Source organism: Dipteris shenzhenensis, chromosome 33 (genome assembly GCF_047967505.1).
Source record: "Dipteris shenzhenensis isolate YYH24624 ecotype China chromosome 33, Dip_SZ_1.0, whole genome shotgun sequence".
NCBI lineage: Eukaryota > Viridiplantae > Streptophyta > Polypodiopsida > Gleicheniales > Dipteridaceae > Dipteris > Dipteris shenzhenensis.
This window is the reverse complement of record NC_141628.1, coordinates 42,833,675-42,905,763: the sequence shown is the minus strand read 5'-3', so window position 1 is coordinate 42,905,763 and position 72,089 is coordinate 42,833,675. Positions and strand designations below refer to the sequence as shown.

Genomic DNA, 72,089 nt, shown 5'->3' with positions numbered 1-72,089 from the left:
ATGAGGACTCTCTCTCTCTCTCTCTCTCTCTCTCTCTCTCTCTCCATCCATGTATGTATGAGACACCATGTTGCAAATGTCCAGACTTCCAAGAGGAGCAACGATTATGAAATCATACTTGGCATGCAAGCATATATATTTTATGTTTCTTCGAGTCCTAGGCCTTGATGCTCAAACATATGTATCGGAAGATAAACATCATCAAGACCATGCAGCTCCCAATGCAAAGCATCCCTATCCATAAAGGACCATATGGCAAGTAACCTCAGAAGGATAACAACCTCCTAATTACTGAGACCATAACCTGTCTCACTATGCATCACATCCTGAGCTCTCATAATGATATCAAACCTATGAAGCCATGGAGGCACTTACAAAGCAAACATATCAATGATTCTTGCCCATGCGCAGTATGACTTGAGTCAATAACTGCAGAAACCACATCTATCTTAGCATAACCAGCCAATGGATCATACCGGGCATCATTAGCCAAGGTATCCTCGTCACCATGCATAGCCTCATCCTCATCTGCAAGAGGCACTCTGCATCCTGGGAGCAAACTATAACTGTCCATAGAAGATGCATCAACAATCTCCATAGGACTATAAACCGAGTATAAACCTGTGGAATACTCTAGACATCTGACCATCTCTGACCAAAATCAAGAAGTAATCGTGGCTATCCCAACTTTATAACCTGATCACATGAAAAAAACCTCCCACTCCGAGGGATATGGGCTGCCCCTGCAAAGAATTTGGAGGTATCAGTGCACTTACACCCTCCTAGAACACCACTCTCCTACTATCCACTATCTTGGGCTATCTAAACATAGCATCCTCTCTAAAATAGACATTATGGCTCTGTATTAGCTCTCTAGCTGAAGAATCCCATAACATGTAGTCCCTACTGGACTCACTGTACCCAAGGAAGATACACCTCCTTGATCGGGAACCATGAGCATAAGCCTCATAGCCAAACACGTAAATGCTCATAACATGGTGCCTACCTATCAAGAAGTCAAATGGCACTCTACCATCCAGAGATCTCTTGGGTGACCTGTTAAGCAAGTATGCAGTCATCTTACATGCCTCAGCCCAATAGCATTTGGTAAGACTTGCATATCGTAGCATGCTACCAATCCTGTCCAATAGAATCCGATTTATGCCTTCTGCCCAGGCATCATGAGTAGAAAGATGAGGAGTGGTCAACACCCTCCTGATACCAAGTGTATCACATTGATGCTGAAATCTAGGAGAGGTAAACTCTGCATCACCATCAGTCATCAAGCTCAATAGCTTCTATCCTGACTGATTTTCAGCATTACCTAAGAAGTGATGAAATGTATCATATATATCATGCTTTTGACGAATCGGATATACCCATATGTACTTTGTAGCAGCATCAATAAATGTCACAAAGTAAGAGGCACCACCCAATGAAACGGTAGGCCTAGGCCCACAAACTGCACTATGAACCAATTACAATGGCTCAACATACCTCTCACTAACTGTCTTCCTCACAAAAGAGGATCCTGACTACTGACCATCATGACAATCATGACATAAAATCTGAGAGACATCCATAACAGGAATGTATCTCAATGTTGTAAGGGCTTCCATACCTGCAGCAAACATATGTCCAAGTCTGGCATACCATAAACTAACTTATGGCTGCTTACTAATCATAAGCATCTGATCTTGGACACCTGATACATGCAATGCATAAGAGAATCCAACCCGTGATTCCCTAGCCATAACCAGATTGCCTTTAGCAATCTTCCATGCATGATCACCCAAAGAGACATGGTAACCTGCCTCAACCAACTATCCAATACTGATCTTGCTCATAGCAAATCCTCGTATATGTCTAACCCTCTGCAAAACAAGAATAGAGCCACTAGGCATAACAAGATGGATATCCCCATAACCATAGACATCCATATAATGATCAATGCCCATCAAACTACTCTCCACAATGCATTCCTAATATGCACTGAACCATGACCTATGAGGGGTCATATGACATGAAGCACATGGATCTAACATCCAATCATCGAGAATGGGTACATCAGTGGCCAAGAAGGAGGTGTCAGACATAGACAAAAGAATGCCTTCATCACTGCTACTATTAGTGGAAACCTTGGCATCCATGCCTTAAAGCTCAACATGCTTCTTATCCTTCTTCCTGTCATTCTTAACCTTGCTCTTCTTGCATTTTCTTAGCCATTTCCAGTAGTACTTTTTCATGTGGCCGTGCTCTCCACAATAGAAACAAACACAAGTCTGAGAGCTAGACTTGCTCTGATACCAGTTGTGGGAGAGGAGAGCACCCACAAAGGGATAAGGAGACACCAAAAGTGGTGGAGCAAATGCTACTCTAGCTTATTCTTCTATCATATATATATGAGTATACATGGCCCCTGTAAAGTGGGTGGGCAAATTGCCCTTTATCCCAACATTTGAAGGATCCTAGTGGCCAACCCTATGGAAAAATGCTTATGAGCATGTGAAAATATGTGATGCATGTCACAGGGCTATTAACGTAAGCCTTAGCATAAAGATTCAATCCCTAACAATAGTAGTGGCATAGATCCCATTTGAAAAATGGGTAATTTAGGTTTTGTGAGATATACATCTGATATGAATTGGAACTCATGCTTGATACATTATTCTAGCCACAAATTGCTTTAGCAAAAGTGGAAAAAAGTGAAAGAAATAAGAAAAGTAGATGCAAGAAGCATAGCAAAATTCTTGTACGTGATACAGATGCCCAATCGACATTATGTCAAATTTTATAAATGATTAACACTCTTCCTTGTACTTATTTTACCTCTTAGAAAAGTATAAAAATAATATTATTAATATAAAATATATAAATCAAACAAAACAAATTATTTTAAAATTCTTAAAAAATATAAGAATGATAATTTTCCTTTTAAAAAATGTCATAGTTATGAAAAAGAGGAATTGATATAAAAAATATGAAAGAATAAAACCAAATAATGATAAAATATTTGTAAATACTAAAAATAATATGTAATAAAATAATATCTTGTTATTAAAAAGAAAAATAATGAATATGTACCAAAGTATAGACGCATCCAAATATAGTATGTGAATGAATGTTTTACAATATGTATTCTTATGCTTACTTTTGGGAGAACAAATTTATTCTTTCAATTTGATGTGAATGAATGCATAACTATTTGAAATCTACACTCTTGATTAGAGCCCTTACACTCATTAATGAAAGCATAGATATGTGCTCTTTTAATTTTATGTGAATGAATGTGAAGTAAACATTCTTACATTTACTTTTGAATGAATTTTTTAAATTCTTTCAATAGTATGTGAATGAATCTTTTAGAATTTGCATTTTTGTATTTGTTAAGGTTATGTACACTTACTCTTTAGAGAACTTATTTATTCTTTGAATTGGATGTGAATGAATGTGTAACTATTTGCAATCCTAATTAGTATTCTTACAATTGCAATTGAAAGAATAAATATGTATTCTTTTAATTATATGTGGATGAACTTTCAAGTAATAATATTCTCACTTATTTTTAAATGAATATTCTTTATTCTTCCAAAAGTATGTGAAGGAATACAAATATTTGAAGTAACAACATCTTACACTTACTTTTGAATGAATATTCTCTATTCTTTCCATATTATGTGAATGAATGGATATATGCTTAAAACATTTAATATACTTTGAGTGTATTTTTAATATTCTTTCGATAGTATACTTTGAATGTATGTGTGATTATTTGCATTCTTATGCTCTCTTGAAAGAATGCCTATAATTCTTAAATTGGTTGTACAATCTTTTATCAAATTACATTCTTACATGTGCATTTAAATATGTATGATTTGTGTTAATGAATTAAAGTATAATAATTTCTATTATCTTTGAAACTTATGATTTTTACTCATGTTTTTGTTTGTTACACTTAAGTATGGTACACGGTAAAATCTGGTCATACTGTACAAAAGTGTGTTCCTCAATCTCGTACTTACAGTGTAAATCTTATGGGCATAAGTTTATTGGCAGCTCTACTCTTATCAAGCAACATTTCTTAGGGATCAGCATGGATGTTGAAGCTTGTATATGTCCTCCATCCGATGTACTTGATTTGCCACATCTTTTCTTGTGCTCACCAAATTGTTGGAAGTACGACAGGCTTTACTTGAGATTGTTATAGACAAATGCTGGGCAAACTGGCTAGAGAAAAAGAGATATTACACACTACCTAGCAACAAATGTGCACACTAGCTCCATTTTAGAGGAATGTTGAAAGAATAAAAGAAGGTGTAGAGCCATTCGTGCTCGTGTTAAGGATGGTTGATGTAGATGCTTTTGTTATGATTTAAGTGTATTGGAAAATGTCTGAAGGAATTCGATTGGTTAAAGAATCCGTACCATTTAAGTGTATTGGAAAATGTCTAAAGGAATTTGATTGGTTAAAGATTATGTATGCTGCTTAGCCAAGGAGAAGCAATAGGTCATATAGTTGGCCAATAAGAGATGGAAGCAGATGCACACTCCTTTGCATGGAGCTGCATTTGCACAGCATCCATAATATCAGATGCATACCCAATCTCAAAATCCAAAAGTCATAAATAATTTTTGAGATGTTTGTAGAAAGTTGCTCTTGGGAGAACGAGGTAAATTAGCCTACAAGCAAAGATCAAAATACACAAAAGGTGACAGTTAATTTGGAGATCCTTTGCATCTTCATTCCATAAAGACCATCATTGCACCTACTTGGTGGAAGGAATATGGTGGAGAGACGTTAGAGTTGTAGCATGTTGCCACGTGTGTAATCTCTGTTGCTACATCATTTGGTGCATGTGAGAAAAATTGGAGTGCATATGCTTTCATCCATTCCAAGAGACACAACGTATGAAAACCATCAAGAGCTAATGAATTAGTTTATTGTTTCAAAAACTTGTGACTATTTAAAGGATTGAATATTACGGCCAAGGCATCAAGTGGATCGAATGCTTTGAGAGTTGGTGATGAATGATTAACTACGAAAGTTGTTACTAAGGGTGCCTTCAGTGAGAAAGAGGATGAGTTTGAGCTATTCAATGACAATATTGGCATGGAAGAGACTAATGTATCATACTTGTGCTAACTGCAATTTGGAATACGATGCCCATGTGCATGTGAAGGGATGGATTTGAGAATTCTAGTGTATGCAAGGGGATGGGTATGAGCATATTCTCACACTCAGTTTTGATGCATGCGAGGGGATGGATATGAGAATATGTGAAGTAAGTAAAGAGTGCATATGCTTGTCTCCATTTTGACTTTGTGCATATCTTGTGTTACCATGCATAGAAATATGACAACTTCCTGAAGAGCATAGTGTTTGTATTAAAATTATTGCATATGAGTGGGTGGATGTGAGAATATATTGAGTAATAGATAGTGCATATCCTATATTGAGTGATAGATAGTGCATATGCTCTTATCCATCTGTCACTCCACATACCTTGTATTGAAGTACCTTGCATTATCTCAAATTTGCATCTATATTATGTACTATTTTACTTAGTTAATGCCAATGTTTGATTAACTATGGTTATGCCATGCTATTTTACAAGAGTTGGGCATTTACAATTGCTCATTGCATCATGCATGATCAAGAGACATACGATTAGAGAAAGTATATGAATTTAAAAGCTAGAATATACACATTTAAAACTTCAATATAGCATTGCATTTTCATCCCACAAAGAATTTGAGATTTCAAGGAGTGCCATGAAAAGAGTAAATGTCACATTACATATATTTGACAGACTTTATGTTCGACATGGTATGTACATTGCAACCAAAAACTCAATACACTGCTTAATGATCTCACTACAATGTTCTTCAAAAAGAACATGCTTCTCAAGGTGCATCTGTGCTTGGCATTGCATCTCGGCTATCTACAGTTCCTTGGGTGCTAAGTGGTACATCTTGACTACCTAATTTAATCAACAAAGAAACATTGAATGAATCAAATGCCTCATTTGTGTCTATATCTCCAAAAATTCCATGTGGGAGGGCATGTGCAGTGAAAGTGAGGACTATTGGATGTGGAGCATGGAAAATAGGATGGAAAGGTGGACATGGAAGGAAGGGTTGTGGTGGACATGGAAGGAAGGGTTGTACTAGATGTGGAAGGATGGCCTATGGTGGATCCACCAGTGCTTGTGGTGGACAAGGCCGTGGATGAACATGTGGATTTGACACCGATGCATCTCCTTTGTCTTTGAAGGCACGCCATGCATCCTTTATGTATGCAAGTCATACATCGATGGCCAGATCCTCCTTGTCACTACCAATGATGTATCAATCTATTTGACTGAGACATCATCGGCTCTACAAGATGGAATGATGCATGTATTGGTCTTCAAATTCTACATCTGGAAACCTTTCATGCAAGGCTCTTACTCCACGCTCTACCATGGAGGTCACGAGATCACACACATTGCTTTTGCCATTATTGAAAGCGATCTCAATGATACCCTGATTGACAGTCATCAAGAATTTGATGTTCTCATTTTTAAGGACCTTCTTGTGGGTTTTACTAAGATCAGGGTGATCAATATTTCTCTTATCACCGGTGTGATCCATCTAATATGAATGCAAGCTACAACATAGAATTCAGAATCAAATTTAAATGCCAACAATTGAAACACAAGCAACAAACACTAAACTCATAATACAATGCACAGCTACTATTGAGGGATTCAAGTGCCACACTAGATGTTTGTGCAAATCTCTCTTTGTTATAAACTCATATTGCATCATGCGTCTATGAGTGTTAGGCTAAATGCTTATGCAAATAACCCTAAACTTAGACTGCATCACACAACTCCAAAGAGAGAGATGAGTGCTAGACTATGCATTTGTGCAGACACAAGCTACATTATACAACCCCCAATAGAGAGATGAGTGCCAGCTTGCTGGAAGCCAACCCTAAGTGCATCACACAACTCACATTAGAGATATGATTGCTAGACTAAGATAAAAACAATAACTAAACATAAGATTCAGACTACATCACACCTATCATTAGAGAGATGAGTGCCAGACCGAGATGCAAACCATGCAAACATATTATGTAGTCGGAACATACAGCTCAGATTGCATCACATAACTCTTAAGATACTGAGAGTAAATCCAATCTAAACATGCAAACATATTATAAATACAAACATACATCTCAGAGTACAACACACAACTCTCAAAAAGAGATGAGTGCCAGACCTATCTAAAACACTGGGATGGCTCACAAGGTTGACAGTGGTTCCCTTAAAGGAATTTAAGTTGAAGAAGGAAGACAAATCATCTATCAAAAATTCGTGGATGATACGAACTTGACTCTACACAATGACAACCTATCAGTTAATGAAGCCTTGGAATGTCATGTTTTCTACCTAGCCTCAAGTTCTAGAATAAACCACAAAAAACAAGTACACATGGCACTTGGAACCATCCTACTCAACTTCTCCTAGAAAAAGGTTGCAAAGTCATAAAGGATTGAGAGATCTTGAGATTGTTTGGTATCCCAATGGGCTTCAAATGCTTGATAAATGATCAGTGGGACTGGGTAACAGATAAAGTCAAGGATAAACTCAACAATGCAAGGACTTCAGCAACCTCTCGCAAAAAGGAAGTTTGTTCTTAATCACTACATCTATCCCTCTATCCTTTACTTCATCTCTTGTTGGAGACTAACTAAGAAGAATATGGGAAAAATTAATAGCTCCTTCCTTTGGGGGGGGAACGTTGACCACCACAGGATGGTTAAGGTCAAATGTCAAGTGTGCACGCTGCCTAAGGATGTAGGAGGACTACGGATAGTGAACATAGAGAGATCAGCTACGGCAAGGTTTATGAACCAGTGGATAATCAAGGAAGTGCTAGACCCTAATCCAATCTGGGCAACTCTAATCATACGCAATCTAAAAAAAGTCAGGCTCAAGAGATGCAGATGTTGGAAGTAGAGTCCCTTTGAGGTGGCACTTCTGGGCAGTGAAACGTGTTTAGCCAAGGGTTCAAAACTGTGGAAGGGAATGTGGAAATCTTGGGAGTCAACACGTTGTTATATCAAGTAGAAGGGCTTTTCAAGAAAAACGGGCACCTCTTGTAGTCAAGATTTAATTTGGTTCCCGATAATCTGGCCAAAGGTGCATATAAGCAATGAGGACTTGAAAGGAGCCCTCAGGCTCAACAAGAAGGGGATACAAACCTGGGGAGACTTATGGAACCAAGAGCAGGGCAAATGGTTGCAAGATGAAATCTGATGACTAAATTCCATCTCAATAGATTTCTAATTCATGAGAGATAGGGGCTCTAGTCAATAGAAATCTTGTCGTGGATAAGAGGCCACCTCAGACCATCCCTAAGGGAATTTAGATGGGTGGAACAAAACCAGTTAACACCGATCCCAATTTGGGTAGAAGGCCAGGAAGAAATACTAAAGACACTCAACCCGAAATGACACAGGAGAGATTCTTGGGGGACGTGGGTGAAGAGATTCAAAAAATTATGGGACAAAGACATATCTGAGAAGCAATCCTTCTTGCTTTGGCTAATCCTACACAAAGGAGTCTAGACTGCTAAAAGATCTCGTAGGATCAGACATGGTGATGGCATTTGCAAGCAATCTAGCCCAGGAGGACATTCTGCACTTATTCCTCAATTGTAGACTATCCAAAACATTATGGTCTTCAGCTCAAATCTGTCACACTAGACTACCTCTAAACTATGATTATCTCCTCTTGGGAGACACCCTTAACAAAGCTCCACCAAACTAGAACACCTTCTGAGCCTCGGCACTTTGGTCAATTTGGCTCTCATGGTGTATAAAAGTTTTAAACGATAAAGTTATTGATGCTACTAATGTCTTTTTAAATTCATGTGTGCAACTTGGAGTGCAGTGACATTCTTCAGAAGATCCTCATAGCTCAGACACAAATACATGCTTTCGCTCAGAAAGAAGATGATCTTGCCCATGAAGAAAATAGCCTATTGGAGCAGATAACGACTTCTTGCAGAGAAGAAAGCAAATGAAAGAGAACAACCTCAACACCAAGAGAATGAAAGCCCAACCCCTCTACAGACCATTACTCCTCCTCCTATTTCTCCTAATCCTATCTTTATACCTGCCAGTGTGCTTGAAGAGAGAGCAGCGATGCAAAGTGTCATGCATGCACAAGCACAGAAAAGAACTACCCCTGCTGAACTGTAGAAACCTTCACCAAGCCTACCTTCATAAAAAAGATTGGTGTCTTGACTCAGCGAGTGTATCAGCTAAAGTGCGCAATGAAATCATGTTGAGGGAGCAATTCATGCAGACCCTTCAGAGACCAGCCAGAGAAGGCCATAAATGATGACACCCATGTCCTTACCGTCACATTCGAGGCACAATTGTCATCAAGGTGGTATCCCACGTGGTTCTAAAGGATGAAGCTAATTGAAATACCTCCTAGATCAGTTGTTGACAGACTCTTAGATCTCAATACGATCTCCCCCCATGTAGGGGAAGGAGTTGTTTTATTGTTTTTGTTGATGTAAAAACCTTGTATATCTTCTTGACTTTAGAATATAAACCCACATTCTATTTTTTTTTATAAAATGTAAAAAATACCACAACTACTCTACAAGAAAGTCAATTGAGACTATATAGATGCGAAGCTTAACCTTTGAAATTCAACTATATCATTCCAAGTTCATAAGAGAAAAAAATTATTGTAAGTGCCAAACAAATATGATCATCATTAGTGTTGTAGTATGGTTTTTTGGGAGAGTCATCGTCCATGTACATACGGTGGGACATATGTATGTATGTTTTTTACTTGGGGTAGATGGTTAGACATATGACGAACTCTAGAAGGGACCTAAGTTCAAGTGTGAATAGTTCGTATGGACTTAGGGAAACCCACATTAGAGTTCATCATATATTGTATCATATTGTCTTTTGTTTGTAGTTGAAAGAGTGTATATTTGTATAGCCAGTATGCTAATTTCTATTTCCTCCGTGTTCACTATGTGTGTAGATGTGTGAACTATGTGCTCAATTTGGCATGGCATTAGAGTATGTTTCTAGATGGTATCAAAACTTTGGTTCAGCTTGCTAGGTGAGAGTGACTTACCAGAGATCTTGGTTTGCCCCCTCTCTTTACTTTTGTCTCCTTTATTAAATAAAATTTCCTAGGGGTGTCTCCAGTTGGTCTTCCCTATAATTTTTGAAAAGTCACCTCAACACTTTTGTTTAGTATTCAATAGGTGAAAGTATGAAAACATATTGTGTAGAGTTTTTAATAAATAATTAAATAGAGTAATTCAAGATTTTGCTCAATTCAACACATAGGAGGTAAAGATACACCATCATTTCTTTGGAGTGATCATAGAATTTGTTTTCCTAGGTTTTTGAATCTCATTCAAAGTCATTAGGTCCTTATATTGCATTTCGACTTGATGGATCAAGTCCACTAATTCATTGCTCCCATATACAACATGTAAACCCTCTTCTATAGTAGGGAATACAATAATAAAAAAGTTACAAGATGTTGCTTCCATGGACTAAAAAATCTCAAACTTGTAACCCTGAACCTAGATTTTCAATTTGTATGCCTTTAGAAAATATATCAATTAGAAATCTTATTTTGATTTGAATAACGCACTTGAAACATATTCCTCTAGTATTTATATTTTTAAAATGAAGAGACATCTTAATTTGCACCCAAGCTTGAGTTAAATGTTGTCTCAAAGTAACCTTTTGCTTGAGTAATTACTTCAAACTAGGTGTAGTAGAACATCTTTCTTAAATCACTAGATTTTGTTGATTTAAGTAACAAGTTATGTTTCAGTCCAAGGTGTTTCTTGAACAAGAAGTTGCATGCCACAAATTTAGAGACAATAGTTGTATTGTACCAACATGTTGCTCAAATCAAATTCAAAAAATGATTTGGGCAATAGATCGTATTGCACCCAACCTATTTCTCATTTAACATGTTGGTCTAAACTATGTTGTGTGCAACATGTTGTTCAAGCAACACCTTGGAATAAAAGACAACTTGCTGCTTAAATAACAAAAATCTATTAATTTGACAATGAGGTTGTGTCATAGCCCAAAGTATTGCTCAAACAGTAGGTTGGTAAAAGAAGTATCTTGGTGCTTATGCCAAAAGTTAGGTACAATAGGTAGAAGAAACATCTTATCACTCAAGCAATAATAGGAAAGAGAAATCATGTTATGGAGTATTTGCCTTTGTGCTAGGTGGTAACCAACCCTAGATCTCTAAGAATCTTGTATCTAGAGGTCTTGTTGTCTACAAGCAAGTCTTTAACCAAATTTGGAAATACAAAAAATATCATACACTACTATAGTATTAAGCTATATATGAAGAGGCTTTGGTTGTCTATTACTATGTCATACTTCTCTTTTTTTCCTCCCTGATTTGATATGAATTAATGAATCGAATGATGTGTGCTCAAGCATTTCCAAGGGTAGGTATCAAGGGTTGCACCATCTCTAGAAGTCCTCCTAGTCCCTTGGAATCATGTTCATCATATTTTGAAGTCTTGTAGATAAATAATCTACACTACACAAGACAGTTTTATTGATCCTTTTGTATTATCACATCCATATGCTACTTTTGACCTTGCCTTTGTTGCTTGAGGACCCCATTTGTATTCCTAATAGCTCTAAGTCCATCTATGACTATTACATCTCTTCTTGGCCTTTTTTGTTCATGGCTTAATCATTGTCTAGGTGTCCAATATATTATCTTTGACCAATGCCCTTTGGAGGGTCTCCTTTGTGGTGGTTTGGGACTTAGCTTGTATTCACGTATTTGACTAGAACATGGATCTCTTTCTTGAGGATGTGATCCTTTGATTCACCTTTTTGTCCTTGATGTTTATGTCAAATGATGCTTTTCTCTTTCATTTCTTCATAGATAGGCATGGTAGGTTCTTAATCATGTTTTGGTGTGTTTCTCCAATTGGTGAATTCTTTCTCTGTGAAATTCTTAATCTCCTAGGTGACGACATGCAAACTTGGTATGATGAATTCTACTTGAAGAACTACTTCAAGGCCATATATTAATTAGAGGGGTGTAAACTCGTTACTTGACTATGAATGTAGTTTGGTGTGCCCATAAGATTGCATTTCAGTTTTGTACCCAATTGAAAGCTTAGGTTCCACTATTGTGTACTTCTCTATGTAGACTTGATATGATGAATTCTAGGGGAAGAACTACTTCAAGCCCATACAATAATTAGAACGGTGTAAACCAATAATGACTATGAATGTGGTTTGGTATGCCCATAAGACTAGTCACTACATTAAGTTTTCTACTCAACCAATATGATGTGGTTCCACTATCCTGGGGAGGATATTGCATAGTATTTTATTGGTGGATTCTACTTGACCATCATTACCTTGGGGGTAGTACACCATATTCTATCTATGAATGTAAAGCTAGTTAGAAGCTACCAAATTATGCAAAACTTTACGAATTGAGAGAAGGAACTTCCAAAGGTATTGCATATGCAAGAGGTTATTTGTTCAATTTTGAGAAGAAACAAAATTTCACTTTTTTGCTTCTGAAGTTGTTCTATATGTAAGAGGTTGGAAGGCAATTTGCCTCTTGCAACATCTTTCACATTTCCTAAAGGCAAGAAATAGATGTTGCATACCACTGACATATGTGAGAAATCTCTTGCATTCATTCCAATGAGTAACTATGGGAAATGCATAAATTGTGAAAGTAATTCAATTGCATAGGCAATGCTCAATCTTGTACTACACGAACTAATAAGACTCTTGACCAATTGCATGTACAATGTATTATCAAATCTTTTAGCTTGATTATGCTTATTGAGTTTGAGTCCCTTTTCCAAAGGTGTAGCTACTATCAGTTCCCCATCTTAGACTTGTGCGAAATATGTTTGGACTATTTTCTTTGGGAGATAGATACTTGAACATGAGACTACTAAAACTCTATACCCAAACAATAGTGCAAAATGCCCAAATTTGTCATAACAAATGTGATAGACATCATGCCTTCCACTTCTAAATTTTTGCATTATCATTGATAATTAGTAATATATCATCAACATAAAGTATCAAGATGAACAAAATAATTTGTTTTGTAAAAAACAATAGTTGTTAATCCCTTTGGTCAACAAAAACCTCTAATACCAAAGCACAAGGTGGCTGACAATGCCTAAGCTTGCATAACTTGTGCTCGTCCATGAACCTAAAATCCTTGAGGTTGACACACATAGACTTTTTGCTTGAGATCCCCTTAAATTGTGGTCTTCACATCCATCTAATAATTTCTAGCCACCTATCATGTGTAGCTCAGGTAAGACACATTAGATGGTAGTCATTTTAGATACCAGAGCAAAGGTCTACTTGTAGTCTATTCCCTCTTCCTATGCATAACTTTTGGCTACAAGTTGGGCTTTATACTTTTCAACTATGCCATCAAAATGACCCATTTTGTGCCAACAATATTTTTTCCTTACGGTGTATTATCAATGTTTTTCCCAGAGGAAGGCATTTTTATGAATGTATCTCATCTCCATTTGCATGGCATCTTACTCCAACATATTATTCTTTACAAAATGAAGAATTTTGAAGGTCATATAAAGATTATTTCCAATCATTTAAATGATAGATAAAAGATATTGGGTGAAGTTCAACACATACTAAGCACTATTGTGTGACTTCAGCTATTCTTCATTGGTATAAAGCCTATTCTTTCAATTTACATAATTAATCATTGGCAATAAACACATATCACTTGAATTTATTTAATTACTTATATATTGAATCACCAAATTTTTGAAAACCGTTCTTGCAGTTACAAACTCAACATAGGCTCTACCTCATTTAGAGCAACTTGGATTCTGCACCATATAGTCATAGCTTCAAGATGGCCTCCAAGATTGTTTTGAGGTCTTCCGTTGGCACTAATGAGTTATTGACTTGTTTTTAAGAGGTTGCAAATGATCCTCAAAGACTTTCCACTTGTTATCAAAGATAATGGGAATCATTTTATCTTTGATATCAAATTTGACCATATACAAGGCTTGCTCAAACGTCTCATCCCATTCAGCTTGATCATCCAAGATAAGAATTAGTCGTGTAATTGTGTCCTTGACAAGCCATAATTTCTTTGAACCAAGAATCTTCTTCATTTTAAGCTTCTAGCTACCATGACTATTGTAGTCAAGCCTGCTAAATGAAGTCGCAGTGTTCACCGTGGCTTGCATATTAATGTCTTGAGTACAGAAAAAAGAACTGTTACTGGCACTTACAAAAGAGTTGTAACTTAGAAAATAATCGCTCACATGTTCCACTTCAGCAATGCACATTGAAGAGCTGGATTTGCCTACAAATCTGATTCAAACTTTGAGATTAGAGCAAAAGGTTAATGTTCCCTTTATGCCAAATGGGAAGAGGGAGGGTGGCATAAAATACTATTTTTGGACTAGATGAGAATTTTCAACGTTTTAGAATTTGACCATAAATGCTTTGCTTGTAGAAGCTTACCTTAGGAGAGAGGGATCAATCATTAAGGTTGACATTTTTCCACATCTAGTGCTGAGTGTAAAAAATATGGTAATTCAAGACCATACCCATAGATGGGGCTCCAAAAAAGCAAGAATCGTAAAGAAGCTTTTCTAGCAAGAGACCACACATCCCAAAGAGCCAGAGGGCAAAAGAGAGAAGTTTCAACTGTAAAAGAGGACTCAATCAAGCCAACTTCAGGCAGAGACCAACATTCAATCAAACAGTTCTGACAACATGTCAAATATCAATCAAAGATGATCTTAAAGATGGTTGATAGAATGAGGAGAATCTGCAAAGAGGTTCTTTGAACAGTCAAGGTCAAGGAAATGCAAAAGAATGCAATATATTCAACAACGTAGAAACGTCTCCCATAAGACCTGGCAATCGCAACTCTTTTGGCCCACCTGGACACTGGGAATCTGAATGCAGCATAAAGAAAATAGATGATTGCATAGAGAAAGATTAGAATGTTAATCATCAACGGAATAACACTTTTTTGTCTGTACAAGGCAAATTCAAACCCCAGCAAACTAACAAGCCTGAATGGTGGTGTGACTCAAGATATCATCCATAACGTCATCATTGAAAGCGTCTCCTCAATTAATAAACTTGCCTCTCTTTTTCAAAATTTGCCTTCACCATATTGTAAAAAGTAACCTATTTTAAAATCCCCCCACATCTCCTTGTTACAGACAGACATAATAAACTTGCACAATGGCTTCTATGCAAAACCCCTATGCCATAAGTTTGGTACATGTTTTTTGCCAGATGCTTTCAGATCTCTTTTGGAATATAGAAAGATCCATTCTACTGTGAACCGTCAGAAGTTTGAAGCACTTTACATCGACCTGTCCCCGCACACATCTCACATTCCGAAATCTTCCCAGCCACTTGGCTTAGACAATGGTTTACTCGGTCTTGTAAAACATTCTGCAAAATCATGCACAATCACAAAACATATCAGCATGCCTTTAAAAACACAATTCCTGCCTTGCATTAAAATTTCAACAAGGCTTCACTTCTGTCTGTTAGCTGTGCAGATATACTTTGCAGACGCGTCTTGTGGAGTGGTCTAGACCTCAGGCTCGGGAGCCTTCAGATAGGAGGTGAGTTGCTAGCTCAACCCCGAGGAGTTTCTACCTGTGTGTTTCGTTGGTATTTGACTCTTGCTCAAAGGGCTACATCTACCGAGATCAGACATGACTTGAACTGGTTGGGGGTGTTCTGCAAGAGCGTGGCCTACACAAAAGACAATCAGAGCAGCAACATCTTCAGCATTGACCTGCACAGGAGTTGATTGACGTGGTAGGAGATCATGACAAACGAATCATCACCTGCTACACACACAGCAACACAGAAGAAGGCAGTGTATACAACTGAAGAGAAGATCAAGAAGACTTAGAGAGACTGAAGCACAAGATTGTCAGAAAGACCGGCAAGAAATCGAAGAGGACAGAAATCTTTCTGTCCACAGAATCACGCTTTTTTCATCAATGAACTTGGAGGGAAAACGTTACAGGCCTTGAAAGGCTGTTTTTTCTGCAAAAAACAGTAACTGAGGTCACGGTAAGCCTCATTGAAGGTGTTTCATTCATCTTGAGTAGTCATAAGACACCTAGCGCCTTGCCATCAGATATTTTCCCCTAGCCTCCCTAGCTTTAAGGGCTCGTGAAGACACACCTGATTCTGTGTATCTGCTCCATCATCAGGAAGCAGCCTCTTGCATTTGCACACCCTAGCTCATTGATGAGTTTATCCTCTGTATTTATAGAGTAAAACATTTTTTTCGTTGTATTGCATGGGCCCTGTTTTAAGAGCACGAGCTTCGATTCGAGGCAGAGCATCCTCATTCCTAGCCAACTTCAAATAGATGTAAGGGCTTAAGCTTTATTTCTATTTGGTATGAGTTGGTATCTGGTAAGGGCTGAAGCCTTCAAATAGAAGGGCTTAAGCCTTATTTCTATTTGGTATCTGGTTCAGTTGTACTTTAATTACAAGAGGGCACAGTACGTGCCCCCGAACACTGCCCCATAAGGAGGATATCTGTGGTCGTTGTTGCAGTCACCATGGTCGATGTCATGCCTCATGAGGTCATCGCAAGGTCGAAGGCGCATGCTCCAGTCACGTTGGTCGCCATATTCATCAAGGGGCTGGGAAGAGAAAGCTCCCACAACAATTAGATCAGCACGCTTGACATCCCTCCGCACCACTACTTCAGGAAATGTAGACATGGGATCATGGCGTTTGGCATCAGGGAGAAAATGGTGCGGAAAAGCTCTGGCAGCAGCAGCAGGAGCCATGCCAAGGGTGGAGGGAGGAGGCAAAGGGGGAGGGAGGATTGGAGAGGGAGGGAGGAAGAGCAAGGGCATAGGGGAGGCCAGCTGCATGGATGCCACACAACTTGAGAGAACTCAAGAGGACTCGCCAGCATCCCAAATTCAACGGGAACCTAAACTGTTGCTATAGCATGCCCTCTAAAGAGGGCAGTGCTAAAAAAGCTGCTAGGTGTCGTTATTTTCATATGATTAATCTGCCCTATTAAACCACACCCCACACTCACATATTTTTTTGGTAGACTAGTTAAGGCAAAATGAGTCAAACCAATGAATTTCCCCTTCCAGAGAGTGCCAAGGTTGGATGGAACCAACTATACCATCCGAAAATTTAAGCTTGAGAATATTCTCAAAGCTCAAAAAATGTGGGGTATTATTGATGGGACTGAAAAATGTCCAAGAGAGAATTTGATGAGAAGAGTCAATGCGAAAGACCTTGTAGATCAACTAGCAATGCATTATGAGAAGATGCTAATCAACAGGCAGTTGATCTTCTTCTCAACAGTCTTCTAGACTCGTGGGACAATTTTGTCACCACGCTCTCTTCCAGGAGCATCCTTCCACTTTACATCAGATATATAATTACTCATCACTGAGGAAGCCAAAAGACAGAACCGGAAGTTAGTAATCAGAAGGATACATAAAAGTAGAATACAGAATCAAAAACCCCAATTTAGCCCTAAACCAAAGCAGAACTTACTTCTTAGTGTCAACATGATAATAACACTCATCATGATCAAAATGATACGAAAAAGAAACAACCTTGCTTTTACTGTGGAAAGCCTGGTTACTTTGCTTCCAAGTGTCGAAAGAAAATGGCAGATATGACTAAACGCGGGTCTAAACCTAGTGATGAGTCATAGGCTATTGACTCTAGAGCCTCCAATCAATTCACTCCACACAAGGAGTGGCTCTCTCACGTAGAGAAAAACGATAACGACCATGTAGAATAAGGAAACTCTTAGACTTTATCAAATCAAGGGTATTGGTAATATACCAATACGAATGCTGAATAAGGATATATGGAACATACATAATGTTTTGTGAGTTCCAAGTCTAAAGAAAAACCCTCTTCTGTTAGTGCCATGACTACACAGAACAAGAAGGTGGAATTTGATGAAAGGGAATGTCTGATTTGAGACAAGGCTGATGATTTCAAAATCATAGGCAAGGAAATTGAGAAAGAAGGTCTTTATAAAGGCCTACATCTCTCAATCGTACAAAAAAGAAATCCCGGTGGCATGAAAGGTTTGGCCACTTGAACGTGCAAAGCCTAGTCATGAATAGAAAAGGTTTTGCGAATGGCCTGCTTCATCTTCGGCAGAGAAAATAATTTGCAAAGGATGTATCATGGGAAAGCACAGCCGTGAAAAGTTCCCAAAGAAAGGTTCAAGGAAACCATCAGAGGGTATGCACAGCGGAAGACTGATAGAATAGCCCAGGAGCTCACACAGTGTGCGTGTGTGGGTGGAATCACAAACTTCTTTACTTAATGTGCTTTACATAGGTGTACTGTGCAGACTAGCAAATAGATAGTGAACCAAGCAAGATATAGAATCCACCAAAACAATATAATTTTGTCCAATTTATAGGGCAATCATGCCCCGAAACTGGCTGACTTTGCTGCCTTGAGTTCGAATGGTCACCTTCCCATCTATAAGCCCCCATATGAGGAGAGCATGGGGGAGGTAGACCTGGAGAGAATGGGGCTGCCACATGGGCAGCACAAAGCTATGGAATCCACATGCAAAGGGAGGGCCTGGCAGAGGCTGTACAATGGCGAAACATGGCGCAATTGGAGGCGCAGCATGGCGACCTGCTTGAGCAGGCTTGTGCGCAGGGTTAGTGCCTGCAGCAGGTCCTGAACATGGTGCGCACCTGTACGGCTGCATGGCGGGGGTCTATGGGCAGGTATGCAACCTGCAACAGGGTCTCCAGCAGCAACAAAAGGGCAACCTAGCAGCAGCCCAAAAGGGCCTGTCTAGGGCCCTTATATAGGGCTGGTTGGACCAGCCAACTAGGTTGGCCAGCAAGCAGACTGGTCGGCCAGTCTGGTCGGCCAGGATGAGGCTGGCTGGTCGGTCCATTCAAGGGGACCTTGTGCCCTATAAAAGGAGGGCTTCCATGCCCTCATTTCATATCATTTGGTGCAGCACTTCAGGGAGCAGGAGCAGCAGACCAGCAGCCTATGAGCCTACATCCAGGAGGACATAGAGGCTGGAGAGTTGCAGACTTAGCTCAGCAAGGTGCTGCCCACCTAGGCTGATTGACAGGCAGTAAGGTGGACAGGATCACTATAGACAAAGAGTCTACATTTGCTTGAGGTGGAGCACGTGAGCTCAGAGATCTAGAAGTGCTTGACATCTAGTAGGAGAACCTTTTGGTATTGTATCCTGTCCTACTTTGTGGACGGACAGAAATATAAAGAGTTGCTTCTATATTTGTTTCTGAGCATTGTCTATTTATTGGCTTGCACATCTTTGCACATTAAGTTAAGAAGTATGTGATTCCACACCCCACACGCACACTGTGTGAGCTCCTGGGCATTACTATCAGTCTTTGTCATCTTGCTTCAACAACGTGTATCCACTTGCTTGGTAATATTTCTTTTTGTTTTTCAATAGTATGCTTATTAAGAAATGAAATGTTTTCCTACTGTTCAGTTACGGTCAATGGGGACTAGGTGTAGCATTTGAGAGTGGACCCCCTTGCTTGGGGTTATGGGCATTAGTGACCCACAAGAGTGATGGCCTGCCTCTCTTTGAGAGGGACATCTGGAAAACACACCCCACCTGAGTACCCAAACATGGGACCAATCAAATGCACAGATTGCATACTGACCTAGGAACCATTCAAGAGAATGTTCCCTGAGCTTTGGGTGTGGGCCTGGCAGCATGCCAAGAGTAATGGAGATACAAGATAAGACCACAAACAAATTATGGCTCAATTATGACCTTAGAGTACGTCAGTAGATAGTCCAAACTGTTAGGAACCCGTGGGTGCGATCCGAATTGAATTCTGACAACTTTAAAACTTTAGGGTTTTGGGAGTGACACGTGGCAGACTGCCACATGGAATCTGAGCTGGCAGGTCAGTCCACCTGTCCCACACATGTGGCAGCATGCATGGCAGGTGGCAGGGCATGCAGGCCAAGTGTCTGGTCCCAAATTTGGTAGATTTGGGGCAGGTTGTGGGCTGTCCTCTTTGGGACTGCAGCCCACCAAAAATCTGGGACAAGTGTCCACCTTCCAGTCTGGGCCTTGGGGCGGGGGGGGATGAACCTATAAAAGAAGGCCTCTCCGCTTCATTCCCTACATGAAAATTCGTCACTTTTCTTCTCCCTCCTTTTGGTTGATGCAGCAGAACCTCTCCGGCTCCTTGGGTGCAGCCAGCTTCTCCCCAGACCATTCTCTCACCTCAGCAGCACTTTCTCTCTCTACAGCAGCACACTCTCTCTCTACAGTTCCAGCCCCTCCTCTCCAAAAATATGCCCCCTCTCAGCTCTTCTGGAACAGCAGCAGCATCCTCTCTCCTTCTCCTAGCCTGGAGCAGCCACAGCCCCTTTCTCTCTCCTACTGCAGTCTTTCTCTCTCTACTGTTCCAGCCCCTTCCCCGTGCAGAAATCTGCCGTTCTCTGTACCTCTGGAACAGCAGCAGCTCCTCTCTTACATCCCCTCCCTTGGGATCAGCATTGGCTCTCTCTCTCTACAGCTATCACTCCATAAAGTCTTTCTCTCTCTAGCCTACAAGCTGTTTTTCTAAGCTGTTCTCATTCCAAACCTATTTCCACACTCTCCTCACCCAAGGTAGCTTCAGAGGCATCAAGGACTTCATCTACAAAAGGGTCAAGTCACGAAGGGAGTTTGTATTGTCAAGTCTATCTCATTTACAGCACTATTTCATGTTGTTTCTACTATCTTTCTAGAAACTAGTGCTTGCCTCTAATGTTGGATGTAAGTGGTGATTCTTGCAAGCTTCTTCCTTCTGGATTGGGCAAGCCAAGAGTTGAAACCTGAGCTTGAAGTCCTCCTTTCTGTTGTCTACCTTGTACATATGCTCTTGAGTCTTGTATCTAGGTCCTAGGCTTTCACTAAGTTCATCAGTTTGGAAGGTGCATTGCACCTTGGTCTTGTTGGGATATCTCAAGGTGTATGCCTCAGGCACACCTTGGTTTCTATGTGTGAGTGCTAGAGGCACAGTTAGTGCCCATAAGCACAGTTAGGTGGTGGAAAGCCACATAGGATGATTGAGAGAATCTAGGAGCAGATTGAGGAGATGATTGTGGAGCTCTGAAGTCATCAGTGATGTCAGTGAGCATGTAAGAGGTGCCTACATAAGGACCTCACTCTTCTTCATTCCAAAAATGCAAGTATTCTGAATTTGTGTCCACTCTACTCTTTCCTTTCAGTTTACCAACAGGTCTTGTATATCTCCATTTTCAAGAATAAAGTGAACTTGGATAAGGGGGAGGGCGGTCTTGGCCCCTCAATCATATTGCGATTTCCAATGATGTCACTTTGTGTTTAAGCTGTATAAATCTTAATTCCAGCTTAATTGCAATCTCTTAAGTTCAAGTATATGTGTTTGGCAACTCGCAATCATTTCATTCAAACGCCTCTGCAAAATCCGTTGTCTGAATTGATAGAAAGCACCGAGTAGTTTACAGTCTTCCACTGTGTGTACCCTCTGTTGGCTCATTTCTAACATGGTATCAGAGCCCAAGTAGGAGGCTCACAGGTGTGGGAGCCTAAAGGCAAGGACCTTGCTGAAAGACGACCCTGATTCAGAAGCTCTTGGGAATCAACTTCCACGACTGGAGGACAGTGCCCTTGCAAGAAGGAGGGTGACTCAGGTTCAGTCCGGTGCGTTCAGACTTCTGGTCTACTGAAAATTGAGTTTGGTTGACTTTGATGTGTGATATAATAGCAGAGATGTCGATTGCGGAGAGGGGACTCGTAGGCCACCTAGGCGAACGCAGCAGAAGTCTCAGAGATATCAGCCAGAGTCGCAAACCCCCTAGGTAGAGCCTTCAGAGGGTAGATGGACTAAGGTGGGGAAAAAAAAGAGGAGCAAGTAGGTCAGAAAGAATCAATGACATCACGCCAATCGTAAGTGGCGAGCACAAACAGCTACACAGTCACAGGGAGATCCGATTGGAGGCCCACAGGTATCAGTGATCCGGAGAGGGAGACATCGACCTTAGGACATCCCTCAGGCCCCTCTAGAGGAGAGACTTCTCGTTCACCGCAAAAAACCCCATCGCAGCCAGAGCCGACGCCAAAGACTCTCAGAGTACCAGTGCCCACAGCCTCTCTAGCCCACCCCCCTGCAATCTTGGAGGAGGAGCAAATGAAATCACAGATGCACAATATGATCTTCACAATAACGAAATTCAAAAGACTATTGTATTACTCCAAGGATGCAATCGACTCAAACTATCAAACAACAACTCATCCCTATGGGGCTTGTCACTGAGTTACAAAATATGACGACGACTATGGACCCTAGAACATGTTGGGGTAAAGGCACATTGCCACCCCTTCATTAAAGATAGGACATCTATGACTGTCTTAAGACAGTCATAGGGTAAAACCTAATCCTAATAAAACTAATGAGTTTGTGGTATGGCTCATCACTTCACACCCGCACATTTGAGTCTCTCTCTCTCACACTCTCTTCCCCTTTGCTCTTCTCCCTGCTTCCTTCCCTCTCAACTGGTATCAGAGCCTTACTTCCTCTCTACCCCTGCCTACCTCTTGCTCTACCCCCTTGGGACTCGTGCCCTCAGGCAGCGTGGCGGAGCTTGGCATTGCGCAGGCAGCACGGGCTGCAGCGGGGCAGTGAGGGCGCATCGCGGGCTAGCGGGACAGCAGAGGCGGCGCGCAGGTGTACGGACGTACGTCGTCCGTACATCCGTACGGACAGGAGTCGCCCGTACAGCCCCGCGGGCTGCAGCAGATCTGCGGGCAGCAAGGCGGCGCGCACGTGTGGACGCCGGCAGCGTGAGCTCAGAGGCAGTGCGGGCTGCAGCGGCAGCGCATCGCGCAGGCGCACGTGTGGGCGCAGGCCGCGCGCCTTTTCGCGCGCCGTACAAAACAGTACGGACGTACGGCCGTCCGTACTGCCGTACCTACAGGGAGCTGCATCAGGGAAGAACTTTCGGAAAATTTTTTTTCTCTCTTCTATGATTCCGTACCCTGCACACGTACACAGGTACAGCAGGTACATTGCTGCTAGTACAGAAAGTACAGCAGATATTGGGATTTATGCATCTGACAGAGTATATATGCTTTTACTGGGTTTGAATCTCAGTTTACGGGTGAGCAGATCATAGGGCTTTTGCCCAGCAGTTGATGCTTTGTATGCCTTGAGGTAGTGTGGTGTCAGAGTGCACACATTTGTCTCGATTTCCGCAGTGTGGAGGTGACATTTTCTTGCAGGTCACATTTCTTGTGCAACACTCAGAGAACCTCAGTTGAGCCACGCTTGGCCAGGGCGCATCGAGTTTACTCGGTCCCTAACTGTCCATCGTTGACAGTGCTCAAAAGGTTCCTCATTGAGTGTTTGTACGTTGGGATCTGTGTATGTCATTTCTACACAGGGCACTATATGCATTACACTGTTGGTTGATTTTGTCAGAGAGATTTTCACATTGCATGCTACCTCAGTGTTGAGGTGTTCTTCACTTGGTTCAGGTGTCAGATCAAGGGGCTTTTGCCCAGATTTTGTTTGAGAGCACTTGGGTTACCGACAGAGATCTTCACATGCATATTATCCCCTTGGCAGAAGGGTGATTGCTTGGGATTTATCCCATTTTCTGTTGCAGGTTTTGTGACAGGCTGAAGTGTCAGATTTTTTTTTGGTGTATGCCAAGTGGTTTATGCATATTAAATCAGTGCAATACCTCATCTGAGGTGGGAGAAGTGATCAGGACAGCAGTGTTTGTGCTTTGTCAGCTGATGATGCACTGTTAAAGCACTTGTGGAGCAGCTGCAGCATTCTGAAATTACTGTTTTTTATGCCTATTTGAGCACGGTATAGTGTGTCAGAAGGTACAGTAGCTGGAGGGAATTTTCTGTTTTGCTGCAGATTTTCTGACAGTAAAAAACAGCACTATTGTGAGTGCTGTTGGCTCTTGATAGAGCAGGTTTTTTTTTCTGAGAAATCAGAATTTTATTCAGTCTTTCTTGACTTACAGGGAGTCAGGTACTTTCCTTATCTGATATGGCATCAGGGGAAAGTGAATCATCAATTCTGAACATAAAGAAATTGGAAGAGGCACACAATTATGCATTATGGGCAGAACAGTGTTTGAATGTACTTCTGTTAAAGAAGATTTCTAAGCCCATAAGGGTGAAGGGTGTCAAGCCATCTGACATGACAAATGATGACTGGGAAGAGCTTGATTTGTCCGCAAGGGCAGCTATCATGCTTACTATTTCTGATACTCTTGTGTTCAATGTTCAGGCTGAAAAGACCTCTTATGGCCTATGGCAAAGGCTAGAAGAGTTGTATGCCCAAAAGAGCTCAGCCAGTAAGGTTTATTGGTTGAAGAAGCTGGTTGATCTTTGCATGAAGGAAGGTACAGCTATGACCTCACACTTGAGTGAGTTCAATGCCATCTTTACACAGCTTATTGCACAGGGATTGAACCTTGATGAGGAGTTCAAGGCTACTTTCTTGTTGTGTACCCTCCCTGAGAGTTGGGACACTTTCAAGACCACCCTATCAAATTCGAATGTCACTCTTATGTATGCTGATGTAGAGAGCTCTCTCCTTATGGAGGAGATGAGCAGAAAGAATAATGCGAGCAGCAAGCCTTCAAATGCCTTGCAGGTACAGGATAGAGGCAGGACTCAGCAGAAGGGGAGATCTGCTAGGAAGTCCAAATCCTGCAGTCAGTCCCGTGGCAAAAAGGATATTGAATGCTTTTATTGTGGCAAGAAGGGACATGTGAAGTCTAAGTGCTTCAAGTTCATACGGGATCAGAAAGCCAAGTAGGCTGAAACAAAGGATGCAGGCAATGGAAGCAAAGGCAAAGGCAAGGCCAAGGCAGATGACTTGGATGCAGTGAATGTTGCAGCAGAGGACAGTGACAATGACATACATGATGTTTTATGCTCTTCTGCTGTAATAGCACATACTTTGGTTATTGATGGCCATGACATGCACACCTGGCTCTTGGACTCAGGTGCTTCCTTTCATGTTACTCCTCATAGGGAGTGGTTTACTTCCTACACAGGTACTTATGGAGTTGTTCATCTTGGGAACAACTATGCATGTCAGATTGCAGGGATTGGCAGTATACAGATAGTGTTCCCTGATGGACGCACATTTATGCTTGATGGTGTTCGCCATGTGCCGCAAATCAAGAAAAATCTGATTAGCACTGGCTTATTGGATGACAGTGGTTACCACACCACATTTGGGGATTCCAAATGGGTGATTACTGATGGCCAGGTTGTAGTGGCTGAGGGTTTTAAGAGTGATACCTGGTACCCTCTTTATGTTTCCAGTGTGGGTAATCATGTTGTTGCCATAACCGAGCTGCCAAAGGTTTCATTGTGGCATAGCCGGTTGGGACACATGTCTGTTAAAGGAATGCAAGAACTGTCACGTTTGGGTTATCTGCCGTCTCTTTCTTTTTCAGATTTGCCTACTTGTGATCATTGCATATTTGGCAAGCATTCTGTGACTCCTCATAAGAGGAGAACTCCCCAGAATAGAGCACCGCTTGATCTAGTGCACACTGATTTGTGTGAGATGCCACAGTTATCACTAGGGGGTGCAAAATATTTTATTACTTTCATTGATGATGCCACACGCAAAGTGTGGGTCTATTTCTTGAAGCATAAGGGCGATGCCTTAGATGCTTTCAAGAAGTTTGTCGCTCAGGTTGAGAATCGGACAGGTCGTAGGCTGAAATGCCTCAGATCCGATAATGGGGGTGAGTATGTGTCACATGCTTTTGTGCAGTTTTGCGAAGCTAAGGGCATCAAACAGGAACTCACAGCCAGCTCATAATGCATCTCAAAATGGTGCAAGTGAGCGGATGAATCGAACTATTCAGGAGAAGGTTCGATGTATGTTGTCTTATGCTGCATTACCCCATGGCTTTTGGGCAGAAGCCGTGCAAACAGCAGTTCACATTATTAACAGGTCGCCAAACAAGGATTTGGAGTTGAAAGTACCAGAGGAGGTGTGGTCTGGCAAGCCACCTTCATATAAGCACTTACGTGTATTTGGCTGCGAGTGCTTTGCTCATGTACGCAAAGAACTGCGCACCAAACTGGATCCAAAGTCTATCAGATGCATCTTTATGGGTTATGGTGACAAAGGTGAAATGGGGTACAGGTTATGGGATCCCGCTAAACGGAAGATTATACGCAGCAATGATGTCATCTTTAAAGAGGATAGTGTACACAAGGAACCCGTGCAACCTGTGGAATACAGGAGGGTTATTTATGATGATGTTGGACAGCAAAGAATGCCCATTTATATGCAGCAGCAGGCTGCTGCAGATAACCCTGTTCAAGAGGGTATACATGCTGAAAATCAGCCACATAATTTTACCAATGATGCACCACTGGATATGCCAGCAGATGGGGCTGTAGAACAGCCAGATATGGTGGTACAGCCACCCGTCATGCATGACGAACAGGCTGGACAGCAGCCTAATCCGGAACATTTTGTTAGGAGGAGCACCCGTGTACAACGGCCTCCTGCCAGGTTTGTTCCAGGAGCCAATAATGTGGCTGATTTTATCATGCTGACAGATTGTGGTGAGCCTTCCAGCTTCAAGGAAGCTATGGGAAGAACAGAGAAAAAGAAGTGGGAGAAAGCCATGCAGTCAGAAATGGACTCCCTACTTCAAAATGATACATGGGACTTGGTGCAGCTACCTGCAGGCAGAAAGGTTTTGCCATGCAAGTGGGTTTACAAAGTCAAAGTGGATTCAAATGCTTTACCGAGGTATAAGGCCAGATTGGTTGCCAAGGGATTTAAGCAGGAGAAGGGCATTGACTTTGATGAGATCTTTTCCCCTGTAGTCAAGATGACTACTTTGAGAGCAGTGTTAGCTCTTGTTGCTCATGACGACATGGATTTATGTCAGATGGATGTGAAGACAGCTTTTCTTCACGGAGATCTCCATGATGAGATCTATATGAGTCAGCCAGAGGGATATGCTGTTAAAGGGAAAGAGCAGCTTGTGTGTAAGCTCAAGAGGAGCTTGTATGGACTCAAGCAGACGCCAAGAGAATGATACAAGAAGTTTGATGCCTTCATGCAGTCCCCAGGGTATCATAGGTGTGAGACCGATCATTGCTTGTACACCAAACGGGCAAAGGATGGCAGTTTGATGCTACTCATTCTATATGTGGATGACATGCTTATTGCCAGTAAATCTCAGCATGAGATTAGTGCTTTGAAGAAACAACTGCATAAGTCTTTTGACATGAAAGACTTGGGTGATGCAAATCATATTCTTGGCATGCGGATTACTCGTGACAGGTCCAAGGGACTTTTGTTTCTGTCACAGAAGGAGTACATTGACAAAGTACTGCAGCGGTTTAACATGGAGGGGGGGAAGTCTATTAGTACCCCGTTGCCTCCACATTTAAAACTCAGCAGTAAGGACAGCCCCAGATCAGATGATGATAAGGCTGAAATGGCCAAGGTTCCGTATGCATCTGCAGTTGGTTCTTTGATGTATGCCATGGTTGCCACTCGTCCAGATATTGCTTTTGCGGTGGGAGTCATCAGCAGGTATATGGCAAATCCAGGCAAGAGGCACTGGGAAGCAGTGAAAGGTGTCTTGAGGTATCTCAAGGGTACCAAAGACTTGTGCATATGCTATGGTAGGCAAGATGCATTGGTGCATGGTTTTACAGATTCAGACTATGCAGGGAATGCAGATAACCGGAAGTCTACTACCGGTTACATTTTCACATTTGCAGGAGGTGCTATATCATGGGTGTCTCGGTTGCAGAAATGCATTGCACTGTCAACCACTGAAGCTGAATATGTTGCAGCCACTGAGGCTTGCAAGGAAGCAATATGGCTTACTCGGCGGCTGGTGGGAGATTTGGGCATTACAGGAGATATGCCAGTTTTGCATTGTGATAGTCAGAGTGCTATCATGTTGGCAAAGAATCCGGTCTTTCATCAAAAGACCAAGCACATAGATGTGAAATACCATTTCATCAGGGAGGTACTGGAAGACAAGCGACTTGAGTTTGTGAAGGTGCATACTGATGATAATCCTGCAGATTTGCTCACTAAGAGTTTGCCTACAGAGCGGTTTGCACATTGCCGCCACATCATGGGATTAGAATGAGACCATTCTTATTTTATGGTCTTGTATACAGTAACTGTATATTGCTGTAATTTTTATTCTTTTCTCCCCTTTAGGCACATTGGCCTTTAGGTGGGAGGTTGTTGGGGTAAAGGCACATTGCCACCCCTTTATTAAAGATAGGACATCTATGACTGTCTTAAGACAGTCATAGGGTAAAACCTAATCCTAATAAAACTAATGAGTTTGTGGTGTGGCTCATCACTTCACACCCGCACATTTGAGTCTCTCTCTCTCACACTCTCTTCCCCTTTGCTCTTCTCCCTGCTTCCTTCCCTCTCAGAACACAGAGCAGCTGCTCTATTACAAGACTTCTCAATCTATCTGCCCTAGAAGACTAGCGACTCAATCTAAAGACTCCATGACCGACTCTCATCATGAGAGCTTGGACAAAAGGACCGACTGCATCGTAGCTCTCCAAATTTGTAGTACCCATGCACACGGGTGATGCCGCCTCAAAACCGTCTGTTGTAGTCGCGCCACGTGAAGACCATGCAGTTTACGTTCTTCTTGACCAATGCGTAATCATCCATGTGCTTTATTAACTGAATTAGCCAATCATAGTTACCATGCGACATATCTCGAACCTTTGATCAATTCTACTATCCCATGAGGGCGTGAACCATGCAAACAAACCCAACATACCCTCCCACGACTAAAATGGGAGACAAACAATCGAACTAAGGTAAGAGATTTCTAGGCATCATAGCCTAAGAGAAAATTGTATAGCATTGTAGCTAGACACTGGCATCATAGCCAAGCAACTCACCATATCCATCACAAAGGTATAGCTTGGCTTTAGAAAGCCCAATCCTGATCAAGCAGGTCGTCAGAGATAAAGCCCGCCACTTCATCTTGTCGTGGATGTCCTTCAGTAGCACAAGCAGTGCTTACTTGTCTTCGTCTCGCCTCCTCATCCTTTTGTTTTTTATTGCAAAATCTCTCTATATGGCCAAGCTTTCCACAATAGTAGCGAGCACGCTTATCTTTGGTTTGAACTCATCTATCTTTCACTGCATATGTAGTACCTCCAGTGAATGTATCCTCTTCATGCTTTTCCTCAACCATAAGAAGTCCTACATAGTCGATAAAACCCGCCTCGTCATCTAGACGTAGGATGCGTGCAATCTCGGAATATTTAGAGGGGAGGCTTTTCAAAAGAATTAGTGTCTAGTTTTCGTCTTCTGTCTTTGATCCAAGATCTTGGAGCTGCTTCAACACGGACTGCATACGGTTTAAAAAGGTGGCGAGATCCTCACTATCATCCATTCATAGATCATATAACTGTTGTTTCAAATTGGATCTAGAATGACGCATCTTAACCCCAAATAGTGCCTCAAGTATTACCCAATTCGCTACAGCAGACTTTGACATATCAAGGTGGTGGAAATAGTCCTCTCCCAGAGCATGACCCATCATGCCCATGGCTTTGTCACTCTGCTTCCTCCAAGCTTGTTTCTTCGCTTCTCCATAACTTGGCTCCTTCTCTGTGCCAGACACCTCGTCCCATAAACCCTTCTGCATGTACCATAGCTTGGTGGAGAGTTGCCATCTTGCCAAGTTCCTCCCGTTAAATCTCACAATCAAAGCCTCAGGATTAGTCTTTTTCACCGACTCCATAGACTTGTGCAACGATAGCCAACTGGTCTTGAAAACAAGCCTCTGCTGAAATATCTAGAGTAGATCTTCTCCTTCGAATACTCTTACTCCTCGGTGACCTTACTCCTTGTGGAAAAACAAACAACTCAGTGACGGATCGTTTCAACATGCATGCTAAGCTCTAAGTCTCAGACCAACTCACAAACAGCTCTCTAACCCGCTCTAAAACCAAATGAAGGCTTTAATGAAATCACAAATGCACAATATGATCTTCACAATAATTGAATTCAAAAGACTATTGTATTACTCCAAGGATGCAATCGACTCAAACTGTCAAACAACAGCTCATCCCTACACGGCTTGTCGCTAAGTTACAAAATATGACGACGACTATGGAGTCTGGACCCTAGAACACAGAGCAGTTGCTCTATTACAAGACTTCTCAATCTATCTGCCCTAGAAGACTAGCAACTCAATCTAAAGACTCCACGACCGACTCTCATCGTGAGAGCTTGGACAAAAGGACCGACTGCATCGTAGCTCTCCAACTTTGTAGTAGCCATGCACACGGGTGATGCCGCCTCAGAAACCGTCTATTGTAGTCGTGTCACCTGAAGACCATGCAATTTACGTTCTTCTTGACCAATGGGTAATCATCCATGTGCTTTCGTTGAATTAGCCAATCATAGTTACCATGCGACATCTCGAACCTTTGATCAATTCTACTATCCCATGAGGGCGTGAAACATGCAAACAAGCCCAACAGCCTTGCCTTGGCACTTGGGCACTACTGTAGCCAAAGTTTGGCTTGGACAGTGGAATTGCGTGTGGGGCAGAGCACAAGGGTGAGCCCTTGTTGTATGTACAAATTTCATTCCTAAAAAATAAATAAAGCGCCAAGTGTTTGGGGCTAGTGTGGTGTCTTGTACTTGGTTTCATTGAGCAGGGGCACTCTAGCCTCCATCCAGTTATTTCTCAAATTGTTACTAAGTGGTATTGTTTAAAGTTAAGTGGCTGGAAATGATGCAATGTGGCTGTGAATAATGAATATGTAATGATAGTTAGGGTCTACTGCCCTTTAGGAAACTGAAGGCCAGTTACACCTCAGCAGCAGGTCAGCCCTCTAGGCAGCCATGACTCAGCTTCTTCCCACAGTTCCGAGAAGCGGGGTCACGATGATGAGTTTGCGGGCCTTTGCATGCGTGCTGGGAGGCCGCTGCTGCGTGAGTTCTGGTGGTTGGGGCCTTGGAACTATTTGGAGATTCCGGATTCTTACCCCATGCCATGGGAGTTGACCATTTTGGTCCTACAGCCCCGTAAAGGGGGCATCAGTGCGGTAGGATCGCACACCCACTTGGTTCAGATCCTCCATTTAACTTCCACAGATGTGGAGAAGTGGACACCAAAGCTCTTCAGCGCGATGATGGAGCATCAGATATACCAAATGATGGATGAGTGGATGGGACCTCAGGGCATGGACCTCTGGCTCGCTCACGGAGGTTCTGCGTACTTCCAGCTTGGCTTCTCTCCAGCGAAGCTAGGGTCAGGCCTAGCTATAGCAATGATCCGCCTGCCATCGGAGACGGTTCTTGCCTTCAGCAGTGCACTGACCTCTTCGGCATAGATGTCTCCTTCATGCAGTACTGCCGTCGATGCACGGACACAGGTTACTCTCCCTCCAAACCTCCGGCAAAGTCGCTGAAGTCAGGTTTCTTAGAGCAAGCTCCCACGCACAGGTGAGCCTTGTTCATTGCCAACCCTTCCCCATGAGTTTGACTGTGATGAGTATGCATGGCCTTCATGACCATGCGTGCAATTAGCTGCAGTACCTAATTCTCCGTCAGGAACTACAGCGGGCTCTAGTAGGTGGACTAGTTGACTTTCTCTTGATTCAAGAGCACATGTTTTCCGCAACAAACATCACACGCTGTCACCGTATTCTCCTTGGGAGGGGCCTAGAGATTTGGTCCCCAGCAGTTGGCAAGAGCGGCGGGGTCTGCATCTCAGTATCCCAAGCAGTAGCCTAGACATTTTTGCGCATGGCGAGCTCATTCCGAGCTGCGCAATTTGGATGGGCCTTCAGGTGGGAGAGGCTTAGATTGGTGTCTTGAGCGTGTACGCACCCACTTGCAGACAGCACCGCCCGGCTTTCTAGCGACATCTCACAGATTGCCTCTGTCACGATCTGTGACGTATTCCTTTCTCTATATCTAGACTTATGGATGGTTTGATGAATGGACACTTGTGGAAGGGTATGCCCTTTCGATGGGACACTTCCTATGAGGCACAACCCTTCACAAGAGACATTCTATGGAAGAGACTTCTATTGTAATGTACCCTCTCATCAAGGGTCACACCCTTCACAAGGGGTACACACCTCTTCTTGCACATACACTTTGGAGTACACACCTTTTCATGTGTGACTCTTCACTCTCTATATAAGAGAGGCCCAATTGTATGGATGACACACTACAGATACTACAGACACTCAAGCAATACAAATACTCCTTGTTCTCTGCTATTTCAGTCTCCTTTCTCTTCCTTAGCACATTTCTAAATATAGTAAAACTAGGATTTCTTACAGTGGTATCAGAGCAAATTTCGCTCCTGCCTGTAGGAAATGCCCCCCACCTTCTAGCGCCTATCTGATACATCTCTTTCCGCTAGAAGGATATCCGTGCACATTGTGCATGGAAGAGATGGAGAGAATGAGCGTTAAAATTTTTAGCGCCAACCCTGCCTAAAGTCATCAATGGCCTCTCCATCTCCCACACATCACGAGTTGATGTGAATGGACACAACAAAAATCGTGTCTTTTCATGTGCTTGGGCTGTCCCAAAACCAAGGGACGCACCTTTTCCACCATCGGCCACACCTTTTGATGAAGAGCTTTGACTCCTCACCCAAGGGACACACCCCATCATGGAAAAAAGGACACACCTCTTCATGTGGGGACACCCCTTTTAAAAACAGGGTCACACCCCTTCATGAAAAGGTACACCTATTCCAAGGGTCACACCCCTTTGAATAGGCACGCCTTTTGGCACCAAGCACATTATAAAAAGGGTACCTAGAGGGGCTAAAAAGGAAAACCCAGCCCCATACCTTAGGTCTAACCCTAGACTACCTAAGGGTCAGATAAACCCACCCTTTAATTTTTTTGGCAACCACCCAACATAGGCAGCCACAAACGAAAAACAAAAGGGACGCTCCATTTTCAACGCCCGTACAAATTTCGTCAAGGAGGTCTGCCTCCCTACGCAGCCCCTGCCTCGCCGTTTTGCTGCCCTACCCCTCGCCATCTGCAGCCCCTGCCCCTTGACAGTTTGCTGCCCTGCCCTCGCCAGTTTTCGGCTCTGGTTCCCTGCCAGCCTGCATCGCTAGATCGGCGCCAGCCTGCCATTTCTGCCGCAAATCAGCCTTGGAAGCCTGCAGCCTGGTTTCGCCAGCCTCTATCATGATCCAGCCTGCAGCCTTGGAAGCCTTTTATCGCGATCCAGCCTGCAGCCTGTTTCGCCGTTGACAGCCTGCCCCCCCCCTTGTTTCGCCACCTTACCTGCCAGTTCAGCAGCGGTTCAGCCCTTCAATCATGATGAAGACAGCCTCTGAGATTCGCCCTGTTGCTGCGTTCCAGTCCTGTCCAACCAGTCCAAGCTCTGTTCCTCGCACCCCACAGGCATTGGTTCTCTGAAATCAACGCAGGAAAACTGCCTTTTCTGCATCCAGCCTCTGCCAACGCCTCTGTCTACCTCGAAAGTCTACCCGGCACCTATCTCTGGTTCACACAGCCACGTGGATTTGCAAGGACAGCAGTATGGACTTCCGGACAGCGATCTGCAGGCCTTTTCTACGCAACAAATTGGCAAATTAAATCAATGCCAGGTGGATTCTTTCCATTCTACTTTGATGGGATTCTCTTGTCATTATCCAATTACAGCAAATGAAAGACGCTCCCTTAAAGCATGGAAACCCCTGGTAATTCACCCGGCATTTCAAGGACACCTCAGGCATCATCTACCACACAATATCGTGTTCAGATTGCACAACCAGCCCATTTCGGAGCTTTGGCATCGTGGGTCTTTTGTGTGACGTGCCCTCCTAGTGATCTGGACCACATCCTATACCTTCTACGTGAGGCACCTCAGTTACATTAATTCCTCAGCACAGTCTAGGTTGTGTTCCACGAGACACGAAGATACCCAGAACCCGATATTCCTCACGAGTTTGCTGTCCATCTTTGGAGCGATTTTTACCCCTCAGCTTCAGCATCTCCAGGGTACTCTCCACCTCCTTCAACTCCCAGATATCCTCCCATACAGGTTGTACCTTCCCCAAGACAGTATTTACACTCTGAAGGCACTCCTTCTCCTGGATATCCTCCACTCTCGACAGCAGCTCCTTATCCTTTCTCAGATCCGTGGACTCTGCAACCTACTCCTGTACTCTCACGAGCGGTAACACCCATTTCGGCATCACCAGTGTTACCTCAGACAGGACCTCCTTTACCAGATTTCCACAGGTGGTTCCATCCTGCCTCGCCTGCCCCCTCCAACATGAGCAACCTCAACTCGGGTAATCAAGGTCAGCGACAGTCTCAAGATCCCCACAAGTCTCAGAAATCATATGCTGGATTCCAACAGAAGCACCCCTCCAAGGATCGCGCCTCTTCTTCTTCACAAAGTGATTACCGTCATCCCCAACATAAAGGTGCGGCCACTGACAAGAAGAACAACTCCAGCACAAAAGGACTTTGTACCATCTGTACAGGCGACCATAGATGGTTTGATTGTCCCAAGCGACCAAAGCAAAATTCCAATATGCAACCTAGCACTTCCCAAACAGAAGATGCTACCCCAGCACAAGACAAGAAAGGCAAAGCTGTTCGAATGGCAAATACCATCCACCTGAGCCTTGCCAGCAACCCCGAACCTTCCCTGGCCACTCAAGTACTTTGTGTTTAAGGATCGATTCGTGGAACAACGGTCACTATCCTCATCGACAGTGGCTGCTCTCATAACTTCCTAGCTAGTTCTATGGTCGACAAACTTCGATTGACCACCAATCCTAGTCTCATGGACTATCAGATTGAACTCGCAAATGGAACTACCTTCTTGTGCAACACCAGGATCAAAAACTTGTCTTTTCGCATCCAACACTATACGGACAAGTTGAACTTCGACATCATGCCTCTTTCTCGCTACGATGTCATACTCGGACAACAGTGGCTCTACGACTATGATCCATCAATCAGTTTTCGCAGCCATACTATCCACTTTGTCCACCAGGGAAAACTTATTGAGCTCACTGGTTCTAGGGACTCTCCTTCAACCCCAGTTGCCTCTGCCCTAGAAGTAAAGAAGTGGGTTCGTAAACGCTAAGTAAAGACTTCACTTCTGTTGGTTACGGCACAGGAATTGCCAAAGCACTTACCACCTCGACGACTAGTGGATCACCCAATCGAACTTATTCCCGGCAGTAATCCACCATCGAAACCTCCTTATCGGGTTTCTTACACTCAAGAAATCCAAAGACAGGTCACCGAACTACTCGACAAAGGTCACATTCAGCCCAGTCACAGCCCTTTCGGATCTCCTGTACTACTTGTGGAAAAAAAGAATAAGTCAATGCGCCTCTGCATCGACTACCGAGCCCTCAACAAGCTCACTATCAAAAACAAGTATCCATTGCCTCGCATCGATGACCTCTTCAATCAACTTCTACACGCAACACAATTCTCAAAGATTGATCTTCGTTCAGATTATCATCAAATTCGCGGAGAAGGCGATGAGTACAAGACAGCTTTTCGAACAAAGTATGGACACTATGAATGTTTGGTCATGCCTTTTGGGTTAAACAATGCCCCGGCCACATTCATGACACTAATGAATGACATCTTCAGGCCTTTCCTCGATAAGTTCGTCATCGTTTACCTCAATGACATCCTCGTTTTTAGCAGATCCGTACATGAGCACAAACAACATCTTCATCAAGTTTTTGAAGTTCTCCGCGCAAATTCTCTCTACATCAACATTGAGAAGAGTGAGTTCTTCAAGACCCAACTCGAATATTTGGGACATGTTATTTCAGCTCAAGGCATCTCTGTGGATCCCAAGAAGGTCGAGATAATCCGAAACTGGCCTACTCCTAAGAATGTTCATGATGTCTGCTCTTTTCTCGGATTGGCAAACTTCTACCATACAAAGGTCTATCAGTTTTCCGGAATCGCAGCTCCTATGTCCGAATTATTGAAAAGCACAGCAGTTTTTCAATGGCTTCCCGAAACAGAGTATAGTTTCCAACAACTCAAGAAAGCACTCACTACCACACCAGTTATGGCTATTGCTGACCCAAACCTTCCATTTGAGGTCATGACCGACGCTTCCGACATCGCTACGGGAGCAGTCTTGATGCAAGAAGGCAGAGTTATTGCTTTTGACAGCCATAAACATTCTAATATCCAAACCCGATGCCTGGTTTATGATAAGGAGTTTCTTGCCATTGTACATGCTTATCGCTCTTGGAAACATTATCTCATGGGAGATTATCAAGATCGCGTCTGTGTACCACATGACAAGGATGTTCGACGTCTTTTGTTAAAAGAGCATCATGTAGTTCCTTATGCTGCCCATCCAAGTATCAACAAGACTTATAGGTTACTCAGTGCAACATACTACTTGTTCAGATGAAAAGCGACGTCATCAAAATGGTTACATCTTGCTTATCTTGTCAACCAATGAAAGCAAGCCGACGACTTACAGCAGTACCCTGACATTTTACAGCAGTATTTTCAGAATTTACCGTGATATTTTCTGCATCAGTTCATTATCTCCACCAGGGTCTTATTTTGAGTGGGAGGGGATGTCACAATCTGTGACATATTCCTTTCTCTATATCTAGACTTATGGATGGTTTGATGAATGGACACTTGTGGAAGGGTATGCCCTTTCGACGGGACACTTCCTATAAGGCACAACCCTTCACAAGAGACATTCTATGGAAGAGACACTTCTATTGTAATGTACCCTCTCATCAAGGGTCACACCCTTCACAAGGGGTACACACCTCTTCATGCACATACACTTTGGAGTACACACCTTTTCATGTGTGACTCTTCACTCTCTATATAAGAGAGGCCCAATTGTATGGATGACACACTACAGATACTACAGACACTCAAGCAATACAAATATTCCTCGTTCTCTGCTATTTTAGTCTCCTTTCTGTTCCTTAGCACATTTCTGAATATAGTAAAACTAGGATTTCTTACAGCCTCCCAAAGGTGGACTCGTGGATTGTTGGAGGGGACTTCAATAATCTTGAGCTCATGGAGGATAAGCAGGGAGGAGCCTCTTTCGCAGAGATGCTAGCAGCGGAGAGGAGTACTTGGGAGCAATTCATTTTTGCGATCTATGGCAGGGACTCTTGGCGAGAGCTTAAGTTTTCCAAGACCCCGGGCAGCCTGCGTTTCTCCTTTGGCCAACGGAGGCGTATCCGGAGTAGTACCCCTGTCCGCGAGAATTGTCTTGACCAACAATGGGGGGTCCAGGGGCTTCGTAGTCGCTCCCACCAGGAGTCTGGGATCGCCTCCTCAATCTCTTGCATCCTGATACCTTGTTCCTCGGAGGTTGGAGAGGGCCTATCTGTGGGCCTCTGTCTCTCTAGGAAGTCCTCTCCATGTCCCAAAGGATCTGGTTGGTCCCCTATCCCACTGTCCCCATCCGATATGAGTGTGCTGCCCCAACATGCGCCCCTCCAGGTCTCTGACATTTGGGTGCCAGATGAGGGGCTGCCTCTCAAACTCCTCTCTGCAAGACGACCTAGCACGTATGAGTCCTCCTGCCAATCTTGCCACACTTTGTAGAGATTCCGCATCAACAAAGAGTCCTTCTCTATTAATGAGCCTCAGAGAAGATCCACTTGTAGGACTGCTGCCACTATGCGAGGCGTGTTCCCAAGAAGCCCTCGCTGGAGTAGGAGCTTCTAGGGTTTCGCACCCGGGGTAAGGCCTCTCGCAACCAGCTTGCCCAAGAGGGCTCTGCTCTGCATCTTTGGGTCAATAATTCCAAGTCCCCCCTGGGTCTGTGGCAAGATCACTGTCTGCCAGGCCACCTTGGCTCTAGTGTTGCGCGTGCCATCCGATCTCGACCAGAGGAAGTTTCGTACTAAGCGCTGTAGCTGCCCCCTACAACCCCGATGAAAACACCAACACAAGGCGATGTACCAAGTTGTGGCTAGGAGTACCTGGTTCACCACTAGTGCACGTCCCGCAAGTGAGAGTTTGGTAGAGCTCTAGTATAAGAGCTTCTACCTAACACTCTCTAGGATCGGGCTGAACTGCTGGTCTGCCGAAATGTCAATGCCTACCTGGCAGCCTAGGTAGCCCGTCGTCTCCCCTCTCGGGATCCAACAAAAGCCAAAATCAGCTCCCCAATCTCGAACCTCCTAGGTGTCCTCCGAGCCTGTGACGAAACCAACGGATTTGGTCCAATTTATTCGAGCTCCGGAAACCTCGCAATAAATGGCTAAGGCCCCTTTGACCCTCTCCAAGCTGGCCGCAGAGCCATCCACATAGAGTGTTGTGTCGTCTGCGAACTCAGAGTCAAGGAGTTCCCGCATCACTGTAATGCCAAGCGTCTGGAAGTGCATAAAGTAACCTAAGGCCTTTGCCACGAAAAGGAAAAGATAAGGGGCCAGCGGGCAGCCTTGTCTCATTGAGTGGGAGAGAGGGAAGGCCTTGCCTGTGTGGCCCCCAATAATCATCTGGCTAGAGCTGCATAGAGAGATGATACCCCTCTGATCCATCTCTTTGAGAAACCGAGCCTTTGCACGGTCCCCTCTAAGAGGGACCACTCCACCCTGTCATATGCCTTCTCAAAATCGAGAAGAACGGCGAGCGGTTGCGCCTCCTCCTTGGCCCAATCCACTGCCTCCCAAAAAGTGAAGATGTTATCTAGGATGCTACGCTCCTAGACAAAACCGTTCTATCTCATGAATGATATCTGGGAGGTGGGGTCTCAGACTAGACTCAAGACCTTAGCCAAGATCTTGTAGAAGGATAATCGGCCTCCACTGCCGAATGTTTGGTTTATCGCCCCCCTTTGGAATCAGGCATATCTAGCCTCTGCTCAAGGAGTGTCGTAGGGATTCTGAGTCGAAGATGTCCTGGCAGGCCAATCTGAGAGGGGTAGAGATATGCTCCCAGAAGCATCAAAAAAAGGTCGAGGTTAGGCCATCCTTGCCAAGGCACTTGTGGGTGGAAGGGCGCGAAGGGCCTCCCACAACTCATCCGTGAAAGGAGCCTCTAACCGTTTCTTAAGGCCCTGCGAAACTACTGAGGGGACCTGCTCCCAAACTGCCTATCTAGCGAGAATGGTGGTGGACGATACCTCCTCTGACTGAAAAAGCTGGTTGTAGAAGGTTGTAATCATCTCAAGGATCTCCTACGGGTCCGTGCGCATGTGCCCATGTGGGTCTCGAAGCCGTTGAAGATGGGTTCCTGCGGACCGTGGTCCGAAGAACTGTCTGGTCATCCTATCTCCTTGCTGGACCCACTTGGCCTGGGAAGAGTAGTATGAGAAATTTGCTTTGCGAACCTCCAAATCCTACAGCTCCAAGCGTGCACACTCCAGGCAATCCCTAAGCCACTGGGATCCCGGATCTTGCTCCCTGAGTCTCTCTATAGATGCAAGGTCCCTGCGTAGGGCTCTCTCCCGCCCTGAAGAGCCGCTCTCCGTCTGAGGGCCTAACTTTGGAGCTCCCTATTGCTACGCTGAATCCTCTCAGCCACCCAAGCCGCCCATCCCTCCTTGAGTCTGTCTCCAGAGATTTGCTATCAATTGTTGAACGTCCGCCTCTTGGAAGAGAACATCTGGTATACAAACCCCTTTTTGGGGGAGTCCGCGACGGGGCTGCTCTAAGTGCAGAACCACTGGAGAATGGTCCGATATCGTGGTGCTTGCTAAAATGCCAGTGGAGCCAACGCAAAGTAGAGCCCAATCCCCAATATAAATCTATCCAGACGCTCCAGCAGTCCATCTCTTGGTTCCCCCAGTCTCGTTTCTATCGAGTGGGACCGAGAGGCTCATTGCAAGACGAGTCGGAGATGGAGGAGGAGACAGAGGTGGACCTAGAGGACCTAGAGTGGTAGAGGGTCAGGATTGTGGGTCGCTTGGGTAGGACTTGGTACATCGATCCCTCCATCATCTTCTTGGCCCTAAAGGGAGCAGTGTGGCGCCTTTGGATTTGGGAGGGCAAACCCTTATGTGACATTCAATGGGACCCAGTGGAGTGGTTTTGGCCCGCCCCCATAGGGCACTCGGACTGGATAGAGGAGGTCTCTTTCTTCTCGTATACCACTCACATCGGGCGTCGTTTACAGCTCGAGGCATCAGCATGGTCCCCTTCGAGGGAGCACCACTGGCTAGAGTAGGATATCCCAATAGACCATTTTTGGCCCCGCCTTTGGACAAGTTTGCGCCCACAGAAGATCTCTTATTTCTTCTGGTTGTTGGTGCATGGGGTCTGCCCATCGGTCCCTAGCTAGAGCAAATTGGTTGCAGGGATGGAGCTTTGGAGATGTTTTAGCAAGGCTTGTCTGCACGCACCTTCTATAGTCTCACAGATGGATGAATATTCAATACATTGGTTTTATAGCACCCCAAATGGGCTAGCAGTCACTCCACGGTTTTGGCATTCACTTGGAAACTTGAGACACAGACCGCAAACAACCCATGTTTCCCTTATTCAGCCGTAGTGGGCAGCTGATTGTTGCATGGCAATGTGTGCGGTTCTTTTTACTCAAGAAAAAAAAAGTACATACTGTGTTTACTCGAATGCAATCTTGAACTAAAAATGTTGAGGATGGTAATGCAAATGAACATAGAGGAGACAAGCTCCTTCAATATTGAAGCTTTTTGGGTTTGGATCATTTTTAAGAATTGCACTCAAAGATTAAGCAATCCACTTCAGGACACTGTCTCCCCAACAAGTACCACCCTGCAGAAAGGCTATTGAGGCACAATCCTGATGAGAGACAGAGAGACACAGAGGCACAGAGAGAGAGAGTCGTAAGCTAAGTAGTGAGGGCAAAATAACCATGCACGGGCTCCACCCTCCCTGGCTGGATTCCACACCTAAAAGCTGCCACAGAGGCCAAGGCCACCCACTGAGTATAGCACAATGAGTAGGGCATAGTGGTAGTGGCACACTTGCGTTTCAAGGGAGGGAGGGTGGCAAACATCAATCCAAGTATTTGTTGGAGGTCAACGTCTCCTGATGTCACCTTAGAGAGAAAGCCTTGATTGTGGGTGTGCCCGCCCAGTGAGTGAGGCTAGGGTAGAGAGTGAGGGCCTCTGTTGTGGGTGTGCCCGCCCCCATGAGAGTTGGTTAGTCTGGCCTTCCAGTGCCTCATGTGAGGCCATGCAGGCCACGGAGGTACCCCAGGAGGGTGCAGGGTTGTGTGAGCAGGTGTGTCTCACCCTGCTGCCCTTAAGCACGTTCTATGAGCCCCTATTTATGGGCTGAAGAGCAGTAGGTGGGCCGACTTGCAGGTCGACCACCTTGGCTAGCTACAGCCCCTGTTGTGGGGAGGTGTGTGCCCTCATTTAGGGCCTGGACAGCCCTATATACCAGGCTGTACGGGTCAGCCCCTAGGGCAGAGGGTCGGCCCTCATGAGCTGGCTGGTCAGTGCCCCCCTATGCTGGCCGACTAGGGGGGGGGCTGGGCTATATATGCGCCTCCCCTTTCCCCTAATTTCCCATCTTCAGGAGCTGGAGCAGTCCTTCCAGCACTGCATCTTGTGGAGCCTGGCAGAGGTGCAGAGCCAGCACACAGCATCACCTGAAGAGCAGGGTAGTGGAGCAGTCCTTCCACTCCCTCGTGCTCCCTATTCACGTGGCTGTTGAGCTGTGTGTTCCGAGCTCTCGAGCAATCCGTTGTTTACGTGGTTTTCCCCCAGTTGTAGCGGGGTTTTCTCCAAAGATCACTTGCAGTTCTCTTGTGCCTTTTCTCTCTCCTTCTCAGTGTGTGTGTGAGAGGCATGCTATCTCTCTCTCTCTTCCATTCATTTCCGCTGCACTTCTCACATGGTATCAGAGCCACAGTTGGCTTGAGACCCAAGGGGTGGAGCGAGTGTTGAGCAACACACAGAGAGGAGGATTAGGGTGCTGTTCAGAGGTGTCTTTGAGGAGGAGCATATTCGAGGAGTGGACTGTTCTGGTGACCAGCAAAGGGGTTACTTTGAAGGGTGTTTTCAGATCAGAGGGGCGGTGTTTCCAAGGGACAGAAAGCAAGGTGTGAGGGTACATTGGCTGTCAGCCCCTTCATCCTCTTCTTCCGCTTTCTCCTTTCTTCAACCCTCAGATCCCTTCCATCCCATCCACCTTCTCTTTCAATATATCATCCTCTTCACTCCAACATGGCAACACTGTCCGAGATGGCAGAGAACAAGACTAGAATTCAAGTGTTGCCCACGTTCCCAATTGACCGGCAATTAGATGGGCTCAGTTACGGCGTTTGGCGGGTGATGATGGAATCTGTGCTACAGTCATACGACATGGCAGATTTCGTCTTGATAGGTGTTGCCCAACCAGATCCCCTGGCAAAGGACCTTGGCATCTTGGCTCAGCAGGAGGCCATGACTCTGTCCCATCTATGGGACCGTGTTAATGCCAGGGTAAGATCATTTATATTTCTTAACTGTACTCCTCAAGTGATTGATCACGTGAAGCACATGACAGTGGCCAAAAGTATATGGGAGCATTTGGCGTCCATGTGTAACCGAACCTCTCCCATGAAGACGGTTTCACTAGAAGTCTAGATGAGGTGGTTGGACCCCAAGAAATCTTAATCGATGCGGGAACACATCAACAAGTTACAGAACTTCAGTAGGCGATCCTCCAGGCAAGGAAGCAGATTTCATTAGTAGACATGGCCATAACTCTCCTGTCCCAGTTATCCTCTCAGTATGGGGCCTTCTATTCATCCCCGATGACCAGTGGTAGGGTGAATGAATTGACCTGGGAGGAATTGGTCCCCATGGTGCTTGACAAGGAGGAGCACTTCGTTGATCGTACCTATGACAGTCAGCTTGAGGCTTTGACAGCTGATCAAAGAGGAAGAAAGCAGTTCACAGCTGAGGAACGAGAAGCTCTCAAGGCATCCCGTACGTGTAACCGATGCCGTCAGAAAGGTCATTATTGGCGTCAGTGTCCCCAAAGGAACGCAGAGGGGTCTAGTAACGAGGTAGCCAACGAGGTAGCCAATAGTGTGACTGTTGCGACCACGATTACTCCAACCTTTTAGTAGCACTTGGCAGGAGCTGCCAGCAGGCTGTCCGGATCCAGAGATCACGTGCAGTTCTCTTGTGCCTTTTCTCTCTCCTCTCTCTCCTTTATAGTGTGTGTGTGACAAAATCATGCACAAACCTTGACAAGACTAGAATATGTCCAATCTTATGATATCAAAACTGTAGCTTTGAAATACATGGCTCCCAGTTTTAGTCTGCTCATATTGTTGAAATGACTTAAATCAGCACGAGATCATACCACCATAAGCTCATGCAAGCCAATAGGTCCGGTCACAAGGTACGATATAGTTGGATGCAGCTTTGCTGCTTCAGCTGCCAAAGCTGGGATATCCTGTCCACAATCATGTTTAAAAAATTCAGCTGCATGAGCGAATGGTTCACTATAATCAGTAAAACCTAAAATTACACTTCAAATTTTAGTGTGCACCTTATCCCAATGACGACCAGGAAAAAGAAAATAGGGCACAATGATAACCCTGGTTGCACCTTGTAGGACACATCTGTCAAAGGCCTCCTTGATTGTGGGACTTGCTAGCTCCTGTAATCCACACATGCAAAGGGCGTCGTTCAGTTCGCTGATAGGTTGACATTGCTAGCTGTTTAATAAAGAACTAATCATCATGACAGGGTAACTTTTATGGCAAACAAGGGCTGATGGGTAAGTCACCATATGAGCTGGCTCCACATTTGCATGACCTGCCTTCGACTTGAAAATTTCAGCAAATTCACCTGTATTCGACAAGAAGGGAGAAAAAAAGGAAGAGCATAATGTCAGACCTTCCAAAATGTGTTATAATGAAAGCAGAGCAGAAGAGATTGATTTGAGATTCACATATCTACATACATAGCATAGAGTTGGACTCGGCACGTCGCGATCCATGATCTACAATCACTATGCCATCATTCTCTTGATATTCTTTGTTGCTCGAAATAATTGCCTCTAGTGCTGGAAAAGCTCTTCCCAGCATTCTGTAGACCTTGCCCGTACTATGAGTAGCTGTGCTATTGTTGGTTAGCTTAATCAGTCTCTGTTGGGATAAGGTGTGTTGCAAAGCTGGATTCTTTTTTAGATAAATCCAGTTCTGATACCATGAACGAGGCACTAGCGAGCTTAAAGATCCCGGACAGGTATGGGAGCGCGCTGAGAATGTCAAAGAGCTAGACATCGTGATAGTGAACGTCTTTCTCAGTTTTGCACATTGACCTTGTCTCCGTATACAAAACGAAATATCAAACCTTTCACTTACCCTAAGCGTGGGATGGATACCTTATCAAAAATGGAGGTAGACGAAGATGCACAGCCAGCACAGGATGCCTGCCTTTGGAATGCCAACATCCTATCAAAGAGTAGAGCAATCTATCATTAATGCACTCAAGACGCTGTTGCAACTAATAACCAAGAGCACTACTAGAATAAATCCACTTTTAGATAGAATTTTCGTAGGACCTTAGCCCATGCATAGAAAGAGTTTAGGATAGAACAGGTAACCTGACCTGTCTACGCCGGTTAAAGACCCGCTCCGCTCGGTCTCAAGATGAGATTTTTAAATGGCTTTAATTTCACGAAATAAAATTTCAAGTTTTGTAGGCACTGTTGGCTTCGCTTTATGATTAATTTAGTCAAGGATTTAGGGGTGATAGAGGGGCAAAGCATTCACGTCTCCCCTCCCCCCCCCCCCTTCTCTCTCTCTCTCTCTCTCTCTCTCTCTCTCTCTCTCTCTCTATATATATATATATATATATACACTTCTCTCTCTCCCTCTCTCTCTCTCTCTCTCTCCCTTTCCTTCCCCCCCCCTCTCTCTCTCTCTCTCTCCCTCTCTCTCTCTCTCTCTCTCTCTCTCTCTCTCTCTCTCTCATAGAGGCTTTAATGAAACCACAGATGCACAATATGATCTTCACAATAATTGAATACAAAAGACTATTGTATTACTCCAAAGAAACAATCTACTCAAACTGACAAACAACATCTCATCCTTACAAGGCTTGTTGTTGAGTTACAAAGCATGATGACTAAGGACCCTAGAACATAGAGCAACTGCTCTATTACAAGACTATATCCTATCTACCAGCCCCAACAACTAAATCTAAGGACTCCACAACTGACTCTCATCGACATGAGAGCTTGGACAAAAGGGCCGACTACAACGTAACTCTCCAGTTTTGTATTAACCATACACACGGGTGATGTCGCCTTAGAATATCGTTTGTTGTTATCGCACCACATCGTTCCTCTTGACCAATGAGTATTCATCCATGTGCTTTATTCACTGAATTAGCCAATTACAGTTACCATGCAACGTATCTCGAACCTTTGATCATTCTCACTATCCCATGAGGGCGTAAACAATGCTAGCAACCCAATATACCCTCCCACGATTGAAATGGGAGCCAAACAACGAACTAAGGACATCATAATCCCAAGAGATTTCTAGGCATCATAGCCTAAAAGAAAACCGTTTAGCATCATAGCTAGACACTGGCATCGTAGCCAGAAAACACACAATATCCATCACAAAAGTATAGCTTGTCTTTAGAAAGCCCAATCCTAATCCGGCAGGTCGTCAGAGATAAACCCCACCACTTCATCTTGTCGTAGATGTCCTTCAGCAGCACAAGCACTACTCGCTTGTCTTTGTTTCACCTCCTCATCCTTTTGGTTTTTATTGCAAAATCTCTCTATATGGCCAGGCTTTCCACAATAGTAACAAACACGCTTACCTTTAGTTTGAACTCGTTTGTCCTTCACTGCATATGCAGTATCTCCTATGAGTGTGTTCTCCTCATGCTTTTCCTCCACCATAAGCAAGCCAACGCAATCGATGAAATCTGCCTCATCACTTAGTCGTAGAATTCGTGCTATTTTGAAATATCTGGAGGGAAGGCTTTTCAAGAGAATTGCTTTCTGATCTTCATCTTTGATCTTCGAACCCAAGATCCTGGAGCTGCTTCAACACAGATTGCATGCGGTAAAGCATGACCCATCATGCCAATAGCTTTATCACTCTGCTTCCTCCGAGCTTGTTTCTCCGCCTCTCTAAGTTGGCTCCTTCTCTGTGCCAGACACCATGTCCCATAAACCCTTCTGCATGAACCATAGCTTGGTGGAAAGTTGCTAGCTTAAGAAGTTCCTCCCGTTAAATTTTACAATCAAAGCGTCGAGCTTAGTCTTCTTCACTGACTCCATAGACTTGTGCAACTATACCCTCTGCCAAAATATCTAGAAAACACGCCTCTGTTGGTCTTGAAAACACGCCTCTGCCAAAATATCTAGAGCAGATCTCCTCGTTCGAGTACTCTTCCTCCTCAGTCACCTAACTCCTTGTGGAAAAACAAATAACTCAGTGACAACTTGTCTGACGAAACGTTTCGACATGCATGCCAAGCTCTAAGTCTCAGACCAACTCAGCTCTCTCACCCACTCTAATACCAAGAAGGCTTTAATGACTAGACAATATGATCTTCACAGTAACCGAATACAAAAGACTATTGTATTACTAACAAAGAAACAATTGACTCAAACTGACCAACAACAGCTCCTCCCTACAGGGATTGTCACTGAGTTACAAAGCATGACGACTACGGACCCTAGAACATAGAGCAGCTACTCTATTACAAGTCTATATCCTATCTACCAGCCAGCAACTAAATCTAAGGACTCCACAACTGACTCTCATCGACGTGAGAGCTTGGATAAAAGTGCCAACTACAATGTAGCTCTCCACTGTTATAGAAGCCATGAACACGGGTGATGTTGCCTCAAAATACGGTCTGTTGTAATTGCACCATGTGAAGACCATGAAAGCTTTCGTGTCTCTTGACCAATGAGTATTCATCCATGTGCTTTATTCACTGAATTAGCCAATCACAGTTGCCATGCAATGTAACTCGAACCTTTTATCATTCTCACTATCCTATGAGGGCATAAACCATGCTAGCAAAGCCAATCTCTCTCTCTCTCTCTCTCTCTCTCTCTCTCTCTCTCTTGTCCCACACACACGCACACTCTCTCTCTCTCTACCTCTCTCTCTCTGTCTCTCTCTCTCTTGTCCCACTCTCTCTCTCTCTCTCGCTTTCTCTTGTCCCACTCTCTCTCTCTCTCTCTCTCTCTCTCTCTCTCTCTCTCTCTCGCTTTCTCTTGTCCCCCCCCCCTCTCTCTCTCTATCTCTCTCTCTCTCTCTCTCTCTCTCTCTTTTGGCCCACACACACACAGACACACGCACTCTCTCTCCCTCTCTCTCCCTCTCCCTCTCCCCCCCCCCCTCTCGAATGTAATAGTTAAGCATGGGGGAAAACGACAAAGATTGTGTGGGAGTATTGCAATGTTTATAGTTAAGGGCATGTGTGAATGGTATGGGATAGAGATAGCACACATGCTATTTAAATACTAGGCTCATATCTAGATTAAAACTACATGGGATGATAAATCTCACATGAGTTCATAAACATCCCTTCAAAGTAAAGCTTGCATATGGTAATTAGATCTAGTGTGACAATGGGGTGAGAGGGACCTCAATCTACATTTCAAATTAATCAAATAGCTACTTCACATGTGCAATCATTATACACAAAGCTATATGGACATAATAGAAATTATACTCTCCAAATGCATTGTACTGGGGAGTCAACTTATCATTCAAGAGAGTTAACAAACCTTGGTATCAAGGGTGTATTGAAAGATATTCCCTTTAAATAGTGCAAGAAATCTTGTACGATATCCTTCCCATGCAACAAATGGTTTCATGATAGGTGTAAGTGAAAAAAAGAGGCTACAAGATGTCATGGATACAATTGTTGGCAAAGGTAAAGGATGAAACCATTTGTGTCTTCCCAATTTTGAGGTCTATAAATTAGGTGAGGTTGCTATATATGCACACCTCCTTTGTAGATAACGTAAAGCCTTATATTATCAAAGGTTCCAAATCACAAGGCTACTCATTTTTAGCACTTTTTCATGTAGGTGCTAAAGTAAGAGGGAAATAAGTAGCATGAGAATTAGCTTTATGGATGTAAAACATGTCCAACTCAGCTATGTATGAGCGTTGCTCATCCAATTGGATAGTAACTTGTAAGGCACGCATAAAGGGTACATAAGCATGACATTACATCCAGTCACCTCAATTTGGAGATTACTAAGCTATTTGGAACCATAATTGTGGAAAATCCCAGCCAATGAAATGAAGATCATTAAAAAATCCATAGTGATGACTCTATATGCCCTCATGGAGGACAAATGAGATATTAAAAAGAGCTAAAGAATAAGCACATCTCATAGATCACTTATGGTGACTCTACAAACACTCATGGAGGACAATGAACTATATGAAGAGATATTGTTGCTTCCTTGGTTTCAATTCAACTTTTTGATAGCTTTAGATTCAATGTATTAAAGGAGGATAGGAGGAGGAGGATCTTTGAAGCATATAGATGACATTGCCAAACTAGGTGGACACATGCAGTATGTGTTATAATGAAAGAAGAGGGCATCAAAGTTCAAGCATGGTACCCAACTCGATCCACTTTTTTATAAGAAATATAGTGATGGGATTACAAAAGGATCTTTGAGTTTGTAATTGGGAGAATAGCCTTCTTGATTCTCATGCACAAGAACGATGAGTTCTAAGGAGAGATAGATAGATGATGCATACTTTTGGTTTTTTTCTATGATGAATAACAATAAGACAAAGGTCATGTTGGCTAAGATACAAAAAGGTAATCAACTAGTTCTCTTTTAGAAAGACATCCAAGTGAAGGCCATTGGCAATTTCAGTTACATAGGGGATGAGATCCTTTCAAATAAAGGGTGGTCCATGTGTGGAGAAAGCAATGGATGTGTGTTGGTGCATATGGAAATGTGTTGGTACCAACACTATGCCTTTAGGAACACACATGAATCAAAAGATATTCCAAAACACGAGGCATGGCAAAAGAGGGTTGTGACCCTCATCCCCCCCCCCCCACACTAAATTTACACATGATTAACAAGATGGCCTCTAGCAACAAGACCTCACATTGGCCAATGGCTCTAGTGAGGTGACACTTATGAGGATGTCAACTATCCCCATATATTACCAAGTGCTCCAAGGTGGGGGAGCTAAAGGATCATTGTGCCAACCCAATAGGAAGAATTTGGGGCTTGTTATACACTCCATTAATATGGCATAACCTAGGCATTTGTGTGGGCATGTATCCGGTTGCTAAAATTGGTGTAGGGCCATAGGAATTATGCCCTTTGATAGACTTGGCAAAATTTTATTAATCTTGTTTATTTTTTTTGGGTAGGCTTCTTCACCCCTTTAATAATGTTGAATAACACTTGGTCATAATGCAAATACATAGAGGAAGCATTTTAATTTCTCATCGGCCACTCATGAGACTAGAGTCTGGCAAGGGTTGCCCTAATGTCCTCCAAGTGGTTGTGTCCACATGGCACTTTACATGTGCTAGAATAGAAGGTGTTTTCATGTTAGTACAAGTAAAGTTTTTTTCTATAACACCATCATCATCATCTTGATTTTGGCCAGAATGAGTGTAGGTACCAAAATCATGCTTAAGTCTTGTAAGACCACACTGTCAAGTAGGACCAAAATGTTATCAAATTGGATTTGAAGCATAAGACCCAACTTCTTCATTATTATCTTCAACCAAAGTCACACTTCTCACTCTAGTGGGCAACCTAGAACAACTCTCTTACATCTCAGGATACTCAAAGCAAGCTCAAGCATCTTGCCAACCTCCTCTTCATCGGGATCCATTTATACGCGACTTTACATGGCCAATACCTTAACTTGCCATATCAACAACTTTTTCATATCTCTCGGCACTAGTTCTCTTGCCATCTCAATCCTCTCCAAGGTCTGCCACATGGTTATCCATGCTCCATCACTCAAATATATTCTATCTTATTCTCTTCCTAACAGTCGAAAGAAATAGGGATGGGTTAGGTGTAGGAGGTGGGGACAAGGACACATGTAATTATTCCATGCTTTCAAATCCCAAACAAGGTGCATAGGTGCACGCAAGCACTGCCCAAAGGTTGTAGGCTGCCATGTTCTTGGCCTGCCCCCAATGTGTAGGCCTTTTGTCTTTGGAAGAGAAAAATCAAGTATTTAATTATTTTTATGTTCACTTTCTTTTGGCATGCATTGATTGGAGCAGCATGTGAGTATTCTATTTCTATCCCACCTATCAAATGCTGTCCTTTTTCCTTTAATTACCCCCTCATACCTATCCCTTTGTAGCTCTTGATGGAACAACAGCAAGGGATCAACAAATGAAGCAAAGAGAGTAGTTTAGTCAAGAGTGGAGAGGCCGTTATAAGGGCAACTGATACAATGTATGTGCCCCAAAGGAGAGCATCTCTAGATCCACAAATCACTCCACTAATTTCTCAATCAGTCCCATGGATCTCTCAATCACACCTAACCTGGTCACACTAACCAACACACAACCCTTGTACCCCTTGGTACACCCCATTACATCAATTTGTCCTTCATACCCCCCGCAAATTGATGACCTCATCCCTCAGCAGTAGTACATGGGATGCTCTATGGCTTGCCCACCATCATGTGGCAACAGTGAGACTACTCATGCTGCATGGAATTGTCTTTGGAGCACAGGGGAGGTGTTCCGAGTTTAGCTTGCTCATCAAATTCTCTGATCTGAAATTGGATAGAGGAGAATCCATCTCTTGACATTTAAACTCCATGAAGAGCATACCAACTCAGTTAGCTAGCATCAAGTTTGATCTTGATGATGACATTGTAATTGCTATCTTACTCAAAAGCCTAACTAAGGAATATGGCACTATTGTCACTACTCTCACCAATATACCAGAGATTAGTTTGGTGGAAATTGAGGCATCCCTCTTGGAAGAGGAAAGGAAAATTAAACAAAAGAATGACTACAAAGAACATGGGGCATATTTGGCCAAAAGCCACTTCAAGGGATCCACCAGTAAGAGAAAGATGAAGTGCAACTTTTGTGGAAAACCTGGACATTTTAAAAAATAGTGCTATGCAAAGAAGAAATCTTTAGCAAACCCTATGGAAGAAGCAAAGAAAGAAGAAGAAGAAGAACCAAAGGATGTTAAAGCTCTGATTGCTTTTAGTGCCTTTCACCACCCAAGTCAATCTTGATGAGGGTGATGACCCATATATCTTCTAAGTTGCTAGTGTGTGTGGTCAATAAGCAAGAAATGAAGGGGCTTTTGCAATGGATTGAAAGCTCTTTTACCATAGAATACCCCCTAGAGAAGAATTGTGCAATGCTATGTCAGAAGGTTTGTAAGAGTAGTGCCTTTCTTGACTAGTTTTTCTGCCTTTTCTCCTCATCTACTAGACCATTATTGCTCATACTTCATCAGCATGCTCCTTGTAGCATTGCCCAATAGCACTAGAGCCATTTTGTGAATGGTGGCTCCTACATGGAGAATTGCACGAATCTTCGGTGGTTGGAAAGCGTGTCTGCATGAGCAAAAGATGCGACCATTGCCTAATTCTCCTAGATAGGGATTTGTTGTGGGGCAAGGATGCTTCAGCTTAGAGGATGGGGGAAATGGCTTAGAGAATGGAGAGAACAAGCCTAAGCAAAATCTGTGGGAAGAGAATGAAGAAAAGCTGCATTTGGGGAAGAAGATGATGACATGGCACTCAAAGAGGACTCAAGGAGGGTGGATGTGAGAGAATGCATTACATGCTCCATATGTTTATATGGTGAGTCATTTCCCAAAACAATATCCATCTAGATATAGAAAATGGTAATTTCCATTGAGCATGAGGCAAGCAACCCCATGTTACCCTCTCCTACTTGTGCCTTTCTTAGGCATTCTAACATTTGAAGTTATGGTAAGAAGCACTAAGCATTAGTGCTTGTCACAACCCCTTGATGGGAATTCCTATCATCAGAGATAAACTAAGAGCTTATGGATGTTTCTCAAAAAGTGTCTGTGTAAAGATGTCTACGATATATTCTTTGTTGTCACAATGGTGCAAAGCGATGTTACCAAGTAGCTTGTCTCCCTTGATGAAATTATCTCTAAGATCAATGTTCTTTTCTTGAATGTTATTGTGGATTTTTTTTGGAGGGAGGGAGGGATGCAATATTTTTATTTATTTAGAAGAATGTAATAAAAAATATTAAATAGCTGTATGAGACAATCTCTAAAGGTAGGTAGCACCATGATGTAGGATAGCCTCCAAAGAGAAGCCACATCATAACATGAGAAGAAGTTACAACAGGTATCAAATCCTCTAACTCTAGAGGGATTTTAGTAGCATCACATGGTAGGTTGATCATGATGAGAAGCCTTTTGGCTAGAGCAATGTCCTTCTTAAGTCTCTCCATGAGCTTCTTCAAATGCTCATTGCACTCTTTAGTGAACTACTTTCTTTCCTATAGTGTGGTGAGTGTCATTGCATCTTATAATGTCTTGTTAAACACCATAGAATTTATAACTATAGCTCATTACTCCTCCATTGAGTCTAGTTGCCCTTGTACCTCAGTGGGAAATCTCATAATAAAATCATTGTGAAGTTGAAAGGGCAGATCATTCCCCACTAGCAAACACTTTCCCACATTACTTAGAAAACTTGTAGTTCACAAATAGGTATGGTATATCCTTTGGAGCCCTGCTATAGCTTTGGCATATTTGCATTCCTTTACTAATGGCATCACCTTTATAACCTATTTCATATTGCTTTGTGAATAATTAACTAAAGGAAAGAATACTGTTTTTCAGGAGTCTGGTTGTCCCATACCCTAGCAAATCTTACCTTCTAGATTTTAGGGGAATCCCTTCTCAACCATTTTCTATAGATAACCTCTACCTCCCCACATTGAGAAAAGGAAATGGGCTTTTTTCCTTACTATTGCAATTCTCTGATGAAGCAAGCCTACTACCCCAATTTAAGAAAGGGAATCTTTGTCCCAGATTGTCCCAAATCTGAGTTCTATTCTGAAGTGTCAATTGATCAAACCTATTTAGTCTTAACTTGTCCCTTAGCTCTTGATCCTATATCCACCTCTACTCTATCTATTTCCCAACATCTCCCCACGTTCTCACTCCCTTCTTGTTAAGCACTTCAAAGCTGCATCCGGTTTCTCTTTGTCTTTCTAAACTACTAAAAACCACGTTGAGTCTTCCTGTGTGAATGTCCTATCTTTCTTTGAGTACCCTTTCCAATTAACATGACTCTTAAGCATTTATTAACCTTTCCACCACTGCTTTCCACAATTCAAACCCCTTTGTTATGTATGGTTCCTTGCTACACGATGCTACTACCTCTAGATAATCTTTCCGTGTTTTGCATCTAGCAAGCGAAGTGTGTTGCAAGTGTCTGTGCTTTGAGTTGCACTAAGAATCCTTTTTGCCCATATATCTTGTAGCTAACCACTCAATGTTCACAATGCCGTCCTCCATCCTACTTTGGTAAGGTGCCAACATCCCATCTTACTTTGGCTATCTTCTAGTGATTTTTATCACCCCATATAAAAAAGTCATGAACATCGTTTTCAAAATTTTTGGATTTTGAACAAATTTCCTCCTAAAGGAAGGCTAGAGTCCTCAAGTCTGTATCTTTTTGCAAATTTTATGTAGAACCCATTCTCACTTATATTTCAAGGGGCAATGAAAGCACATTGGTATTCCTTGGAGCCTAAAGGGTTACCCCTTCTAGGATTTCTGTATGTCCACTCTCCTTAAACCTCCTAGGGACTGTTCCTTACCCTCATTTGGTTGTGATCAATCTTGGAACTAGAGACTTTATAGAAGGTGCCTAGACAATCTAGCATAGCATCCACCATGAACCCTCCTCATTATGGGGTATGAGATTGGGATCATCTACAATTTTTTGATAGAGAACCTAAGTCCCATTACCCAACTAAACCCTCTTACCTCTTCTTTATCAGCTTTGTCTTGGATAAGCCAGCCCAAGGAATCTATAGCAACTTCAAAATGGATTGGGAATAGAGGAAAACCTTGTCTTACTTTGAACTAGCCAACCTGCCCACTTTCCTCTTAGGTTTGAGTTTTCTCTTCATTTAGCATCGATAAAATGTTAATTTTCTAATCCAATCTTGCTATGCATTCTGCTTTCTTTAATTGTTGATGGGTTCTTGCATCCATTGGTCCTGACATTCATTGCAAGGTAGTTTGAAGTGCTTGTTCCCATTTTACATCATTGTCTCATCCAGCGCATACCATTCCCCAATAGTATCATGAAAAATCTTAACTATCAACTACAAGCAACAAGTAGATTCGTTCTTTTGGTTATGCATATAGTTCATCTATGTTCTTATCCCTATGAGGTAGAGTGTCATGTTTAGACTACCTAACGAAGCTTTTGTTTGAGACAGAGTGGATATCTAATTACCAAATACGAGATCATATTGTGATAGATGAATGCAAACAAAAGGCAGATAGTATATAAGCAATTGGACTTTGCATAAGGAATGAAAAGAAAGGAGTTTTGTATTCTTTCTTCTTTTTTGAACACCCTTTTTTCCAATAGAATATTAGCCTAGACGGTTCCACTCCTAATCACAATAATGAGTAATCCTTTTCTCCTTATGTAGTGCTCCTTTAGAACTCTTTTTTTAAACCAAATCCATTGATGGGGGTAGGTCTCCTTTTGACCATAAATGCACTTCTTAATAACATGGGGACTTCAAGGTTTGGGGTTGAAGCAGTGCTCCTTTTGTACTTCCTCCTTTCCTTGGGCTTTGTCCAGATGATGTGCCTATCTGCAAATGGATTCCAACCCTTGATTTGTTTGTTCACCTATTGAATCCATTTGTTTGGGCCTTATCTCTTTAATCCAAAACCTTTTGGTTTTAGATGCACTAAATGCTCATGAAATGCTCATTCAATTTCTTAGAGCTCTACAACCTTAGTAACAATTGGGAAGGCCATGTAAAATCAAAACATTCTAACTTCAGAGTCTACTAAAATTTTAGAGTGCCGAGTCTTGGTGTTTCTTTGGCCCCAAACACTAATGATTATATATATGTACATTCAATTGTCTATTCATCTATGCATTCATGTAAAATTTGAATTATCCAATACAACCTACATTCTCATTCTTCCTTTACAATACAACTAGTAGCGCATGACTATCCCTCCATGTGATATGTGTTTGAAGAATCAAAGGCTAGTTCTATTTAGGGAAATTTCATTTGTGCTCATTAATAATTATCCATTGATATAGTAACAAAGAAAGACATGTTCTCAAAATTTACATTGATAAAAAAGTAGCACCTCAAAATTTCTAGTGACAAATTAGAATAAAAATGAAAGGTCATTAAGAAATAGTGGCAAAATGAACCTCTAGAAATTTTGTATCTACAGACAATTAAATGAATCATTTATAATGTTGTGTTGATTGAAGTAGTAATACTTATTTTATAGGGAGGATTCCCCTAGAGGTTATTGTATCCTTTTTAACCTATCATATAAAAATCCCTTATGTATTTTTGTTTGATTTTGATTGCATCATCTACATTTCTTCTTTCACTCGTTTGTCTACATTGAATTTTTTCTTAAAAAGTGTGTATTTTTCCATGTCAAATGTCATCATAGCTAGTGGTCCATGTTTGTGGCTCCATATGCATGTTTTCATGTTGTTTTGGTGTGTCTGATGTATTTTTGATAAAGTGGAAAGAGAGAGAGAGAGAGAGAGAGAGAGAGAGGAGTGCACAGGATAAAGTGGAAAAAGAGAGAGAGAGAGAGAGAGAGAGAGAGAGAGAGAGAGAGAGAGAAAGAGAGAGAGAGAGAGAGAGAGAGAGAGAGAGAGAGGAGTGCACATGTTGTATTGAATATTAACAAGAATAGATACATGAGAACCCCTTAGGGTTACAGTTAGGGTTGGTTTGCCCCTAATGCCCTATAGGTATGGTGCAATTTACACCATCCTCAACACCTCCTCTTAAATTGCACTGGGTAAGTAGAGGGTGCATGTACAAGAACTTTTTATGGATTTTGTTTGGTGCATATGATAACATCCAAAACTGAAAAGAAAACTAAAAACAATGAGAGCAGTATGTGCATGTGTGAGCACATTGAATACGTAGTGAAAGCATGTACAATGACTACAACTTATGATCCTGTACATAAATATGCATTTCCCCCTCTTAAGATGTGGGTCATCCTTCGCCCTCCCTTCGCCTTTAGGAGCAAAACCCAGATGATAAGCCGAAGGGAGGAGGAAGGAAATATGCAAAAAGTAAAGTCCATGTGGATCAAAGACTAGTGGATTAAAAGATGACTGTGTACATGATTGCATGTATGGCTGCATGCTAAATAGGTCTTAAGTTACCATGGATTGTGTAGCCTACACTATAGAAGAGGCATCTAGATGTGAAGCTAGTTGGATATAGCTATGGAGATGTGATCCGATAGGTTATGACATACAACAGTGTCACCAACCCAAAAGAACTAATAGCAATGGTAGAGGGATGCTACAGTAGAATAATCTCTATCATATGATGGAGTGTTGAAGAAGACTGCATAATCAATGTGGATAGAGTGATCGATGTGCTACATAAAAACTGGGGCTGAAGGTGCAAGTGTGGTACTCTGCCCTGCTAAGAAAGAGGCCCGTAAAAATGACAAGGTATGGCAACCTATCAAACCTGTATGCTCAACAATCATGAGCCAAAGGTCATCTGATGTATGCATGGCTAAACACCCGTCGGCATGGGATGTAGCATGTGTCATAGGCTCAAGGTGGAGCTGATAGAATAAAGGCCTAGAAGCTTGAAACATAACTAAAAAATCATAAGGTATCCCTGAGACATATGAGGTGCCAAATGTTGATGTCGAGATAGATCTATAATCCTAGATCCAACCAATACTCTACATCAAGTAAGGATTGTATACGATAGCCATGAGTGCATGTTGAAAGACTGAGGTTCCCCAAGTTGTGCTATGGCTAGAACCTGAGGATGTCCACTACACTAGGGCAAGATCACACTGATGGATAAATATCCTCATGTTGAGGAATGTTCTACTAATTAGAAGAGGTGGCAATCACTGGATCCACGGGTGATGCAATGCGGCATCACTGAGACGATGCTAGAAGGTCTTGAAGATTGATGTGCCAATTTGAATTACTAATGGAAACTATGCCCATAGATGTGATAAGCTCCATGTCAGAGGTGAAAGAATAACTGATGGATGTTGGAATGGAATCACCTAAGGAGATGAATGCACTGGGGCATGTATCTTTGCATGCTATAGAAGATGTGAATGTCTCATACTGAGGACTTACCTACTGGAAAATTGCATGATCATAATTGAACTCCTATTGACAGTGAATGGAGTTAGATCCATGCATGAATGTGATGGCCATACATCATTGGAATCAAACTATGATGGCTGTACATCCATGCATGAATGTGATGCATCATTGGAATCAGACTATGTCGATGTAGATGGGACTACCTCGTGCTGAGGGCTTACCAACAAATGTGCATGATCATATACTGAGGGGGGATCCATGCTAACATGTGGAACATCTGTGTCCAATCTTTGAAGACCAATGAGGCTCGAGTCTACATCATAAATTGGTACATACCCTATGGCAAGGAATGGTCGAAGTAGGTTCTCTTTCCACTCACGAATCTCATCCAGAGTCATGACTAGTATATCATCAATTGTGTGCAATGAATAACTCCATCCTAGAGGCAGTCTAGTGCTCTATGTGTATGCATGTGTGTGTGCATGTGCATGTGTGTGTGTGCGTGTGTGTGTGTGCATGCGTGTGTGTGTGTGTGTGTGTGTGTGTGTTGGATGGACCATTAAATAAAAGTGGGATGGAGCATTAAATAAAAGTGGGATGTGGCTATTTTCACAAGAGTGGTGTCATACAAGAGATAAAGAGAGCCTCCATATCTAGAGAGAAATACCCAATAAAAGACAAAAGCATTTAAAACCTCCATAAGAGGTCAAAAACTTGACCCTAACAACACATTAGGAGCAGATTAGAAAGCCTTAAACAACCACTAAACCAAAACTTAAACTGGTCAAGTGGGATGGGCCTGATTAGGAAACATGATGAATTAATTATTTAGTAGGTCTGCCAAATTTTGTGCAATTTCATGATGAATTACTTGGAAGGGAAGTGTACATCAGAGAATGGTCAGACCAATAAGTATAGAGTGTGCCAACAAGCCTCTTCGTATTTGTTGTGTTGGTCCAATGTAGATCTATGAATTGTAGTTGGGTCTTGTATTATTTGATGCATATGCAATTGTTCCATGATGGCATTGAGCTTTTGTGTGCATGTTGTTAGTTCTCTATAGTCAATGTTGAAGTCTCATACAGTGTATGTAGGGATGTCTATGTTTATGTACTTTGAAATGGTTACGTACTTTGAAATGGTCTCCAGTTGATGATAAAGTGTTTTTGCTTGTGCTCTTAGGGACTTGTAAACATTAACTACAACTGTTTTGTGTTGGAGTTTCAAATATTGCTAGTAAGCATTCCACACCATCGTTGAAGTAATACTGTTTTTGTACTAGATGTAGCCCCGACCTTATAATAAGTTGAGATGCCAAGACCCATTGTCCCACGTATTTGTTAGAAGCTTGGGATGTTAGTATCAATGCAATTGTTATGGTGCAACTCTTGTAGATAAAGAATTTGAGATGCAAGGAGATTTGGATTGGAAAGTATGTCTTCTTTATGCTTTTGAAAAGTCCTAGTATTCAAGGACACCATGAAATGATGTTGTGTATTGTGGTCAACCAAGTTCAAGGAGTCAAACTTCCATGGACTTGAGCTTTTCAGCCTCTCAATTTTTTGTAGAATTGAATTGTCAACCTTTATGTGCTTCATTTCCAAAGGTGTAGTTATATATAGATTTGTTGGATGGATCGTTTACGCATGACAATGCTATGTATGCCAATCCATGTGATTTAATACTAGTAGGGTTGAAAGCTACGTTGTCCATTGAAAGGCCTTGGGAGTGATGAATTGTTCGAGCGGGGCAAGTTGGAGTGGGAATTGATGCCGGCAAATTGAATTTCATTGGTTTTTCCCCACTTGGAATCCTCGAGTGACTTGAAAGATTGGTGTCCATGATGGATCTGTTGATTTTGTGTAGAACATTGAGTGCTCTGCTCTAGTTTTCATGCCAACTTGGCTATTTGTGAAGTGAACCCCATGCAATGAATGGTTTTTTGTGTGTGTTCATCTCCATGAAAATGTCATGTACACCATTAATAAGGCCATTTGCAATATTAATGTTTCCGGAACATAGCTCAACTATCATAACAGGTTTAAGGTAGTTCGCCATGAAGCCCTTCAATGTTTTTTGGATCTGTTGGGTGGATTGTCTTTGAACAAATTTTATGTTTAATGTCTATGGCTTTAAGAAAGTGTGGTTTTGAGTTCAAGATGTGGAAGACTTCATTGTGCTTGTCTTTTGTATCATTTGTGTAGAATAGGTGTGGAATTTGTTGTTTGTTTTTAGTTGCAAAGAAGATCCATGCATTCTTTGTTGGGCTCGCTTGGCATAAATTGCCACAAAGAAGCACATCAATGTTGGGTTTGGTTGCATGGTCATGCCCTCATGGGAGGATCTTGAAAAGTCAAAATGTTGCATGTTAGTTTTGATTGGTTAGTGTGATGTTTTAGTCACATGGGTGACTAGTCATTGGTTGAGATGGAACTTACCTTGCATGGATTCTACATGGCATGGCGGTCTTCTCTAGAGGTGGCTTGTGCATGGCTTCTACAAAACCGAAGAGCTGCAAAGATGATGGTCTCTTTGTCCAAGAAACTCTTGCTTATGAGAGTCGTTCTCTTTGTTGAGTGTCTCAATCTATAGCTATAGTATTAGAGTAGCTGCTCTTTAGTAGTATTATGAGATTGAGTCTTGTAACATAGCAACAAACTCAGTAGAGGTGCGTTGTAGTCTATCCAGGTCATATATTTTGGATTCTCATCTAATAGAAGGTGTTTGGTCTCTTCTTTGTGTCACAATCTTTCTTTGTTGTGCAAACTTCTAAATGGTGATATAAAATAGTAGTTTACATTTCATGTGAGTCTCAATTCTAACATTTGGTATCATAGCAGGTCAGAGAGGCTTTGCATGTCAAAATGATTTGTTATTTCTGAGGTGCTTGTTTTCCCTCAATGAGTCAGGCGACCAAGGAGCAAGAGTATTCAAAGGAGAAGATCTCCTCTAAATATTTTGGCAGAGGCGTGCTTTCAAGACCAGTTGGGTATCATTGCACAAGTTTATGGAGTCCATGAAGAAGATGAAAGTTGAGGCATCGATAGTCAAATTCAATGGAAGGAACTTTGCAACCTGGCAACTTCTATGGTTCATGCAAAAGGGTCAGTGGGACGTGGTGGTTGGTACAAAGAAAGAACCATCAAGAGAAGCAGACAAATGATCATGGAGGAAGCAAAGCAATAAGGCCATGGGCATGATGGGTCGTGCTCTGGGAGAGGACTATTTCCACAATCTTGAAATGACAAAGTTTGCTGCAGAGAATTGGGTTATACTTGAGGCACTATTTGGGGTGAAGATGTGTCATTCGAGAGCCAAATTAAAACAATAGTTGTATGATTTGTGAATGGATGACAGTGAGGATCTTGCCACCTTTCTCAACCGTATGTAGTCCATGTTGAAGCAACTTCAAGATATTGGAGCAAAGATAGTAGACGAGAACTAGAAAGCAATTCTTTTGAAAAGCCTCCAAGCTAAGTATTCCAAGATTGCATGAATTTCATGTCTCGGCAATGAAGCAGATTTCATTGACTATGTAGGACTTCTTATGGCTGAGGAAAGCATGAAGAAGATACATTCACTGGAGGTACTGACGCAGTGAAAGATAAACGAGCTCAAACCAAAGACAAACATACTTCCTACTATTGCGGGAAACCTAGCCATATAGAGAGATTATGTAATCAAAAGCAAAGAGATGAGGAGGCAAAACGAACACAAGTGACCACTGCTTGTAATGCTGAAGGACATTCATGTCAAGAGGAGGTGGCAAGATTTATTTCTAATGACCTACCTGATCAGGATTGCGCTTTCTAAAGCCAAGTTTTATCTTTGTGATGCATATTGTATTGGTTGTCTAGCTATGATGCCAATGTCTAGCTCCGATGCTAAATGGTTTTTCTTTTAGGCTACGATGCCTCAGATTTTATTAGGACTACAATGTCCTTTGCTCACTGTTAGTCTCCCATTTCGGTCATGGGAGGGTGTGTTGGGTTTGGTTGCATGGTCACGCCCTCATGGGAGGATCACAAAAGGGCGAAATGTTACATGTTAGTTTTGATTAGTTAGTGTGACATTTTAGTCACATGGGTGATTAGTCATTGGTTGAGATGGAACTTACCTTGCATGGATTCTATGTGGCATGGTGGTCTTCTCCAGAGGCGGCTTCAGCCCATGGCTTCTACAAAACCAAAGAGCTATGAAGATGATAGTCTCTTTGTCCAAGGGACTCTTGCTTATGAGAGTCGTTCTCTCTGTTGAGTGTCCCAGTCTGTAGCTATAGATTATTAGAGTAGCTGCTCTTTAGTAGTATTATTAGATTGACTCTTATAACATAGCAACAAACTTAGTAGAGGTGCGTTGTCATTTGTCTAGGTCATATATTTTGGATTCTTGTCTAATAGAAGGTGTTTGGTCTTCTCTATGTCACGATATTTCTCTGTTGTGCAAACTTCTGAATGGTGATATAAAATAGTAGATTACATTTCATGTGGAGTTCTCAATTCTAAGAATCAACACCTCGAAAGGGCTCCAAGTGGTTGTGTTTAATTTCACGCATACACGTGTCAGCTCTAATGAATTTATTTTGCCCTATTAGTGAAACCTCATAGAAAACAATCCACTCTAAGTTCTTGTATACAACTGACAATGTTTGGAGTGTTTTAGTAGAAAGGCATTTATATGCAGAGATCATGAGTGGCAAATGGAGAGCATAGTGTATGGTTGTGCCGGCCACATTATATGTAGCTTTGCCAGTGTATGCTAGCACCAAGATTCGAGGGAGAGTTGAATCAGATGTGTCATAGTGATGGTAGTGCCTTAGCAATGCTTGGATTAGCATGAGTAGTGTGAATATCCTTGCATTTCCTGACATGAAAAGTCGAAGGGGGATTGCTGGGTGTAGACATTTTTTGAAAAAAATGTCTTCTATGATTGAGCGCATTGATTTACATTCAACATCCAAATTGATGCATGATATTCATTGTTCAGTTGTGCTTTGTATGTAATGTGAGCATGATGAATGAATTGGTTGTTCTTTGGAGTTTTGGGAAACTCTACTTGGAAGTCAAATTCATCTTAGTTGTCACCCTGGTGGATGATAAAGATCATGATGACAAATGTGATATGTTTGCATTTGAATCAATAGGTTTGAATGCCAATAGTGCATTGAAGCGAGTTCTATTTGTTTCTATATAATTCACATGCATTTGATAGAGATCTTGCCATGTAGGGGTCTTAGTAGTTAGTAAATGTTCTTGCTTGAGAAAAGGCGAGTAAAGTAAGAACAACTCTCTAAAATGGTTCTCAAGGTCTTCAAATTTGATGTAGTTATTGAAGCGTATGATTTTGTTTCTTTGGTGTTTCTTTGCGTTGTGTTTGTTTCCACCATATTCAGTTATAAAGGAAGCCAAGCAGACTCCGTGCATGGATGGATTTCATTATGTGCACTTGGAGATAACATCAGCAAAGAAAATGTCAACTCTCGGGGTTTAGCTTTTCTAGTTGTTCATGTCGTTTTAATAAGAAGGTTCTCTCTTCCACACAGGGCTGGTCTTTATGTAGAAAAACTCTCTAGTGCTTGATGTGAGAGGCAAAGAAAGGCATATAAGTACACAACTTGTTGGGCACTTATATGTTGCATATTCAGCATTGCGTTTCTCACTTTGCGTACGTGCTCATTAGCTGGCAATTATAATTGAATGCAATTTGCAAATGCTTTTCTCATTGCTTCGCTAGTTTCCTTGTCTACTTTTATCATGTAAGATGTATAGTATGAGGCTACACCATGCGGGTTCAATATCAATTAAAGGTCAATGTTTGCTTGCCAGTGTCTTGACAAAGTTGGGTTAAAGTTGTTTGTGGACATATCCTTAGCATGGCGGTGTAGGAACATTGTAGGTTGGGAAATGCTTGTACATAGTCTTCTTCGAAAAGGTTTAGTTGCACGAAGTACTCTTCCAATGTCAAGTGAAGCATTGAAGGTTCAGCCAAAAGTTTGGAAATGTGTTTCATTTGCTCCTTGTAGTTATATCTTCTTTATGCAATGGTGTTAGAAGCTTTGTTGTTCTCATGGGTGGCCATGGAAATCCAAACCAGCAATCTCTACCACTTCTCTTGCAAGTTTTTTTGTGCTTGTTGGATTGGATTTCAGGCTTAGGAAGGTTAAGCATGGATAAGTCACAACATATGTACTTCTCCACAAATTGTTCCACCTCATCGTTTGTGGATATGCCATACACGTGAATTTTCTACCCAAAGCAACCCATGGTCATGCTGGTTGCCATGATTTTGGAATTCAGTTACGAAGTATAAGCCTTGAATTTTGCCCAGTAGTGTTGCATCTTGCTTCATAAGTCTCTTTAGCACTTGGAATCTATGCAGGTTTATTGAGATGTTGTTATTGGGTCATGATGGCAGATCAAGTTATGCATAAGGTTTTGTAAACTATTCACTGTTTCATCATCTGGTTTGTGCTCAACTTTGCGTAGACATTCAAACAAAGGTTCCCATATCTTTTCTACTGTAAACAATGTTATAAAGAAAGTAGGAGGGCCTAGCTGTCTTACCATGGCAAAAAGGTTATTATTGAGTTTTAGTTTGTAGTCTAAAGAGGTGCGAAGACAAGCAAAGTCTTGATACCTAATGTTCAATTGAAGAAGTCACTCCACGTTTGTGTTTTCAAGTGCGTCCTTTTCTTTTAGTGTATGTCCATGTAGCTCTTCTTTGCGCATTCGCACCCAAGTGGAAGACAAATTTTGCCGTACTAGTATCTTGACTGTTTTGAAGAAAATGTTTTCCATTGACATTGCAAAGCATCGATCCTTGGTTGTTAGTTCCCAATGTGCAATGTCTTGGTACAAGGTACATTCAAGAACATTGTATGCACGTGCACACACATAAAAGATATTTAGAAATGCTAGTTCTTTGCAATGCTTGTCCTTGAAAATACTCAATGGTGAAAAACCCTTTGAACGTGCAATGACAATGGCTTTGTCTTCAAAATCGATTACTTGTTGCATTGTGTAGATTTCGTATACAAGCGTGTCTGTTTCAGGTTTATCGTTATTTTCCACCAAAGGAAAGGGTGTTGTAGAACCTTCTTCGAACAATTCACTTTGCAAGCTTTGAATGTGTTCAATCCATGCAGAGTTTAACTATACGCCATTGTCTTTGTATAGTGGACTTTGCAAGAGTTCTTTGAGTGCATGCATTGTCAGTGTAGGTCTAACTAAGCCACTCATGTAACTGTGTGTATATTCTACTTTCTCTTTATGGTAACAATGGCCATTGTGTCATCTGTGAGGAACTTGGAAGCACCCTTTGAGCTCTTTCAACATCTGCGAATATATTGACTATGCTTCCGTTAAGTCCATACCGGCCGTCAAAGTTCAGCTCTCTTATTTATGCGAAAGGAATTTGAATTGACATAAGTCATAATTCAATGTCATTTAATGTACTTGCGAACATTGTTTTGTTTGGTAGGACCATGTTCTTATGGTAGAATATGGAAAGAATGTTGTTTTTCACTTGATTGAAACAAACGCTACACAAACATCTTGTTCTTGAAGGGAATTTGTTGTTGATGATATTGTTTGCTTGCACGAAAGTAGACATTCCAGCCTTCAATGTCATCAACTTCGAAATAAATGTCAAAGTATTGTAGCATATGTGAGCATGTTGCGGAGAGTACTTCATCTGTTGAGGGGAGCATTTTTGCTATGTTTGCTTTTGTAACATTTGCACCTTTTATTGTATAGATCTTGTAGACAATTGACTGGATGGTGTATCATGAGCTTCCCAGCATCTAAACAAACAATGTTGCAAGGTGTGGGTTTTCATGGAGAAGAAGTGTAAGAACAATCTCATATTCTTTCTCCCAAGTCACATATGGACGCTTTTACAAACTTTGTTGCAAAGGAGAGATCTGCATTGAAATGGTTGTATCATCCAGTAGAATTGCATTGCAAGACATAGTAAGATGAATATCTACATGAAAGCTTTTGTAGACATGGGCTGTTGTTTGACAATGTAATCAAGGATTTCTCCCTCATTGGGGGTTGAAGGGTTTAGGTGGAGTTTAAGGGTTAGAGGGAGGTTCAGGGTTTAGAAGGAGGTTCCAAGGTTTTGAGAGAGGTTTCAGAGTTTAGAAGAGGTTCAAGGGTTAGAAGGAGGATCTAAGGTTCAGGGTAAAGTACATGGTGGAGAACTCGTCTCCCTTGTAGATCATGGAGGTCAAGGGTTGAGGAACTAAGGGTTTAGGGGGAGCATAGGGGTGGGAGAGGAAGAAGGTGTAAGAGCATGGGGGGAAAGGAGAGAGAGGAGAAGGGAGGAGGAGGGAGGAGGAGGGAGGAGGAGGAAGGAGAAGAGGAGGAGGAGGGAAGAGGAGGAGGAGGAGGAAGAGGGAGGAGGAGAAGGGAGGAGGAGAAGGGAAAGGAGGAGGGAGAAGGAGGAGGGAGGAGGAGGAGAGGGAGAGGATGGGTTGCAAGGTTGGAGGAGAGGGGAGGAGGGGTTGCAAGGTTAGGACATACTTTTGGACATGAAGTGCAAGGAAGCATGGACACTTGGAGAGAATTGCTTGGAATACCAAAGTAGAACTCAACACAATGCCCCAAAGAGTGTGGGCTTCATTCCATTATGGGGTATTTATACAAGTTGGAGAGCTTCTCTCTCTGCATGTAGGAATTGTAAGACATTCTCTCTCTACATGTAGAACTTGCATATAGAAGTTGCATATAGGAGTTGCAAGTTACATGTAGGAATTGTATGTTGCATGTAGAACTTGCATGTTGCATGTAGGAGTTACATGTAGAACTCGCATGTTGCATGTTTAACTCGCATGTAGGAATTGCATGTAGGACTTGCATGTAGAACGTGCATGTAAGAGTTGCAAGTATAACTTGTATGTTGAGGATTCCTAAGAAAGATTATTCTTAGCCTTATGCAAGTACAAGCAGAGCTTTGCCGCTACTCTACACACACAATCTATACTACCTAAGTCCATGTTTGGCACAGAGACAACGTACTCCTGGATCCATTTTATTACCCATTCTCGAGTTATGGTTTATTGTGATCACAGAGTTGGGATGCCATGCATGTAATCCAATGGCTATGGAACGTGTGTCATGCCAGTCGATCCTGCTATAAAGCCTTGGCACCATATAATTTTTGCTCAATTTCCAAGTAGCCTTTATCCTCCATTTATTCGAATAGAGATATGTGACGTGCTTCTAGAAAGATGACTCTTTAATAGAGTCAGCTTGTAATATGAGCATCACTCCATTCATTGGGATTGGGACTGAGTGGAGGAAAATGGCGGTCGATGTGGTTGGGGACCTCCAGAATGTATTCCAATGTTTTGCAGAAGATAGCACTTTGGCAAAGGAAGCGGTCAATGTTGCCGTGCATTATTTGCTCATGCTATTGAAGTGCTTGGATCAGTGTGCCTTGGATATTCCATTCTACACCAGAGTATGGCTTGATCATTGGACAATTTATGATGCGATCTTCACCCAAAGTGTGTATGTTGGCTTCCCATCTATGACGTTGTGGAACTGCATAGAACTTGGGATGGATTTTGAGATATGGAGGTGCACGTAGGTACTCTTTCAAGAAGATTACATCAAAGAGCTTGGGATGGCACCAATCAGGTTGGGGATCCAACTTGTTTACGCAATCTTCACTAATTTGATACTGTGACGAAAGTTGGTAGGGAAGTTGTCCAAGGTCCATCCACCTCGAGTTTTCATATCAGGATATTTGCTCTAAAATTCCTTGATGGGGTTACTGGGAAGTGGTATCACATCAAAATCATACCCATCATTGGAATTTGGCATGGAAGTGAGAATTGGATTATCCAGATCCTGATATTCAAAATCAAATACTGGGTCATTTTCTATTAATGCTAGCACAAGTAGTGTCAAAGGTGATGATGGGGCAAGGAGAGAATCTAGGGCCATGGGGGAGAAATATGGAAGAGTGTTAGTTATAGAAGGGGGATTATAGGGGAGGGAGGGAAGAACTAGGCAAATGGTTTGAACAGCTTGGTTATCCTCGAGGGTAGGATTAGCAAGGGAAGGGAAGAAGCTAAATGTGAGGGGCTCATAAGTTTGTGACTGTTGGGTTAGCTGAAAGTGGTGAGAAGCATGAGCAAAGAGACGATGAAGGGAGTAGATGTTAGGTTGGAGCTCGAGGAAGGTTAAGAGAATGGTAGCAGTAAGGGTAAGTGAGGTTATGAGGTTGGCATAGAGAGTCGTTAGATATGGGAAGTTGGATGTGAGATAGGCCTTTCATCTTCCAACACTTCTTTTTATTAGTGTGATGGGATCATGAACTGCAAGGTTGGGATGTCGGTTATGTCATGCCTCGCAAATAAAAGTGATGGCCTTTGTAGCAATGGCAACAAACTAGCAATAACCCTAAGGGGAGGACCACCCACGAGGCATACATATGCGATGAAAGCATCTATCCTGAGTGCTGTAAACCCTGCATGTGTAGACACGCAGAAGATATTTTTCTCATCTTCGGATAAGTCTTGGAAAATTATGCGCAGAGTTTTGGTCCCTATGGAATGTTTCCATTTGATTGTTGGATGAGCAGATATGATCTTGATTTGGGGTTGCTTCCATTGGATAAGCACTCGTACTTTGAGGTGATCATCTACTTGTAGAGGGCCACAAGCTAGACTTGGTACACCACTGTTGTGCATTGTAGTGGGACTTCATTCGTGTTGTCTTCCATTGCCTCATTGTTGTGTTACTTGGTAACTTCCTTAGTCCTGCAACAATGAACCAAGCCATGAGGTGCTTATCATCGGGGCATGGGTCACATTTGAGAATTAATCGTTTCATCTTACCCAGGTATGTGCGTAAATCTTCTCAGTGACCTTATTCGAGTTTACTTAGTTAGACAACGGGATCATCTTGTAGTCTCTGTTTCAAAGCGCCTCTTGAATTCTGTTTGCAACATGTCTTATGTGGCTCTTTCTTCCACTAGGAGGTCTAAGTACCATTCTAAGGCTTCATTGGTTAAGGCCATGGGGAACGAGGCGACCTTGGTTTCATTGGAATGATCTCCACCCACTTGACATGCGGCATCATGCTGGAGGAATCGGGTTGGACTGCCCCTACCATTATATTTGAGAAGTTCAAGTTTTCCCACGGGATGCCTGCTTTGACTCTTATTATTTTTGCCAAAATTGTTATTGCGATTATTAAAGATATTGTTCCCCTCCACATCGAGTTCAAGATCCCCATCATCGTGATGATGCCCGACCATGTCGTGTTGTGGAGGAATCAAAGGAATTTCTTGAATTTCAGGAAAAAATCTAGGTAGAGGATTGTTGGAGGCATTGGTCACAGTGGAGTTGTATTCAAATTTAGCGAGCATTGGTGTCAGACATTGGCCACAGCAGAGCTGCATGCAGATTTGATGAGAGATAAAACAGATGTCTCTGCCAGAGTGCAGATGTTGATGTAGTTGTGTGAGGAGGGTTAGAGATATGTTAGTGTTGTAGGGACTATCGTGTTAATAATATGCCTAAGATTGTCCTATGTGTGTAGAGAAATGTGCTGGTACAGACGAATCGTCAATCGGAGGTCACGACGATAAAAATTTATGCTCGAATTAGTGCACGAATTAGCGAGTGCTAGGGATGCCGAAATGTTGTGCAATGGGTTGAAAAAATACCCCCTAGCATGGTATTTTTGTGTGTGAAATGATGGTTCAATTTGGGTTCAAAATGAGCGAGTTATGGAGAGTAAATTGGGATGAAATATGACCCTTGGGGGGAGTCTTTAGTCTTTGGTGTGAAGGGACCCTAGACTGAAAGAGGCCCTTAGTTAGACGTAAACCAACCCTAATTTAGTTTAACTAACTTTTAGTCAAGTCAATTACTCTAACTAGGTCAATTCAATTGCCCTAACTAACATAACTACTAGTTAAATTGCTTAGTTGAGACTAACCTAACTCTACTAACTAACTACAGTTAGAATAACCTAAATTTAAAGCTAACTTAAGGTAAATATAACCTAACCTAAGTTAGGACTAACCTATTTACGGTTAGTTTAGGTCTTAAAAAAAAAAAAAACCGAGGGAGGCATCGGAGATGAGGAGGATGGAGCTGGAGTAGAGGTGGAAGGAGGAGGTGCGGGCTGGCACGGAGAGGGGTTTCCAACAGGCGTGGGAAGAGATGGAGCAGGGAGGTGTTGGAGGAGTTAGCGAGCGAGGCTGGCCAAGGATGGGTGGAAGGTGCGTGCTAATGAAGGAGGGTGCTGGTGGCGCAAGTGCAAGAGGAGCGGAGGAGGGCACTGGTGAGGTGGGTGGCCCAGGCGGGGTAGGCATGTCGCCGCTACGACTGCCGTGCACAGAGGCAAGGGCCTTAAGCCCTTGCTATTAGATAGTAGGGAGAGGGGGGCGAGCAGGGGGGGGAAAGGGGGCGATGGAGGGGATGGAGAGGGGGGGGGGCGAAGGGGGTGTAGGGGATGGGGCGGTAATGGAGGGGGGGGGGGGGAGGGGTGTGGAGGGCATGGAGGGCGGGAGTGGGGTGGGGGAGTGTGGGAAGTGGGAGGGGGGGGGTCATCTAGAGGGGATGGAGGAGGGAGAGGAGGTGTAGGGGGGTGGTGGAGGGGGGGTGGAGGGAGTCGAGGTGTAGGGGGGTGTACGTGCAGCAATAAGTCCATAAGCAACAATTCGAATTGTAAGTACTTGCAGCACAAGACAATCCCACTCTACCATCTCAAACAAACGAACAAACCAAGCAACACCAGGGACGAACAAAACAGACTGCTGAAGAACAAACCACTTCAAGCACATTTTATAGGCAGGGCACAAGCATCTGCCACTCTGTGCCACAGGATGCATCCAAAAATCACCTAAATCTTCTCCTTGCATGCAATATCTTTCCGCTGAATGGAGGATCAGTGCATGCATGTAGAACAACGAAACTTCTTCACAAGCTGAGCCGCCACACCATACCTTCTCTCCCGAAATATGAGAAGCACAGCCGCCATAACTTAACGATGTCTTGAATGGCAAAAATCCCTGCACAGGAAGCCTTTGAATGGGAAATCCCTTCTCCAGAAGGGCATGCAGAAAGCAGGACCCAAAAACACGACCCAGTATCCATAAAATTCAATGCAAAAAAAGATCTGGCCAAGAGCCATTAAAACCCTTCAAAACTTGTATCCCCACAGACTACACATTTAAGTGTGACAGTGAGTTCCATACATTCGAACTTGAACAACCAATGAAATATTTCCATGTATGAAGAAGTCTTTTAATAATTAACAAGTTGAATGACTTTTGTCATTCATAAGGCCTGCCCAAAAGGAGTTGGAGGAAGGGTGCAGCTTCTAGGCTACGTCATGATAATGTGGGCTTGGAGATGCAATCGAGAGTGGGGGAAAAGAGAGAGAGAGAGAGAGAGAGAGAGAGTATATGAGAAGAAGTGGGAGAAAATGGTGGAAGTGCCAAGCACTCTCTTGATAAATAAAATAAATACAAAAATAAGCAATTTCACTTGGAAAAATAAAATAAATAAACAAGGTAACCACAACAAGAAGGTAAGAATACGCGTTAACTTAAAGAATGTGAATGTTGCCACAATCAAGGAGATCACTATCCCCCACCCTTTGGTTTGGTATGTGGTCACGACAAGTACGCATAGATGAGGGGGTAGTCGGCCTAGTACGTGAAGTACGTTCCATGTGAGGTGCATGTTGCTGCTGTGTTTGTCCATATGTTGTCAATTGTACTTCCATAAATTGTTGTTGGGTCGTCAATGATTGGTGTCATGCTGAGCATTGCAATGGATTGGTTGAGCTCTTGCTTTTGCATGTTGTTTGTTGCATGGTTAATGTTGAAGTCCCCTACAATATATGCGTTCATTTCTTGCGTGGTTGTTTTTGCCAAATCTTGTACTGTTTGAACATGTGCTTGTTTTGGCTCGGGGTGATTTGTAGACGTTTATTACGGCAATGTTTGCACCTTTGTGTGGCTGGAAAACTATGAGTAGGCAATTGCACCCTTCTCGGCAAATGCTCTTTGTGTGTACGATGGTAATGGCTAGCTTGTAGTATGTTGCTAAGCATGTTCCTTCTTCTGTCAATGTTTGGCTAAACCTTGGCAAGCTGAGGTTGTTGCCTTGATCTGCGTGTGTCTCTTGCAAGCATAGTATTTTCGCTCCTATGATCGCTCGGCATTGTATTAAGTCTTGCCTGCGGGAACAAAAGACCTTGTGTTGAGGCTTTGTATTGTGTCACTGTCCAGGCCTGTCCTCAATACGTCTTGCTGTTCAAATGGCCACATGCGCTATGTTTGCAAGTGCCTGATCTCGAGAAGGATGGCTTTGTCTACTTTTATGTGCTTCACTAGTATGTTATTTAGCAGGTAAAGCCCCAGTGGGTCTCTGACTCGTGACAAAGCTGCGTATAGCAAGACATGTGTCCGGATGCCTGTAGGGTCAACCGCTACAGTTTCTAGTGTGAGTCCTTGCAATCGATGGATTGTTCTTGCAGCAGCTGGCTGGACTGGGAATTGTTTTCTTGTGGCGTTGTTTAGTTGGTTATTCCCTATTTGAAACTCCTGTGTTACTTTATATGTAGGTGTCCAGTGTGCTAGCACGTGGTCGTTGTATTTGTTTTGCTATTGCGCTCTTGTAGACTAATC

General features: G+C 42.7%; 1 protein-coding gene across 2 annotated transcripts; it reads right to left on the bottom strand.

The window, feature by feature from the left end:
- Positions 1-15,080: 15,080 nt before the first annotated feature.
- LOC147880138 (sirohydrochlorin ferrochelatase, chloroplastic-like) lies at positions 15,081-44,562 on the bottom strand. Of its 2 annotated transcripts, XM_087371831.1 has the most exons (6): positions 44,036-44,562; positions 43,859-43,920; positions 43,619-43,729; positions 43,430-43,522; positions 15,737-15,835; positions 15,439-15,526 (listed from the first exon to the last, which is right to left on the bottom strand). In XM_087371831.1, the coding sequence occupies exons 1-5, from the start codon at positions 44,355-44,357 to the stop codon at positions 15,767-15,769; spliced, it is 657 nt and encodes a 218-aa protein (XP_087227957.1). In that variant the 5' UTR covers positions 44,358-44,562; the 3' UTR covers positions 15,439-15,526; positions 15,737-15,766. The 2 variants fall into 2 exon arrangements, with proteins under 2 accessions (XP_087227956.1, XP_087227957.1); XM_087371830.1 differs by lacking the exon at positions 15,737-15,835 and having other exon boundaries at positions 15,081-15,526.
- Between the last annotated feature and the right edge of the window lie 27,527 nt (positions 44,563-72,089).

Bases quoted from the DNA above. Each gene is read 5' to 3' on its own strand.
- LOC147880138 (XM_087371830.1), bottom strand. From the start codon at position 44,357: ATGTCTAGCTCTTTGACATTCTCAGCGCGCTCCCATACCTGTCCGGGA. The intron at 43,921-44,035 runs GTATGTAGATAT...TGTCGAATACAG, and splicing joins CGAGTCCAACTCTATGCTAT to GTGAATTTGCTGAAATTTTC. The intron at 43,523-43,618 runs GTGCACACTAAA...GATTGTGGACAG, and splicing joins CTGGTCGTCATTGGGATAAG to GATATCCCAGCTTTGGCAGC.